This window comes from Papaver somniferum, unplaced genomic scaffold (assembly GCF_003573695.1).
Source record: "Papaver somniferum cultivar HN1 unplaced genomic scaffold, ASM357369v1 unplaced-scaffold_41, whole genome shotgun sequence".
In the NCBI taxonomy this organism is placed as follows: Eukaryota; Viridiplantae; Streptophyta; class Magnoliopsida; order Ranunculales; family Papaveraceae; genus Papaver; species Papaver somniferum.
The window spans coordinates 1,799,431-1,871,519 of NW_020646638.1; the positions used below are offsets into that span (position 1 = coordinate 1,799,431).

The window sequence follows — 72,089 nt, forward strand, 5'->3', positions numbered from 1 at the left end:
ACCTCATGATTCCTTCATTTTATTATTATTATTTCCTTCATCTTATGAAGTTTCCTCAGTTTCAACAAAATCCTTGATTTCTTCATATTTTCTCAAAATGTTGCTCAAACGCACATCAGAAGATATCAAAATTCTCAGGACTGAGACGCAGACACTTTGGCGACGTGAGCATGTTACCTTGACCGACCAAGGTTGACTCTTTGGCTTGCAAGGAGCCGGTCCCACGCATTTTCACAATTTGACCTAATTTGCACAATTGCACGCATTAGGTCCAGAACTCTTCCAAACGACTTGGAATTTCATAAAATGATCGTCAGTCGATCCCGTGACCAACCAGGGCCTGTTTCATGACCCCTTGGTCGGTTCTTCATCTCTTCATAATTTATCAGGTTTTATCACCTAAGGTTCAGATGAACATTATTTGAATAAATGATTAAACCAGCATTTAATCATCTTTTCACCAACTGGTCTTCAAGAGACTTTGGTATTAGCTCACTCGAGCATCTGGGCTCTACATGGTCGATCCATCATCTCATGTAGCTGGTCCCTCCTTCATTTCGTGGTTGATTTTCAATAAATCATCAATTGATTAGCAATTGATCAAAATTAGGGTTTCGAATCCAAAGCTCTGCAAAACATAATTCTGAGCAGATTCAAACACTAATAATTTTACGTTGATCCCGTGATCAATATTTTAATACTCGGCTCAGTTGCCAGTATTTTAAATTAATATTTTATTTGGTCCTGTTACCAATAATTCATCAAACGAGCAACATTCTCTCAAATGAGCAATATTTGCTCAGACTAAGGAATATTGGTTCAACTATCAATATTCAACAATTCATCAAGTGAACAATATTTGTTCACCTCAACTATCAATATTTATTCGATAATTATACCTCTGCCTCAACAGACACGTTCAATTCATGAGTCTCATAACATTTGTTCAACTCAGCAATACAAAGACTCATCGTCTCATCAAGTCATCAACTAACTAACTAAAATCACGAGACATCAATCGTGTTACATGGGGGGATATTAACTAGGGTTTTGGTCTGGCGATCTACGACACGTGTATTCATACACAGGATGAGAATGTGTGCAAGGCGTGCAATCAGTTGGAGGAGTTAGCAAAGTAGTGGATGGAAAATCAACCAAGTCTCCGCACGATGAGCAATTGGTTTTAACACGATTTCCACTTCCCCACTCTTTAACTCCAGCAACTGTCACACTTCATGGGATCAAGGTGTTTACAATTCTATCAATATAAATAAGTCTCTGAATCATGATTGAAATAACAGACAATTCTCGATAGACAGTCTTTCGTCTACACGAACTCATCGTCTTAGCAATTACTCTCAGCTGAGTAAACTCAATCATTCAGAAACTATTTTCACGCAAAATACACAACACACCAATAATCCTTGATCACTATTGATCTCACACATTTCTAAGCTTCCCTCCTACAGATCGACCCATCCTCTGTTGTGACCTAATTGACTCTCGAACGACCATTGTCTTGGTTTAGGCCGGAGTCCTACAGATTGATCTATCGAACTTAAAGAACTCCCTTCTTACAGTGCATCTGTGTGAGGTTAAGCATTTCGCTCGGTTCAAGGAGTCTCCTCCGCACGGTCGTCTCCTCAATTCCGTGAAAACCAGCAAATCGTTTTCCCCCATCTACACGTGGACATAAGAAGGATCGTTCCTATAGAGGATTTATATAATAACCCAAACTTGGTTATCAAGATTGTAATACCTAATCACTGTAGTTTTTATTTGTGAAAATGTAAAATTTCGGAAACATCATAGAGTTTTTTCCGAACCAGTATAACCAGAAGTTTTAAAAATATTTTTCCCAACTTTTCTCATGGACTTTCCAAGGATCTAAAGTATTTTTCTAAAAATAGAATTCCAAGTATAGAAAATCACTTTAGATATTCAAGAGTATAATATTATACAATCTTCATGTTCTTGTGCTCTTTTTAAAGAACTTCCCTTTTTATTTGAATTGAGCACATCTAGGGAAACTCCACAGACCAACATCAGTTGTTGGAGTGAGCTAGTGATAGCTCAGATTTTATGGAACATGATCCATCATGATATTTTTGAATATATATCATTTTAGGATTCTTCCAAGAATAAACTTCTTTCACTGTGTCACAGCTGGAGTGATCTGATTTAACAGAAGGATCAGATCGATGATCAACCTTATAGTCGTGAGTTGAAGTTTTTTGAGTTCCGAAACCAGAACTCTTATATCGACCCAAGAATTCCTTGGAATATGACATCATCATTTGATAAGATTGTTTCCTGGATTCTATTTTAGACACTTGATCAACAACAAAGCAACATGATCTGAAATAATTTGTTTTTGTATTCAAGAGTTGATCTTTTTCTCTGTTTAAGAGATAATCAATCATTGGATGATGTTGAACGGATACTAGTCAGAGGATTATCCCTTAAAGCACATTTATCTTGATTCTTGTAGGTGGTTAGGCTATTAGAATCATGATGTAGTATATTAGTTAAGAGATTCTGGAGATTAGAACCGCATATCCTTGTTTTAACTAATATACTCCTTTTGGCTTGAACAACATCAAATTCTTTAGATTCGGCATTTTCATGAATCAATAATTCTCTGACGAGCTTCTCGGCAGATGGATAATACACATTATCCTTTAGATTATATTTTTCAGCAAGCTTTATAAAAAATTTAATCTCATTACAGTCTTCTTAATCTGACTTGTTTGTCACAAGTATTTGTTTCTGTATTAACTTATCATGGTTAATATTTCCTGAGATGTGTTCCACGGGAGAAGTAGCTGAGCTGTTTATCAGGTTTTGAAAACAAACATCCTTTCTGAAAAAATGGGGGTACAGCAACCACACCCAATATTTCGCTTAGCAATTTGTATGGACAAACTCCAATATACTTTCTAGGGAATCAACTAGACAGTCAGATTCAATCTAGATAAAAAGTATATCAAAGAGTTTATATCTCAATATCTCGATTTGATATATACTCAAGCAAATAGAAATATGCGAGTCTTTATCAAATACTAGAGAGATAACTTGGATGGTACCAAAAACCAATATCCAAGTGTCAATCAATTTAAATCAACAACCAAAAGGTCGGATATTCTAATTGATTGAACAACGTACAACCTGTGATATTTCAATTATATAACAAAATATAATGCGGAAAAGAAATAACACAGACACCAGAATTTTGTTAACAAGGAAACCGCAAATGCAGAAAACCCCCGGGACCTAGTCCAGATTGAACACACACTGTATTAAGCAGCTACAGACACTAGCCTACTCCAAACTAACTTCGGTCTGGACTGTAGTTGAACCCCAATCAATCTCACACTGATCCAAGGTACAATTATGCTCCTACGTCTCTGATCCCAGCAGGATGCTACGTACTTGATTCCCTTAGATGATCTCACCCACAACTAAGAGTTACTATGACCAAAGTCGAAGACTTTAATAAACAAATTTGTATCACACAGAAAAGTCTACGGTAATAGATAAATATGTCTCCCACGAATATACCTACGAGTTTTGTTCCGTCTTTTGATAAATCAAGGTGAACAAGAACCAATTGATAAACCGGACTTATATTCCCGAAGAACAACCTAGTATTATCAATCGCCTCACAATAATCCTAAACGACGCAGCGAAAAAAGATATTGTGGAATCACAAACGATGAGGTGTTTGTGATTACTTTTCTATCTTGCCTATCGGAGATATAAATCTCGAGCCAATTATTACAATTGTACTCGTAACGATAGAAGATGCAAGATCAGATCACACAACTACAAGAAAAGTAGTATCGGTCTGGCTTCACAATCCCAATGAAGTCTTTAAGTCGTTAACCTGGTTTTAGAAGAAGAAACCAAAGGTTAAAGGAGAATCAACTCTAGCAATGCAACTAGTATCACACGTAAGGTGTGGGGATTAGGTTTCCCAGTTGCTAGAGTTCTCTTTTATATAGTCTTTCAAATCAGGGTTTGCAATCAATGTTAGCTTGGTAACAAAGCATTAAATATTCACCGTTAGATGAAAACCTGATTAGATTCAAGCTAATATTTCTCAACCGTTGGATCGAAAACTCAGCTTGTTACACACAAATGAAATGTCCAATTTTGGGTTTACGTAGCCGTTCCCAAACATTAACATTTGTTGGTTCAACAATAGTTAACCAAATGGTTAGCTGATAGACACATTTTTGTGTTAAAATTGTACTCAATGTCTCTATTGTTAGTGCTCGATTTTTGTACTAATTTTGATGCTTTGTGTGTTTGTAGGTGTTTTTGGAGAAATACACTTGTGTGGAAAAAGTTGCTCAAAAAGTGCTATTTGGACTCCCGGAGAAAAGTACTAAAGGCACCCTCAATTTGGATAAGGGGCACCTCAGTTGGGCACCTGCTTTCGCACCCCCAGTTTGGTTAGGGGGACACCATCTTCTACCTTTCAAATCTGTTTTGGCGGGAAAATCTGATTTCAAAGAACCAGAATTAGGTTTGGCAGTTTGGACGAGAATGAAGGAGACTCAACGACTGGGAATTGTTGGGATGACTTGAATGGTGGTAACAGGCGCGGTATGGTCGATTTCGTCAGCTATATTTGGCTAGATTCTCGGTGAGAAGAAAACAGGGGAGTGCGTAGTTGAGAAGAGTTTTTCACGGGATTGTACGTGTTTTCTGTGCATGGCGTAAGATGGATGTGTGTTTAACTACTTCTGGGACGTGTTTCAGACTAATTGGAGTGTGTCAGATGTGCAAAGACGCGTGAAGATTCAAAACAGGGAAGAAATCTCCGTATCTTGCATGGGAATATTTTTTAATTAACTGCCGGGAATTATTTGGAGTTATGAGAACATATTCTCGGTCAGAATGGGTATATATAGGCTGCTAGCACCACAGAGAGAGGGTGTCGAGAGTCTGGGGGGGCTGAGGAGCGCCATAGAAGAAGAAATTCGAGTTTTCCCAAACTCGTTTTCTGTTGCTGCTGCTGCTGATGAACATGAAGAACACGAAGAACGGACCTGCACCAGCAGTCATTTTTCTACAATAATAACGACTCACACCTGTGGGTCGTACATCAGGCAGACTTATTTGCTACAGCGTTTGTCACTGAGGGTCGTAGTTCTCTTGTTTGTAACAAATATAATTGTTACAAACCCGGTTTTATTGTATTTCTCATATTCTCATCATTTGTAAACCATTTTTGAGCATCAATGAAATTCTTTGAGAGGTTTTCCAACATGATGAGCGGCTAATTCTCTCGTAACCAAGGCAATGGATGAAGCTATTCACACATGAACAATGGGTAACTATTTCATTTTTTCTAATATTTAATTATAATTCACTCAATCACTGCTTTTGCAAAGTTCTTAAAAGTTTACATAATTTTCTTCATTAGTTGTGATTCAATTAGATAGGTTATGCTTTGGTTAGATAATATATGCTTAAGGGATACAATTAATTTTTGAGAATATGTTTGATTATTTGTGGATTAAGAAATAAAGGATTAAAAGGATAATTAGAGTTATGAAATATTTGACATCATTCATGTGTAATAGTGGATTCTAATGTCTTGGTTACCTCTCGCCCACTTTGTTAATATTTTTGTATATAATTTTATTAAATCTTTAAATTTAATCTTCACAAGTCCGAGAGTTTGAACCTCATTACTACAACATCATTCAAAAATCATTATCATTTTGGCGCCGCCGACACAGATTTGTGCTTAGGTAGAATTTTTAGGTTTTTTTTTTATTTCATTTGTTCTTTTTACGTTTCTTTGGGTGTGTCTTTGTATTACAAGTTTGAAGTTGGATACTAAAGACTTGGAATCAAAGCTTAAAGCCAAAAGAGAAGGAAAAAGACAAACCAAAAAAAAAAAACGAAAGAAAAATAAAAATAAAAAAAAGAGAATTTATCTTATTTTTTTAGAGACCTTCCATTTTTTGTAATTTTTTTTTATTTCTTTTCTTTTGCACTTTATTTGGACTTTGGACTTGGACAATTATTTTTTTTAAACCCTAAGGAAGGGTACATTAAATATAAAACTGTTTGCAGGGAAGGACGACGATTACAATATCGTCTCGGCCCCTCGGGTTCGCACACGACATAGGAGTCGTGGCCCGAGTCGACTTCAGAGGTTCTTCGCCCGTCTGGTATGGGAGGTAAGCTTTAGAAACACCCACGAATCCCCTGTCAGCGGGTTTATTGTATGCCTTAAGGTGAATATATGCTGAGGATTTGAATACGGTTGTTTTAATTTCCTAGTAAAGGGCAAGGCCTGGCCAAATTAAGATAAGGACTCGGATTTCATCACCGTTTCCTTCTTGCCCGCCTTAGGAAAACGAAACCAAACGCGAACCTAAGCTTAAATTTTGACTAGAACAGAGACCTATAGGGTAACGAGCTTAATAGGAAGTCGTTCGAAAATATTGGTTACTATTTTGAGCATACTTTGAAGTTCATGATGGTTTCTGCGAGTTGAATGCGTGACTGCGCCGCCTTATAATACCGGTGAGACCTTGGGTATCCAAGATCCTCGCAACTTCCCTCGTCTCAATTCAACTTACTTAAACTCGGATTGATTCCAAAGAGGTTTGCTCAGATTGTAACGAATTCCTTTCGAAGAGCTTAGAAGCTGATCTAAACAATCTAAGTAGAGCCATCATGCTTGTTGTTTGCTAGATTTTATAGGTTTGATTTGGTCGAGTTAGACTTGTTTGTGATTGTGTAGAATTCCCTTGCGGTAGGATGTCGAACTGGTATTAATAGCCAATACAATGAGTATCCGACTGAGCAGCTTGGACATTATCCTTTTTAGACCATAATAGTGTGAATAGTGATTGGGAACGCGAAACTTTTGAAGGTTATGGTCCATACCATTGTGAGCCCAATTACTATCCATATACCCAAAGGTCATACGAGCAAAACGATCCTTCTATTTCTATAATAGTCTCTCAGAGTTTCAATGAGTCAACACAGAAGTTATTTATGAAAGAGACTTATAATATTCTTCTCCCAGAAGAGTCCGTAGAGAGCGTAAACTAAGATATCTCGAAGAGACCCTCAAGCAATTTACTGAGAATACAAATAGGATTGTGGAAAAAACTTGCTCAGGATAGTCTAATTTCCAGTGTAGTTTTCCCAATACCACCCTCGAAAATAAGGATAGTTTTATTCACATAATCAAGATGACGAGGTTAGAATTGGTAACACTACTTGTTTTGATAAGGTTCGATCATTTTCATGTTATTATAGTGATGATTATGATGAGGATAGTATTGATGAAGAACATGAAATATGTACGCTAGTGATCAGGAATTGGTTATCCAATTGAACTTACAATGATAATATTATTTCTAGTTCAAATCCAAATAATTTTAATTATTCACCTATTCAAAAGGACGAGGATTTGACTAGAGATACCCCGTTTTAGACGATGTAGTATTTCCTGTTTACAAAGCCGATAATGATTTAGAGGAAAGAGTTTACCCTGAGAATACTGTTTTAGAATCTAGCGATTTAGAAACACTAGTCTTAGAAGATGATAACTCGTAGAGATGAGTGAGGATGAACCTGACTTAGAAGAATCAATTGACCATTTCAGGAATCTGATGACCTAGAAATTAGGGAAGTTGTGACTAGTCTTTCTAGAGACACAGAAAACTCTAAGTTTGGGGGTGATTATCATTCTCCGTGTGCTTTAACTCTTAGAAAGTTCCCTCCTGTAGGACTTGACATTTGTGCCTCAACCATCTTACAAGATTATCTTCATACATTTTCCCGAACCTAATGATGTCCAGAGAAGCTCAGTTGTTAGAAACCCATCCTCTGGTTGATGTGGTTAACCCAGGCTATGATACCAAGATTGACTTTGTTTTCCCACCAAAAACTTTTCTTCCAATTGTGGGAACTTGATTTTCAATTGTGCGATATTAGTTTGAGACTAAACCTAATTACTTTAGGAATTAGGGTCACACATTTTCTTAAGAATGACCATATTATGGTCAATTTGTAGTCAAACTATTGACTTAGAGGATCCCAATTATTCAGGTTTTATTATGTGCTTCTAAATTTTTATTTGAGTTTTTACAGACTCTAGGACCTAATAATTCGGATCTCACTTTTGAGGAGTTGCAGCCTAAAGAAATATATTTAGACCCTTTTATAGAACCTGAACCTGAACCACAATTAGATGTAGTTGTCTTAATCAGGAAACTAGGTAAGGGCATGCTAGTCTTGTTCATTTTCTTGGTTTACTGCAGTTTCCTTTGGTCAGCTCTATTTGGTTTTGAAGACCCGCAGTTATTCCGGCTACTGTTATACGGTTCGAGTTGACTAATCCTTTCCTAAGTCTGGCTGAAGACTTTAAACTTAGCACTTCTTGGGAGGTAACCCATGCTCATGCAACATGGTAATATCTTTCCTTAACTCTTTTTCTTCAAGTGGTAACAGTTTCTCCTTGTTCATGCTTTTAATTTTATCTTTAGAACATCGAGGACAATGTTAGATTTAAGTTTGGGGGTGGGGAAGAACTTTTTAGTTGCACTTTTGAAACTTCTAGCGTCACATGGTATCCGGTTAGCTAAGTTTACATATTGTTTCTCACCGAAAAGATAGAAATTGGAATGCTAGGGATAACAACCTTTGAGACATTAGAGAAAAAGACATTGAGATCCTTGAAATTCAGGAGAGAACTTGTTCCTTTTAGAGGGTAACCGTGATGGACCTAACCATACATGATGGAAAGGCAAGTAGGTCAGGAAATGCCAGAAAGACAAAGCAACCTCACAATGTAGTCTTAGTTACTGGATTGCGACTCTCTCTCAGTAGAAACTTATCATCATCAACAAGCGGAGCGACATCAAAATCTATGAAGAAAGTTGAAGACGTTTTAGGTTTAGAAGCAACAATAGAAAAGAATGATTCAAAAATCAAAGTTGAAGTTATAAGAGCAAATGATATAAGTTGTTAGAATCCATGATACCAAGACATCACAAGTTGCGAAGATCCAAGTTTTGAAAGTCCTTCTCTCATGGCCATGTAAATTGTTGTCTTGTAATTTTTGTTTCAAAAAAAAAAAAAAAAGAAAAAAAAAAAAATGAAAATCATTACGTCTTTGTTACGTTTTTTAATAAGGCCAAAGGGAAGTAGAAATTTTAAGTCAAGCAAGAAATCGAAGAGAAGAGTTAATTGTCAAGGTTCTATGAGGTTCGATAGTTTATCATCAACAGTTGAAGCCGAAGAAGACGTTGTTTCTACTGAGCACTATGAGAGAGTCGAAGAAAGATACATTTGGTTGCTTTGTTAGTCCGCTTTCAATCTGGCACAAGATCTTTCTAGCACTGGTTTAACTCATCACACGTAATTAGTCCAGCTGTGTAGCAGATGTCCCTCTCATCTTTATCTCTCTCCTAATCTTATCCAGCTGTAAAGCAGCGGACGCATCTTACAATGTTTATCTAGCTGTGTAGCGGATATCTCTTTATCTAGCAGTGTTGCGGATGTGTCTCCCTTTTCTTCAGTCAGCTTTAGAGCTGACACCTTTAATTTCTCTGGCATTCTAGTTACTTGGAGATAGGTTGAGAATATGTATGTCCTCATAGCTCTTTGGATACTTGTGACCAATTAGAAGTAATGGTTTTGTGGGCACACCTCTGGTAAACCCTCCCGAGATTAACTCGGTTTTATTTTTTTATTAGTTTTGCTCGAGGACTAGCAAACAATAAGTTTGGGGGTATTTGATAGACACATTTTTGTCTAAATTGTACTCAATGTCTCTATTGTTAGTGCTCGATTTTTGTACTAATTTTGATGCTTTGTGTGTTTGTAGGTGTTTTTGGAGAAATACACTTGTGTGGAAAAAGTTGCTCAAAAAGTGCTATTTGGACTCCCGGAGAAAAGTACTAAAGGCACCCTCAATTTGGATAAGGGGCACCTCAGTTGGGCACCTGCTATTCGCACCCCCAGTTTGGTTAGGGGGACACCATCTTCTACCTTTCAAATCTGTTTTTGGCGGGAAAATCTGATTTCAAAGAACCAGAATTAGGTTTGGCAGTTTGGACGAGAATGAAGGAGACTCAACGACTGGGAATTGTTGGGATGACTTGAATGGTGGTAACAGGCGTGGTATGGTCGATTTCGTCAGCTATATTTGGCTAGATTCTCTGTGAGAAGAAAACAAGGGAGTGCGTAGTTGAGAAGAGTTTTTCACGGGATTGTACGTGTTTTCTGTGCATGGCGTAAGATGGATGTGTGTTTAACTACTTCTGGGACGTGTTTCAGACTAATTGGAGTGTGTCAGATGTGCAAAGACGCGTGAAGATTCAAAACAGGGAAGAAATCTCCGTATCTTGCATGGGAATATTTTTTATTAACTGCCGGGAATTATTTGGAGTTATGAGAACATATTCTCGGTCAGAATGGGTATATATAGGCTGCTTGCACCACAGAGAGAGGGTGTCGAGAGTCTGGGGGGCTGAGGAGAGCCAGAGAAGAAGAAATTCGAGTTTTCCCAAACTCGGTTTCTGCTGCTGCTGATGATGATGAACATGAAGAACACGAAGAACGGACCTGCACCAACAGTCATTTTTCTACAGTAATAACGACTCACACCTGTGGGTCGTACATCAGGCAGACTTATTTACTACAACGTTTGTCACTGAGGGTCGTAGTTCTCTGGTTTGTAACAAATATAATTGTTACAACCCCGGTTTTATTGTATTTCTCATATTCTCATCATTTGTAAACCATTTTTGAGAATCAATGAAATTCTTTGAGAGGTTTTCCAACATGATGAGCGGCTAATTCTCTCGTAACCAAGGCAATGGATGAAGCTATTCACACATGAACAATGGGTAACTATTTCATTTTCTCTAATATTTAATTATAATTCACTCAATCACTACTTTTGCAAAGTTCTTAAAATTTTACATAATTTTCTTCATTAGTTGTGATTCAATTAGATAGGCTATGCTTTGGTTAGATAATATATGCTTAAGGGATACAATTAATTTTTGAGAATATGTTTGATTATTTGTGGATTAAGAAATAAAGGATTAAAAGGATAATTAGAGTTATGAAATATTTGACATCATTCATGTGTAATAGTGGATTCTAGTGTCTTGGTTACCTCTCGCCCACTTTGTTAATATTTTTGTATATAATTTTATTAAATTTTTAAATTTAGTCTTCACAAGTCCGAGAGTTTGAACCTCATTACTACAACATCATTCAAAAATCATTATCATTAGCCATATGATTACTTTCATATCCACCATATTCTTCTTCACCATAACTAGTTCAAATGACTCAAATGAACTAGTTAGAGAGTTGTTCAATTGCTTAGATCTTATGTAACTACACAAGACACAATCGAAGCAAAAACGGTTTGATTCACTCGAATCGGTTCATGAACTTTATAGCCACGGTTTGCAAAAGCATTCCTTAGTTTATATAAACATGAGTTCAAGAACAACCGATTTTAGATATAACCTGCTCAAGTTCGCGGACTGGGTTCGCGGACTTAAGCTCACGGAAGGAGTTCACAAACTCCAGCAGAAATTCTCGGGTCGAGAACTTCCGCCAGTTCGCGGAATGAGTTTGCGGACTTGGCTCACGCCACATTCCGATTCTCTTGATCAACAAAGTTCGCAAACTTTGGTTCAAGGAATAAGGACTTATACATATATGTGTTTCCACAACAATGCTTATATCCTACCAATGGTTATGTAATATAAACTCTCATTTCAATCATTGAAACATTCTCAGAGGACGTTATATAGCCGTTATTCACAGACCATTTTTCATCAGAGCAATTTCCAAAGTGATTGAAACATAACATGACATTCGTCACTAGGTAAAGATGAATTTGGATAAAGCGAAAGCTTACCAACACATATTTCGAGAAATAGATATGCGAGTTACACTCGGCTCGAAATAGCAAATGTGTATAATGAAAGTCTATATATCAACATGAGTTTTGTCTCAAGAATAAGAGATAGAGTAGATAGACTTTTGAGTGACAGATAAGTTCAAGTCTCCATATACCTTTTAGTCGATGAAGATCCACCAGTTCCTTGAGTAGTCCTTTGTCTTGTATGATGATTACCATGGAGTCTTGAGCTCAACTACACTTTCTATCCTAGTTCGAGACCTTTAGCTATATAGGCTAGAAATCAAGACTTATAGTTTTGATCACTAACATTGACAAACATGCTTGAGATAGCAACGCATGCAAGTTCGACCGAGCAATACTCTAACACTTTATGAAGTATATCACCTTTTTTCTCTACGTTAACTGAATCATCCATTGGATTCAATTTCTTATAGGTTGGATCGCACCAAACATAGATTGTTAGATATTTTCGTGTTTGCCTGCTCTGATACCAATTTAAAAGGCGAGGGTACCCAAATATACCTCAAGCTAAAACTTTTCCTACCTATAAGTCATTTATCCGAAAGTGATTGTCTATGGACTGAGTCGAGACAATGCAACTAATCGGTCTATGGATGCGAGATCGAGACAATATAATAACGAAGTATGTTTACTTGATAAAAAGGTTCGGACTTAACCAAACATAATAGGATTGCTTATCAAGTAAATAGGAATTAACGTTTGTGTAATTTACTTTAATTATAATAAGACAATTATAATGCGGAAATATAAAGTAAATGGCACAACAAGATTTTGTTAACGAGGAAACTGCAAATGCAGAAAAACCCCGGGACCTTGTCCAGAATTGAATACTCTCAGGATTAAGCCGCTACACAAAATTACACCAACTTCGTACAGTTGAGACCAAGAAACTAAACCTATAGTTCACCTAGTTCCGTATGTATTCCCACGCCTCTAACTTTTGAATAAGTCACGTACTTGGAACAATTCCTTTGGTTCGTATTCCAAACAGTAAAGGAACAACAAATCTGTTTGGTATCAACTCTGTTCAACCAAGTGATGTGAGTCGGACAAAGTCTTTTCTGTTTATCTTAACATAAACTCCTTCGTCGGGTTCTTAGATCTATCTTATGTTCAATCACCAAAGGTAATTGTTAATATTTTGCAATCAATACTTTTAATCACAAAGAATTGTATTGATGCCGATCTAAACAACTAATCAATCCAATCTACCACAAGGATAAATTGATTATAGTTGGATCCTCTTACACTGAAACAAGTATTGTGCACACCAAAGATTATGAACCCCAAATCAAAAATCTTCAATATCTTCTTGGTCTTCAAATCTTCTTAGATATTCAATAAACACCTGCACACAACAACTTGAATCTCTTGTGATCAATCACGCACAGAATGGAGTCTGTTAACAGTGGATTATCACAAGATCGTCTTTAGAACTAATAACATCCTAAAGATCCCTGTCGAAACTTCGATCTAGTTTGAGTGAATCTTATATCAGAAGAGAAGATTCTCAAACATAAACAAACTAGGTGCAATCAAAGTTCAACCACCGTTAATCAATCAAATCAATCGAAAACACAAGACAAACCGCAATTATCTAGTTTCCCACCAACAGTACTCGTAGAGCTTCTCAATCCCAAAGAATACTTTAAACAAAGCGGCCTTAAGAGATTTCGTCTAATTAGGTTACTCTCCTCTCCGAATAGGCGGCTACACCAGTAACAACACAACCGAGGAAGTTTGTTGTCACGAAGAATTAGTTTGCTAGAAATGCAAACTCCAAGTATTTATAGACAAGGAAGTTTGGACACCAAGGAATTTTCAAAACCGAAAATATTCTCAAAGATATTCAATATATTCCAAATTCGGTTTCCATAATTCCTGGAAATGCTCTGTCCAAAATAATGACCAAAAATCTCTTTGGAAAATCTCAACTAGTAAATGCACATTACTAATTCTCATTTTCCTAAAATAAAATTAGCAACCTTAATTAAAAGATTCTTAACTTATTTATATTTCGATCCTGGAATTTTCTTCCTGTAGCTATTACGGAATAACTTTGAACAATAAAAGATAAACATTACTGCACGTGTTCAAAGTATGCCGACCTCCTTAATTTGTAAGTCCTCTTTCATACTTACAACCTTGAAACCGATTTTCCACACTTCCAAACAAGTTTAGAATTGGTTCATCTTACTTTCAAGAACTATGCGATTGATTAAGAAACACTCAATCACAAAATCATGGGTTTAACGGTTCTACCAAAACAAGTTTCACCTCCATGTGAGTACTGTGCATAGTCACACTAGTTTTCCAAAAATCGGTTGACTAGGTACTAGGATCGGTTCCCCACATATATATGGTATCTAACTCATATGTGTTGCACATGTCCATAGGATCGGTTCCCCTTTGCCTAAAAACGTGTTGCACATGTCCATAGGATTGGTTCCCTTTTCTGCTACAAACTTGATGCACCTCATACAAGGATTGATTCCCCTTTTGTGATGTGTTGCACCTCTTCATAGGATCGGTTCCCCTTTACCCAGATTTTGTTCAACGAATCACAAACTCGATCATACCATCTCAGGTGATTGCTTAAGATCGGTTTCACTAATAAAAGTCATACCAATACATAAGTCAGGACTTTGTGAATAGTTTTACCAAGAACACAAACAAGTCGTGAGCGGTTATACTAAATCATACATATTGGATTTCCACAAGATATGCAATGAATAACAATCCCAATAACGCCTGGCGATTTCCTTTTCGATTCATAAACAAGTTTATGAACTTACTTCCTTAAAACACATGTAAAACATTATTTCCTAGGATGAATTCCTCACCTCATACCGATACATAATCACAATAGCATTTAAACGATTATGTTGATATCTTATCTACAAAGTTTAATGGTTAAGCAATAAACTTCATATTGTATTCCTTAATACTATGTCTATCTAGAGTGTTCATGCTTCGCAGTTTCGTTTTCAATATGCACGAATTGAAAGATACGTTAGGGAATGAAATAGTTCAAGTCAAATATCACTAACCTCAAGTGGAAGGATGATATTGTCGTTGTAGCTTCTTACTTCTTCACTTCTTCAAGTCTTCGCAATACTTGTAATGTATCATATCCTAATACTTTCAAGCTAACCTATATCTAGTACATAATCAAGCGACTCTTAAAATGAGTTTTGATTCACTAAAATATGACAACCAAACTTGACATACCAACGCTTGGTGAGTTCAACCGAGCTATGCTCTAACAAATCTAAAGAAAAATCAAATAGGTTTATCTGTTAGAGTTAGATTGGTATCAAAAGTCTTCACTTAGGATGAAGCAACTCTTAGGATGTAAAGAACGTCATCTAAGGGAATCAATTACGTAGAGCCTTGCGAGGTTCGAGAGATTTACGAAGCACGTATGCATCTGAATTGATTGGAAGGTGACCTTGGTCTCAACTACATTCCAATCAGAAATACGATAGTAGGTGATGAGTGCCAAATATTGTATATATTTTCACCTTTTTATTGGCATTTAACTCATCATTTGTGCACTAACGCTCCATTTTATCCCATATTCTGTGTTTTCGTTGTTTTCAAGAATAAATATTTTTCTTAATTAATTTTGCATTTTTAGGTACTAAATAAAGCCTGGTTAACTCACGGAGCGAAAAGAGCAAAGAAACGGAAAAGACTCCCGCAGAAAGGCAGCGAAGAATGATGTTTGCAAGAGCCGGATCAACTAGAAGTGGGCTTGAAGATGAAGAATTGTTCTTAAAGAAGATATGGGCTTGGCATACCCAAGTCCCAAAACCCTTACCCAAATCCATTTCCAATATCCATACCCATTTCCATGAGAGCCTTCAGATTGGATCCATCACATCATCCAACGTTCGCCTCATCACCGAGCATCAAATCCTGAAGCTCCTGTCAAACATCATAGTACCTAACTCCAATCTAAGCCGTCAGAATTGTTGTATCACGCATCCAATGGTCGCTGCAAGCTTGTTCCATCTTAGCCGTTCGATTCAATCGAGATATGATCATCCAACGTATCATCTTCGCTGGACATCGAATTTGCTACAACCGCTCAACACTACAACACCTAACACATATACCCGCAAAACAAACGCACCCTTCCCCAATTCTATCGACCCCATCTTCTCCCTCACTGTCTGCAGAGAAAACTCTGCTATCACCTGCAACTCCTTCACCACCATATCCTGCCACCACCAGACACCGATGTTCACTGCCACCATCTCCCATCCCTCGAGTTCCACCACCACAACCACCCGACAAAAACCCATCTCCCTAGTTTCCCTCTCTTTCATTCCTAGCATCATTCCTGGACTCAAAGGACCTAGTACTCTTCTCATCATTTACTCAATCTCCCTGTTTACATTTGCTGTTGTTTCCATTTGATCTCATTATTTCCCCCTTGCTACTGCTCACTCCTCACCGATCAGTGGTGTTCATAACACCACAAAATCATCTTTTCTCACTGTTTCATCATCAATGCCCCTTAGGAAGACCAGTTAACAAGCAAGCTTAGAAAAAATTAGCAAATATCCCTCCAAGTCCCTGTGGAACTGACCCGTGCTTGCCCTGTGTTGCTTTAGACACTGTGCACTTGCAGTTAGATAAATATAGTGTTGTTTCCAGCCCTATCAAGTTTTTGGCGCCGCTGCTGGGGACTCGGTAGCGGCATATTTGCTATTTTTTGGGCTTATCATAGCTGTTCACTGAGCTACTGTCTTACCTTCTATTTTCCCTGTGGTGCAGCTGCTGTTGCTGAAGCTGTTGCCCCTGCTGTTGTTGTTGTTGCCTTGCTGGAGCTACTGGGCTGCTGTTGCTGAAGCTGTTCCTGTTGCTCTGCTGCTGAACTGAACTGCTGCTAGTGTTGCTGGAGCTGTGTTGTGTTTTTGCTGTTGTTGTTGCTGTGCTGTGGTGCTGCTGCTGCTGGTGTTGCTGCTGGAGCCTGTTACTTTTGCTGAGTTGCTGTGGTGTTGTCGTCTGCTGCTGCTGTGGCTAGACCAAAACACAGCTGGGCTACACAAGCTAAGGAAAAGAACAAGGCCCAACTGGGCTGTGCAACTAGAATAACAGAGCAGCTGGGCTGTGCTAAAAAGAGTAAGCCTAAACCCAATAAATGTGTGGGCTTGCTTTAAAAACTGAAATTCTGGGCCTTGTAAATTGATTATGAAACTCTTGAACCCAAGTGCACTTTGTTTCTGAACTCTGGGCTTGAACCCAACTCAGAATTTGTAAAAAGTTTTTAAGCCCAAGTGGGCCTCGTATTTTGGCTAACTGAGAGCCCAAAAATCAAATACCCAGCTGGGCCTCGTGCATTTCTGGGCTTGGTTCACCGAACTCGTTAGTTAGGCCGTGTACTCAAATCTCTAGGTCGTTCGCTGGGCTTGTCCCACAGAAAATTTGAACCAGTTAGCTGGGCCTCATCCCATTAAAACCAAAAGGAGTTTTCAAAACCCATAAAAACCAAATGTTTCCCATCAAAAACCAAATGTTTTTCATTCCCATCAAAACCAAAATTTTCCCTTAAAAAACCAAAATTTTGAAAACCCATTAAAACCAAATAGTGGGCTTTGTGTCTTTTCAATATGGACCAACCTCGTGCTCTCCATGAATACATGTATCCCACAATAAAAATTCCGTTATCATGTATTGTCTTACCTCAAACCAATAACCCTTTTAAAATAAATGCAAGCATGATACAAATACTTCCTATATTTCGAGGGTTCGATTCTGAGAACCCCTATACTCATGTAAGAGAGTTTGAACAAATTTGTCGGAATATGCAACCTGATCATATGTCCGAAGACTCTCTGAAATTGTGTTTGTTTACATTTTCTCTAAAGGAAAGGGCCAAAACATGGTTTTACGGTTTGATACCACAATCAATCAACACTTGGGACCAACTCACAGATCTATTTTTCAGAAAATTCTTTCCACATCATAGGACCATCGCTATTCGTCAAAGTATCAATTGTTTTGTCCAATTGGATGAGGAAACTGTTTTTCACTATTTTGAACGTTTTAATGATTTGTTCAGCGAATGTCCGCACCATGGATTTGAGAAGTGGAGACTTGTCGTCATCCTCTATGAGGGACTAGACTTTAAATCTCGAACCATGGTTGAGTCTATGTGTAATGGTAAATTTCTTGATAAATCTGTGGATGATGCATGGAAATTTTTAGCTGAGATTGCAGAGAAAACCCATCAATGGGAATCTGTTAGGGAAACAGGGACAACGCCACATGGTATGAGTCACCCCCATGAGTTAGAGTCTTATTCTTGTGATAGCTCCGACCTTAGGATTGAAAATTATCCTAGATTGCAAAATCCCTATCATGATGATGATGATGAATCAAATTTTGAAAATGGTATTTTCAGTCCAACTCGTACAAACGATGTTGAATATGAGCCTCATCTAGAGGAAAATTAGTTGACCGAGAACACCAGAGCTGTTAATAGGGACGAGTATGCATATTACTCGGATGATGATATGATGTTAGAAGAGCTAGTTCTTCTTGAAGAGTCAATTTCGGAGTCTTGTGACTCCGAAATTCCAGACCATAGTGAAGAAACTTCCATGAATGATGTTTCTCCTAATATTCATATTCATTGCAATTCAGATAATTTGGACACTGATATGAGGCTTATACAATTGTGCTGTGAAGATGAGCATGACATAGGAAAAGTTGAATCTTTTGTAGACATTAATGCTATCATACATTAAAACGAATTTGATGTGTCTGATTCCCTGCCTAAGTCCCAATATGTTGTTTCTTCCGATGTTGATTTGAATACTACGGACAATCATGATACCGAGCTAGGTCTTGATGTTTTGTTCGATGAGCATGATTTACCTGTTTCTGATTTAGGGAAAGTATGTACTAGTACTATTGATCATGAAAATAAATTAGAAGTGCCTGCTTTCTTGCCTAAATCACAGATTGAGATTTTTCCACCCAACCTAGATTTGGTTTGTCACAAAATTTTTAAACCAACTAATCTGAGAGTCCCTAATCTAGGACTGGAACTGTGTGCTTCCCAAGTCCTCTTGGACTATTTTTCTGCTAAATATAACATCTTTAAAGAACCACAGTTGGAATTAATTTCTCTGACCATCCCAAACAAAGTCCATTTTGAGTTAGACCTTGTGAATCCTGCACCCCTAAAATGGAAAGATTTTGTGCTTAAAAGTAAACCTGCTGAAAATTATAGGTTTGGGGGTGATTCATCTGGTTTTTCACTCTCTCTCGCATTTCAGTCCAACTATAGTTGTTTGAAACTGTCTATGTTTCAACACTTTGTCTTTTGGGTTGATCCTCAACTCTTTAGACTGTATGTATATAGTGAATTGTTTGTATATAATCTGGTAGGTAATGTTTAGTGGAATCATATGTTTCTTGTATATATTGTGCTAACCCAATGTGAATTCAGTTGAGTTACTGTTGGGTTTTTCCTTGAATAATGGAGTTCAAAACTTGCTTTCGCCAATATCCGGTAATCTCTTTCCTTTTCTCTACTTAGCATCGTTCTCATGGTATGTGTTATAATCATGTTTATCTTTTGAAACATTGAGGACAATGTTTAGTTTAGGTTTGGGGGTGAAATATACTTTGATAACATGCTATAATTGAAAACAGAACTCTTTCTTTTTGAAAAAAAAAATGAAAAAATCAAAATTAAAAATTAAAAAATTGAAAAAAAAACATAAAAATGGAGTTCATTTACCTTGAAATGTTGACTCTTGTGCATGTATGTAAACATAAGGATTCTTAGTCTAGATATTTAGGCACCCTGATTCTAGCACAATTCACATAGTGATAAGAAACTTGCACGCGCACGATCTACCAACACATGTATAGCCTCATCCTTGAGGTGTTCTATCGGAAGTCACGATTGCCGATCACTTTAGAATACTGAACGAAACTTGACTAGCTTGTTCTTTGGTTGGTTGGGATAGAAGGTGGAGGTTACATTAAGAAAGACAACCATCGAATTTAACTGGGTGCATCAAAAAGGGCTACCTCTTGCAAAGTGTCATGTAATTTTTTTCATTTTGCTTATGTATCAAAAGAGTTACCATGTTGTAAATATTTTTCTCAAAAAAAAAAAAAAAAACGGTGTATATATTCAGAAAAAAAAATCAAAATAAATAAAAATAAATAAAAATAAAAATAAAATAAAAATCAAGTATTTATCAATTCCATCCTCTCTTGTTCCAAAAATAAAAGAGAGTAGTCAATGTAAATAAGAGTCATGTAAAGAGTCATCTTTTGTGTTTTTGTGTTATAAGCAAGGAAGGGTGTATGCCATTGATGTACAACGCGAGTAATTGTGAAATACCTCAAACTCATTCACAATTCTCGTAAAGTCCGGACAGCTAGCTAGATTTCAACCTCGGTTCTTAGCTTGAGAAACTATCTCTTGGTGATTAGTAGTCATAACATCCGATCTTTCTTTACACATGTGTAGATACACTTTACACTCTTATCACATGTCTTTATTTGTTATCAGTGCTAGGATTGTGCCTTTGATAGCTAGATTGACATCTCATTTTGCTGTGAGCTTCTACTGTCTTGCACATGTCACATTTCATGGAATCTGAGCTTATATTTTGTCCTAGAACTTTGTAGGTACGTTCTAAGCAAACCTTCACGAGACTTCACTCGTCCACTAGGGACACTTAGTGGTTCAAAAGGCTTATTGCATTCGCTAAATGCAATCGAGAGACCAGCGACAGTGGTATAGGTAGGATTTCCTTAGTTTTGTTTTACTTGAGGACAAGTAAAATTCAGGTTTGGGGGTATTTGATGAGTGCCAAATATTGTATATATTTGCACCTTTTTATTGGCATTTAACTCATCATTTGTGCACTAACACTCCATTTTATCCCATATTCTGTGTTTTCGTTGTTTTCAAGAATAAATATTTTTCTTAATTAATTTTGCATTTTTAGGAACTAAATAAAGCCTGGTTAACTCACGGAGCGAAAAGAGCAAAGAAACGGCAAAGACTCCCGTAGAAAGACAGCGAAGAATGATGTTTGGAAGAGCCGGATCAACTAGAAGTGGGCTTGAAGAGGAAGAATTGTTCTTAAAGAAGATATGGGCTTGGCATACCCAAGTCCCAAAACCCTTACCCAAATCCATTTCCAATATCCATACCCATTTCCATGAGAGCCGTCAGATTAGATCCATCACATCATCCAACGTTCGCCTCATCACCGAGCATCAAATCTTGAAGCTCCTGTCAAACATCATAGTACCCAACTCCAATCTAAGCCGTCAGAATTTTTGTATCACGCATCCAATGGTCGCTGCAAGCTTGTTCCATCTTAGCCTTTCGATTCAATCCAGATGTGATCATCCAACGTATCATCTTCGCTGGACATCGAATTTGCTACAACCGCTCAACACTACAACACCTAACACCTATACCCGCAAAACAAACGCACCCTTCCCCAATTCTATCGACTCCATCTTCTCCCTCACCGTATGCAAAGAAAACTCTGCCATCACCTGCAACTCCTTCACCACCATATCCTGCCACCACCAGACCCCGATGTTCACTGCCACCATCTCCCATCCCTCGAGTTCCACCACCACAACCACCCGACAAAAACCCATCTCCCTAGTTTCCCTCTCTCATTCCTAGCATCATTCCTAGCATCATTCCTGGATGCTATGAATTAGGCAGTGAGAAGCTAGGGTTAACTAGGAGCGCAGAGAAGACCAAGAAGGAATGGTTTCGTAGCAGAAGAGGAAAGGAAGGACGAGCAAGAGAGCAGAGGAGACAAATTCAGAGAATCAGTGAGTGAATTCTCGATTTTCAAAATTAGGGTTCTTTCAAAATTAGGGTTTAGAAATTAGGGATTTCAAGTAAAACTATAAATAGAAGATGATGTAGACTGTTATGAGTGTGCTTGGGTTAGCCGAGTTACCACCAATTAGTGGTTCTATGTAGTTTAATTTCTGTTTGAACTTCAATTTCAATGCCATTTTAATTCTTTGTTTGATTTTCAATTTCTGTTTTAATGTTCTAATTCCTCTTGCTAGGGTTGAGATGAAGTCCTAATTTGCTATTTGTTGTTCATGTTTTTGACAATAACCTTGTTATGCTTAATTGTTTAGGATGAAATTTAGTCTTAGGACTTCAACACTTAACTTTCACAGTGTATGTAATGCATCCATTGTAGTTAGAATTATTCTGTGTTGTAGAACTGCAACTCATGTTTAACAACATATATGAACCTTTTGATTAGTTGTGCCTTGAAAAGACAGTTAATACTTAGGAAAATTACCTTAGTTGTGATTGAATCATCCATCTCAAATTGACCTTAGATATGCAGAGGATTGACATCCCTCTTATTATCAGTTATGAGGACAAGGTTAGTGTTAGGAGCAGAACAAGTAGTGTAAGTTAGTGGTGGAATCAAAGGCCCTAGTACTCTTCTCATCATTTACTCAATCTCCCTGTTTACATTTGTTGTTGTTTCCATTTGATCTCATTATTTCCCCCTTTCTACTGCTCACTCCTCACCGATCAGTGGTGTTCATAACACCACAAAATCATCTTTTCTCACTGTTTCATCATCACTGCCCCTTAGGAAGACCATTTAACAAGCAAGCTTAGAAAAAATTAGCAAATATCCCTCCAAGTCCCTGTGGAACTGACCTGTGCTTGCCCTGTGTTGCTTTAGACACTATGCACTTGCAGTTAGATAAATATAGTGTTGTTTCCAGCCCTATCAGTAGGCTAGTGTTTGTAGCGGCTCAATACAGTCCCGCATTCAAATCTGGACGAGGTCTTGGGGTTTTTCTGCAGGTGCAGTTTTCCTCGTTAACAAAACTTCTGGTGTTTTATGTGTTTTCCTTTTCCGCGATATCTTTATAAGTAGTACGTAATCAATTCTAGTATAAAAGTCCATTTTATTGCGATCGATTACGAGACTCATTCTTGCAGAATTCGTATCTTGAAAAATAAATAACAAATTTCATACTTGGCAAAATTTAGATTTATTATTTGCATACCATTAGTTTGATCTTGGATATTGATTTTGAGATCGCTCAATTACTCTTCTAAACAATCAGGTTCATGGACTTTATTGTCTAGACTTTCTGATTGTGAAGAGATAGAGATATAAACTTTATATACATATTGTTAAGGATCATTAAGTTAGTATACTTGCAATTGTATTAGTTTTTTTCCATACATGTTGCTGAACGAAAAAGTTGGTGGTTTACTTGGTACCGTTCCTTTTCAATTGGTATCATAGCAGGCAAACGTCTTACGACCTAACAAGTGTGTGTTTATAAGCGTTCTTCTGAATCCAGAGGTAAAGAACTTGTTATATCCTCAGTCCCTGAAGATATGTTCCCCAAGCCTCCAAAAGATTCAAAAGCAGAATCTGAAGAGGTCTTACCAGGAGTTGCAATGACTCATCTAAGATCAATGAACATCAAGTTTCTGTAATAAAAGACCTTCAAGAGAAGTATGCTCAGTATGCTAATGAACTCAATTAATCTCCTAACAAAGAACGTAATCTTTGTGAAGTTGTTGAATCTTTCTCTCACAATATCAATAAACTTATTCAAGAATTAAACATAAGTAGAGAAAACGTTAGTATTCTTGAGGACACTGTCAGAAAAATATTGTGCACGATAAAAATGTGTGGTTGAAACTCATTCGTCTGAAATGGATAACTTTTGATTGTTGAAAGAAAAGACTAAGTATGATATCCTCTTAACTTAGGAGCAGTGTAAATCCTTGAGAAAGGAAAATACTGCGTTAAATTGCAAACTTTCCCTAATATTTAATATTTTCTCTGATACTTCCTTAAAGACCTTATCTAGTGTTGAAAAGGTCACGCATATACCTATTGTTAAATGATGTCTAAATACACATCAAAAGATAACATCTAAGATAACTTCCAATGGAGGTCATGTATGAAGTACTCCTTCTAGTACTCTGCAGTCTTGTTCTCATTTTGGTAAAAAGGGTCATCTTGCAATGAAATATTATCATAGGAGGAAGAAAATTATTAATCTCCAAAACATGCTTTCCTTTGCAATCAAAGAGGTAAATAGATTGTCAACATATCCAATTATTGATCCTGATTGCACAATCAGCCAAAACACTTATGATATGAATATTCAGGATTACTCTCATCGAATTCATACGTCAAGCAAATGTTTTGCTACAATGTCCTGGCATAAGAAGAACATCTCCAATATCAGATTTCTTACTGGTAATAAGATTTAACCTGGAAAATCCATGTTCTAGGCTCGAAATCCTGACGACTCTCACCCACTAATATAGATTTCAAGATGTCCACGACTGTCATACTTGAGAAAATCATTTTCTAAAAAGTGTACTTGTGAACTTGAAAGGGCCGGGAGAGTGTTGTCACCCTCCTCGTAAGAAGATGTGACAATCAATACTTCTTCTAATAGGTGCATTGAAGGAAATGAAGCAAAATAAGCAAAAGGTAAGAATCATCGCCGTCATAAGAAAAAAAACTCGGAGTATCTATTTTGGATACATATGGTGAGCCACAAACTCACCCTGTCACTACTTAGTGTATTGACAGGTGCATCCTCAAAATCTAAATTGAGAGATGTGAGGAGTGCATAAATGTCATAACTACGTATGCTTATGAAAACGAGGTTCCTCAAGTTTTAATTCGGGTTATATCTTAACACATGATGAAAGGATTTTTATCCCATACTCATATATTCCTAAAATACTATAGAACGAAATATGTTTGTCGATCCTTGATCCAATCCTATGGATCTCGTCTTCTCATTGTATTTGTGAACACCATTAATTGAGTTAAGGTCATTTGACTTGGTGGAACCACATTATATGAGTTCAAAATGTAATGACTTGATGTGGTATCAAATCATATTATTCTCCTAATAGGTTTATCCCTGCCTATCTGACTCCTATGCATGAGACGAGAACACAACTTATGAGAACTCTATTTGCAAAATGATATGCAAACTATGTTCTTAGATATTCATCTAATCATAACCTTTGAAAAGGAGAGGGTAACTAGTACACCACCAATTTTTTCGTTCAGGAACCTATATGGACAATCGGTGTACAATCTATACCTTCAGTTACAAAACTGTATTTAAGATTGTTTTAACAAGGTAAACCTAGTATATACCTGAACTATTCACGAACCAAATACTAATAAGAACAAATCTTGTAATCTATGTTTCAAGATATGAATTCAACTAGAACGAGTCTTGTAGGTTCTTTATATCTGATTTAATATTATCTATGCTTAGATACGTACAACCTGTGATATTTCAATATTAGATTAAGTTCGAAAGGCATATTTTCCAATAACTAACATTATACACGGTTCCGGTACCCGGATCATAGTGTATATTCTTTTATGTGATTTCAAGACATATTTCTCATATGCTTACATGGACTCCTTACAATAGTTCCATACAAACAAAGAAAGTGTTTGCTTGAATCTCAAGTTATATTAGATCGAATTCTAAGCTACCCTCAGTCTTGAAAATCTATAAATAGAGAGACTAAAACAAGCAGTAAAAATTCAATCGTTGACGCTTCCGTGTCATAGTTATTTGCTAGATTCGTTCTCTATAAACCTAGGTTTTCTATGAGAAACGTAATTAGGTTTACGACTTAAATACTTCACTTAGGAATTCATGAAGCCAGGTCTGATTATCTTTACCTTGATAGTTCGTGTATCCTGATCTTGTTCATTATGTTATCGAGGTTTTAGTAATCTGTTTCAGGAATGAGATAGATAGAAATCATAAAGTTCTTTTCGTCTCAGACTTTGTGATTCCTCAAGATAGATATATGAATTTTTTTTCCTAAGTGATTAGTTTTAAGGATGTTCTTGAGAGGTGATTAATAATCCAGTCTTCTCATATAACTAAGTGAAAGTGTTCCGGATTTGTGATGTTTGTTAGCTTTGTCTGTTACAAATAGATTTCCAAGCCTTGATCTATTCAATCTAAATGGAAATCAATTAGGCTTATCTGTTAGAGGAAGATTGGTATCAAATGTCTTCACTCAGGCTGAATAAACTCTTAGGTTGTAAAGGACGTCAGCTAAGAAAAACAATTGCGTAGAGCCTTGCGAGGTTCAAGAGACGTAAGGATCACGACTGCAGCTGAATTGCTTGGAGTGTGGATTCGGTCTCAACTACATTACAGTCAGAAGTCTGATAGTAGGCTAGTTTATGTTGCGGCTTAATACAATTCGGCGTTCAAATATGGACGAGGTCCCGAAGTTTTTCTTCAGGTACAGTTTTCCTCGTTAACAAAACTTCTGGTGTCTTATGTGTTTTCATTTCCCGCATTATATTGTTTTATCTTTATATGGGAATAACATAAGTAGTACGTAATCAATTCTAGTAGATAAGTCCATATTAATTGTGATCGATTACGAAACTCGTTCTTGTAGAATTCATATCTTGAAAGATAGATAACAAGTTTCATACTTGGCAGAATTCAGAGTCAATTATTTGGAGACTTTCTGACTTTGAGATCGCACGTCCAAACTCTTCTAAACAATCAGGTTCATGGAATCCACTTCTAGACTTGCAATTGTCTTAGGTTTTGTCCATACAAATTTTCGAACGAAAAGTTGGTGGTATACTTGGTACCCTCTCCTTTTCAGCAGCCGTTGGAAGTAGAGTTGTTGGATTTTTACCCATTACAGAATCATGCCCTATAGTTGGTACCCTCTCCTGTACTTGTATCAGGATCATTAAGTTCGTATACTTTCAATTCTATTAGGCTTTGTCCATATAAATTTTCGCACGAAAATTTGGTGGTATACTTTGTACTCTCTCCTTTTCAGCAGTTGTTGGGTTATTATTACCCATTAGCGAATCATGCCCAGCTGCCCGCGGTTGGCCATCCAACATTCGCAATTTGTCCTCCAACACAAGCGTTTCTTCACCAACCGCCCATGACCCAATCCACGTCGGGAATTCCTGATCCTATGGCACACTTCTTCTTATACCACTCACTCATTTTACCATAGTGGAAAAGTACAATCGCCCATTCACATAGTTTTGCAAAGTTTTGGATTTGTTGATTACCATAGGAATTTCCCTAATAATTCAGATAGTTTTGTACATGTTCTTTGTTTTTTCCTTCAGTTTTTATTTCTCTCCTGCTAGGATCTCAAGCCTCATCCGGTCATAGGAGCTCAAGCCTCATCTGGTCATTTCTGTTTCTTTTTGCTTTATTAAAAAACTAGCCTTTAATCCGTGTCGTAACGGTACGGGCCATATGTTGGTTCATTTTTAATATATTGTATAATTTGTGTCCCGAATACTTATCAACTCCTTATGATTTAATATGGGTTTGTCATAAAAATAGTTGAGATTTTCCTCTCTTTTTTTCTTGTTTTTTCCTTTAATATTTTACCGCCGGAGATTTGCTCAAACGAAAGAAATATAATCTTAACTTCCACACACTTTTTTATTTAGGTTTATTGCTTATAATGAGATAATGCTCTACATGAACATAGAAGTTTAAATATTTTTTGGAAATATGTCGTCAGCAGCGCTCATCTCAGTGAAATCAACAAATTAATATCGTCCATAAAAGTCTCCCCATGCTCCTATTTCGCTCCAGCTGACTCATCTATCATGGTCATGTTGTCGATCTTCCAAATAGGCAAAGAATAGTATTTTTTGCATCGAACGGATGATACAAACTCTCCAATGTGACATGATTTTCCTGTAATTTTTCAACATCCATTAGATGACAATGTTTAAAATGTGTACCCATCACCTTTTCGAAGGGATTGTATATATGCAAACCTCTGCCATTAAATCTTCAACAAAGTACTGTGCCCAGCAGTTCGTCTTAACGAAGGCTTTGGTAACTTCAAAAGTCTTGGACATTTTGTCACTTCTATATGTTCCTACCTTCACTTGGAATACAATCTGGCGACACATTACCTCATAAAGAACCTTGAACACATATTGTACTCCCTGATCCTATTTCAAATTAATAGGTTGTCAATAGATCCTTTACCAAAAGTTGACATCTTCTACGTTGAATATTTATAAAAAAAAATTATGGCATTGTGGATCGTTGCTTTCTAAGATTGTAGTTTTCAAAATTGGCCTCTTCAAGTCCCACGGATTTCTAAGTTTATATATCCTATTTGTTTTTAACATTTTAGTTAGCCATATTATGTTTGTTACTAACTTTAAACTTGATGTCATCTTCTACTGTGAACTTTATGTGATTTCAGAATCGAAATAATTATACCTCTTTCATTCGTATCAAGTAATCCGTTGTATATCCCAACAATTCTTCTACAACAATTCCTTTCTTTTGTCGTTTCCGGACCATCAGTAGCCATTATTGTCAAACGCAATCTGTCCAATTGTTGTTGATGTTATGTATTTGTAATGTTCATTTTTCTTAAATAAATAGATTGTGGAAAAACTATAAAAAAAAGAAGAACATAAGTTTTACATCGCGTCTAAGTTACTATATCCAAAATACTCCGGACACTGCTTCTGGCCTTAAGGGTGATTTCTATGCTTGCGGAAATCCTGGACATATGGAGGTTTACTGTAGAAACCGTAAGGACCTTAAAAACAAAAATAATGTTAATTTGGTTGAAAACAACAAAGATGAATTTTCTGGCACGGTGTATGAAGTAAATTTGGTAACAAATATGAGAGACTGGTGGGTAGACTCTGGTGCTACCAAACGTGTATGTGGAAACATAGATATGTTCACCTCTCATAATAAGGTAGGGGAAGCCGAGAAACTCTATATGGGAAACTCATCTGCAGCTTCGGGTAGGAAAAAGCAAAGTTGGGCTCAAGCTCACTTCTGGCAAGACTCTCACTTTAAATGAAGCTCTTCATGTTCCGGACATCTGCAAAAATCTTGTTTCTTGTGGTGTTTTAGATGATAAGGGTTTTAAAATTGTAATAGAATATGAGAAATGTGTTGTAACTAAGGAAATTATATTTATTTTCTTAATTAATTTGACAGTACATGCAACACCAATCATTTGCGAAGTGAGCTATTTGCGCAAGTGTGGTCAATGTATCCCTTAACTGTAATAATAATAACAACACGTCGGTTTTTTTCAAGGCGTCCAGTTGTAGATGGTATGAATCTAATATATTTGAATTGTACCTCAATCTTAGATATCACCTTCTTCTCACATAACATAGCAATTGAGGAAGGACAAATCTTGACCACTCTTTACATAGGCAGAGTTAGCCAAACTATGTTTTGCAATTGTCTTACGTGGAAATTATTATTAATCCATATTTTAATCGGCTCATATCGAAGCCGATCTAATTAGTCCTATAGTAAGTTAATCTTAAATTTTTGACCTTATTTCTTGACCAAATTATTTAACTATTCTCAGTCATGTTCTGCTTTGTGTGATCTACCCATGTGTATCTATTGTACCTTCTAACCCAGTGAATGAAACCTATACATATTGATCCGTAATATGATATTTTTGATTTGTAATCAAGAGGTCACATGATTTGAGAATGTAAAATATAAAAAATATTCTATAAACATCGGAGGCAAAATTTAGATTTATGATTTAGAGTTTCTTATGATGATTTTGATGAACAAACATAATTTTCAAACAAATATTTTAGATTGTAAATACATTTTCCCGATCAATAAGGTTTTATATCGGGAATTGAGTGAAAGTACGTTGTTGTCTTTGTATGTAGTTGTCGCGAAACAACTCGATATTATGGTCTTTCAGGAAAAAGAACGTAATAGTACTTGAGAGAGAGATAATGTTCTCTTACGCGGTACACCAATTGCCATTATATAATACGGATACTGTTTCGGTGATCCAACAGTCATGATCATATTGTCTTATACGTTCTGATATCATCCTCGAAATATTTGGTTTTTGACCTTATCAATCGTGCTAAAAACAACCAATTACATCTTTCACAATACAATGTTGTATGTTTTGTGAAGATTTTTTTTTTACTCGGTCAATAAAACTCACTAAAAAGCAAAAACTATTATTATCCAATACTATTACCAACACCCACCACCCTAAAAACCATCCGCCGCCACTATTTCTTCCACCAATAGTAATGTTACCGCCTCCACCATTCACAAACACCCGCCACCGTTAGAACTAATATAGTTTTTACTAAAATTATTTATTAATAAAATTATGTATTTATGTTAGATTATTAAAGGGACATTTATAATAGAAATTTAATTAATCATTATGAACAATCAATGCGACACTAATTAATAAAATATTTAAAAATGGTTAAGTTGAACAAACCCCAGCGGTAAATTTATCTTTGCCAAGGACAAATCCTGACCACTCTTTACATAGACAAATCGATAATAAATAATTTCATATGTTCTGATCTTGATTCGTGTCGTTCGTTTAGTTATTACATAACATGGCAATTGATTGCACCAATTTTTTAAAATGGACATGTGTTTTATCAAGTTTATTTTAGCATTAGAATGATCAACCACGTGTTATACTTTATAATATAACGTTACATATTGGCGTTACGAAATTAGCATAATATGTTTTTGTTCACCAATACCCGTCACCACCATAAAACCATATGAATCCATTTTTTTATCCACCACCACCTAATGGCAGAGCCAAGGGTTGACTAACCTGGATCTAACCCCTTAAATTTTTAATAATTGCATAATTTTTTTAGTTTATTTTATAAATAGTACTTTGTCCATATATATTTATGGTTTAGTCCACCAAAGTTTACATGTTTCTTTTAAAAAAAAAAGGTAGCCATCCTCAATGTCAATTTTTGACTCCATCACTGCCGCCCACCCCATGTAGGTTGTTGGACAAAATGTATGAGGTTTGGATTGAACAAAATGTCGACAATTGATTAGTTTCATTATTTTTTTTCCGTGTATATATTCTTTTTTGTATTGAAACCAATTTTATTTTAACATTAAATAATCATGATTTATATGATATAATACCAAAGATAACAGGGGTACCATTTGGGTGATCCAACTAAGATCATGAAAATATAGTCTTGTATGATATCATCCCTGAAATATATGGTACCTTCATTTATCGAAAGTGTTAAAAACAACCAACCACATCTTCTACACTACGATGTTATCGATGTTGTAACGACAACATAAAATTAATATTGTCCATCACTACTCACCAGCACCCACCGTCACTACTTCTTCCGCCACAAATTAGGGCGGAGCCAGGATTTTGAGGAAAGAGGGAGAAAAAATTCTTGGAAAGTTGGATACATGTGAAAAATGGACTTTGTATCCCATTTCACGATAAAAGAACAAAAATAAATATAATTGTGCTTCGCTCCGCCCTTAACCACCACTAATCTTTCGGCCTCCACCTCTTCTACTACTCATTGTCGCCAAAAATGACTATTAATATTATTTATCAAAATTATTTATTAAGAAAAATAAATATTATAATTAATTAAGAAAATATTTATAATTAAAAAATGATTAGTCATTTATTATGAGAAATTAGTGAAACACTAATTAATGAACACTTTATAATGAATAGATTATTTATTATGTGCAATTAGTGAAACACTAATTAGTAAAGCAATAATGATATTTAAGTTGAACAAACCACCACCGTTGATTTATCTTTTCTATGAATTCCAACCAAGGTGGAACACTGGTATTTGCTGAAACTAGTTAGGAATGAATAGAAACTGAGTCTACATACGAGGAGTGAGTAGATTCAAAGTAAATTAAGAGATTCTATGTTGCCTAGTTTTATGATTCCTAGTGTCAGTTTAAGAGCATGATACTGTGATATGCAATTAGGATTCATTTTTTATTCATAATATTGGAATTAATGTCATGCGTGCGAGTTGTAGGGGTGGTCTGGAGAACCACAATCCTTGATTTATCTTTTTCTGGACAAATCCTGACCACCACTAACACAGGCAAACTTAGCCTAGCTTTGTTTTGTACTAAAAAAAAAAAAGAAAACACAATACGAGGTTTGCACTAAAAGAAATGGAAATGGAAATCCTTCGACCCTAAGTTTGCACATTTCTTACTGCTTTTCGTTTTAGATCCTTCTCACATTATGGTTTTTATCGGTTTGGCATTGCTCCGTTGTAGATGTTTGGTAGGTCCTTTTCTTTTTGAGTTGGGTTTTCCTTTACTACAATTCTTTTCTTTGACCTAATGTTATTGTAACTTGTAAGATGTTTGTTGATGGATTTTATTTTTTATGTATCTACTCGTATCTTTTTGTAGAATCAAGATTGGGCGATCCAAATTCCAAACTTCCTAACAATTTCGTGTGGTCAAATGCTTGCGTACATCCGTTCAAGGAAGAAATGGTCTTGATTCTTATGAACGCAATTTTGAATTGTCCAGCACGGTTGAACTTTATACAGGAACTCTTCTTAAACTTGCATTCATTTGACAACACTCCATTTATATATTTTTACTTAAAGTTAGGTCTACCTCTATCCCGCATATAATATCATCATTATCCAAACCGCGTGTTAGAAGCTCAGCTTACTATAATCCTTGTATGTCAATGTCGGATGCCCACATGCACATGTTTTCTTAATAGTGGAGCACAGAGGCTAGATGGTACGTTACTAGATGTGAAAAAAAGTTTCGAGAATCTTATTGTAATCCAAGCTTTCAAAAACGATCGCATAACTTTCTGATGAAGTTTACGACAGTCTTTAGCTTAGCATTATTGGTTTGCCATTGCAAATAGGGCATATCTCCAGATATTCTCAAAGCGTGACCCACTTTGATTCTCGACAAGCAGGTCCATTTTCAATTAAATAAACAGTTACTATTACCATTTATCAGATCATAAAAAAACAACACCAAAGAAATAAAAACAACATTTACTACGTCCAAACCCCACAAAAACCAGACTGCTTTCCATCTTCATGTGATTTCTTTCATTTTCTTCACAGACAGTACCATTCTCTGAAATCAAACCATTGAAATGTCAGGTGGAGGTTTAACAATTCTTGATGGAACTCAATTAAGAAGCATCAATCCAGTTTTACCAAATACAACAGACGCCATTATTTCAGGAGCTGAGCTTGTTAAGATCGCTGATGATCAAATTTCTTCATCATTTTATAATTTTTCATTACCTGAATACATCAAATCAAATGCGGTTAAACGTATCAATCTTGATTCTGTTGCTCAACTTGATAAACAACAAGCTGAGTCTAAACTTTGTGAATACATTCTTGCTATTGCTGATGAATTGAAAGGTATGGTTTTATTGATTTTGATTTCATTTTTTCTTTTAAGATTGATTTTTTTCTTTGTTTTTCATTTTGGAAGTTACTGATTTAGGGTTTTTTTTTTTTGGGATTTAGATGATCCAGTGATTGTATCGGTTTTGGATGGGAAGTCTCTTTGTATATTCTTGGAAGATGAAGATGATTTTGCAATGTTAGCAGAGAATTTGTTTACAGATTTAGATGTTGAGGATACAGGAAAGATTACTAAGAGTGAGACAAGAAATGCTTTACTTCATATGGGTGTTGAAATGGGGGTTCCTCCTTTCTCAGGTTTGCGTTTCCTTAAACTTTGAGTTTATACTCCTTTGTTGTCTTTTTTGCAGAATAATTTCATTTTTAATTACACTAGCTTTTAGGTGTAGTTTTGTCTTGAACTGTTTAGCTTGGATTCATAATACAAATGAGAAGAATCTGGTATTCGATGAAACTGGTTAGGAATGAATAGAAACTGAGTCTGCATATGAGGAATGAGTAGTGTCAAAGTAAATGAAGGAATTCTATGGTGCCTAGATTTATGATTCCGAGTGTCAGTTTAAGAGCATGATACCATGATATGCACAAATTTTATCAAAATTCTCACTGATTTGCATTCAGTGTTCACTTCAGTTTGTGCTAGTTTGCCATTACACGCACCAGAGCATGATACTGTGATATGCAATTCGGATTTATTTAACCTCTTAAATAATAACCAATTGGGGCGACTCAAACGTCACTGACCACCCCTTAGTCCAAAAGACAAGAGTTGAGGAGAAGAACTCTTTTTGTGATTTCCCTACTTTATTTTGATATAATGGCTATTGTCATCCAGTTCGACTGATTATTTGATTCATGGAGGGTTAGCCTGTAACCCTTGCCAAGGATAAAAGGCATGAGGTCCATTTTGTAAGAAATAAGCAGCATATACATGAGGATTCTGATGCATGACCTACTTTTTTGTCTTAAACTCACTGATTTGCATTCACTGTTCACTTCGACAAGTTAGTTTTGCATGTTTTTACCTTGTGTTGTTTCCTGGACAAGTTAGATAGAACATAGCCATTTTTGTTTGAAGAAGAACTGTTTTGGATTTAATTAGTGGGTATGCTGTTGGATTTGCATTATGGAGTAAAGCCATTGTAGATCCTTTAATCTAATTTGCCTGATGTCTCTCTAAATATGTAAAATCCTTTAGATTGTGTCGCTGGTGGTATGTGATCCGTTTGGAGCTTTTGTGTTCTATTCCCCCTGTATTTTTATATCAACCCATTTTTTTCCCAGTAAAAGCGAAACATTAGTTTCAGGAATAGATTAGTAACTATTTTCCTGTAGTGCTAACTCTGGGTATGCTTCTTTTCTTTTCTTTCAGAGGGGTGCACAATTTTGCGCTTATGATAGAATCTATAAATACTTGTTGCAAGCTGGCCTTAGGATCCACTAATCAGATCTTCCAGGATCAGTATCATAATGTGTATTATATTGGATTACTTAGCACTATAACATTGTTGAAACCACATGAGTTTGAACTTTTAATGTGTTTGCAATGCAATCGAAATGATGTTGAGTATGACGGTCAATATGCTTTGCTAATGTGGAATTCCAATTATCATGTTAATTTTGCAATATCTTTATCATCCTAAGTGATTTTTGAACAGAATTCACTCATATAAATGACATCTTAAAGAAACACGGGGCTGAGGGGGATGAAGAGTTAGGTCAGGCACAATTTGCAGAGCTACTTCAGCTTGTTCTACAAGACCTAGCTGATGCATTGGCTGAAAAACCTATCGTGATTATCCAAAATGTCAAGATTATCAATGGTTCTAAGCTACGAAAGGTCAATACTATTACACCTCTCCCTACCTATCTGTTTTCTCTTTGTTGAAGTTTTACAGAATTGCTGGTATTACTCATTGGTAAACTCCAATAGAGTAGCATCAGTGTTTCTTTTTTTATCATTGCCCTCTTTTATACATACTGATGATGTGTTGAATAGCCATGCAGTTTTTTGTTGATGAGAAGCAGTTGAACAATTTGATAGAGAAAATATCCCAAGATATAGATGTTGGCAAAGATAAAAAAAGGTGTATGGAGAAAACAAGGAAATTCCTCGAGGAAAACGGGTCGCAAATTGGTCTTCCATCAACAGAAGCCAATGAATCTGTGGTTCATCTTTTTGATCAGGTATTTTCTGATGTTGACAAGAATGGCAAGAGTGACAATGAATTAGGGAATGATGACTTTGGAGCACTTGTGATAGAAATTCTTGAGAATTTCGCCCAGCAACTTGATACAAATCCTGTCTTTCATGGTCTAGATTGCTGATGCCGATTGGTATGTAGTTGATGTCATTTGATGGACCACTATTTTCTACACTTTATCGTATATGTTATATTTATGATTTCTCTGTCTACGCGGCCCTTTTAGGTGTACTATATGGGCGCCCCTACTATATATTGAAATATCAGAACAAACAGTTTAATGCTTATACTATATAATGGCGCTTAAGGTGGTATAAACCTTGACAAACTGCTTCTGCATGTGTTGATTATACCTGAATCTTAGGCTCTCTTTCTTTCCAAGTTATTCTGCATGACATTTGCTCCATTTTGAGTTCAGAACAATGAAATAGAAAGAGAACAAGATAAATGGAGGTGGGGTGTGACGGTGACTGAGAGATTAAGATGTTAGACTTTAAGTTCGACACAAAGTGTTGTAACCTTAAAAATATTAGGATTTGATTGAGCTCTGAACGCACTTAAATTTATGCCTGCTGCAGCATACTTATTTCTTGAAGCAAAATGTTCTCTTAGAATTTGTCTTTGATATTAGAACAGTTTGTCTTAACCTGATAATTCCTGAAGGTATCACTCTATGAAGGTTTTTCTGAAAGTGTACATACTAATCAGGTAGAGCAGTAGGTATTGGCACCACTGGGAACAGAAACTCTTTCTGAGAGATGGATTGGACGACACTTCAGAGATGCGTCCTTAAACACTAGAGGAGTTCAACTTCACACCCGCACCCACACCCAAGCACCATAAGTTATTAAGCAGGAAGCTATAGAATTTCTCGTCTACTGCCTTGCCTCCCCCCCTAGCCTTATTCTTTCTTTTCAAAACCAAAGAACTTTTCCCACAGATTAGTAGTGGGTAGACCAGAAAAGTGCACCATTAATGCCAAAAATGACCCACCACTTAAGAGATGTTTTGTACTCGTTTAAGTTGTTTGGTGGTTTTGTATTGAAACAGAAATGGATGGACCCCTTCGTTACCTCAATTAGGAAACAGAATGGACAGCATTAGAATCTCTATTTCTCTGCCAAAAAGTTTTGTTGGAACTTCGTTCCTTTGGTGATAATTGAGTTTTTGCTTGGAGAGTGGTGGTGGGAGACAGATTTTGTTTCCACCAAAACTCATAAAATACTGATTCAAATTTTTAAATGTGTTTGGGGTTTCATTTCTTTCTAGTATTTATTATTTTGGGTCAAACTGAAACCAATACCATTTTCCTTGAGCTTCATTATTGACTACTCAACTTGAAAGAGGTATGATGAACTCAACTGATGACAAAGAAAGAAAAGATTCTTGTAGGACCTCACTCAAGGCCCGGTCAATATTGAATCAGCAGAGACATTTTCTTTGCCTCGACAACAACCACCTCCTTCTCCTTGTGCAGAAACTTGGATTTAATTCATATACTTGCTTAGTACATAATTAAACATCATTAAAAAAGTTGATTAATTGGGAGGGAATATAATTTACTTGAAGGCTCTTCTTCATGGAATTGACACCACCACATTACATACATATACACATTTCAAAAGTAGTTTGTGGGGCATAATGAAACTGTGGCACCAGTACGTATGTACATTAATGTCGCCGCTAAGCTTAAACCGATCGTCTGATTATCTATATATGAGTTTTCTACTTCTGTTTACAAGGTTGAACATCCTGAAGTGTTCTTTTGCTTTGATTTGCATAAGAACTTGTAGCATGGTTGTTTAAATGCTGGATCATTTGCTTGTGCCGGAGGTTCTTGTCCGAAGATCATTTCGCAGCTCATATCCTCAAAATCTGCAGTGTTGCGATATCAAATTGATTAATCACACTATTAAATCACGCTATTCACAAGTAAGGGAAAGAAAACACTTTTTATTTTGTGCACCCCACTCTCTGGAAAAGGGGGCGCATATGGTAGTGAGTAACTAAACATCCTCAATTTAATTGGTGCACTTTAATATTAACGTGTCCAAAGATTCAGAGACATGGAAATGAGCCAATGATGTGATACGTTGTCCTCATGGTGGTGAACGCAATGAGTAAAAACTTGTGACCTGACCATTCTTTTGCTTGCTAGCTAGCTATTAAGGCAACTTGGCTTCTCATTCACTTGCCCAATAGGTGCTATAGTTAGTCGACAATGATTTATAGGACCCAATGAATGAATTTATCTCGGTCTCTCCCCAAATGTTCTAAATGGCTGCATGAGAGCAGTGCAACGTGATATCATCATCTAATTCGACTTTCATCATTTTAAAGCACAACCAGCGGTCACAAAATCAGACCATGATTACGAATTTGATGACGCTATAAACATTACTCCACCCTGTTTTTAAGCTCCACCCTGTAATTTGCATAACATCATCATACTCCCAAGGAAATCTCTAGCTACTTGCATTTGAAGCTGTTCACTAGTGCCTTAACCAAAATGATTATTTTCCGATGATGGCCCTATGACCTATGACCTCATTTTTAAAACTGTACTCTTTTTTGTTTGATTAGATGCTTAAAACGACCTAAATTAGTTCACCTACTGATTACGTGCTTACGACGGTTGCCCCTCATGTTTCCATGTTTTGGTTTTCCTCGTCGACATTCTTAAACTAATAACAAATTCGTATAGTTCATTAGAAAGAATTGGGATCAGAATAAATAGCTTACTTGGAACCATGTTAACTGGCATTCCTAAAGAGTCCTTAATGAACTTCTGCGATGGCATCTTACATAAGTTTACGCACATCCCTACACATTTGCTCTCTTCCAAAAACCTGCATTTCTTGATGTGAACTACATTCTTCTCTTTTCTTCCTTCCACTTCAGACTCCTTAATCTTCATTTCGAAATGAAATAGAAAATCACCTCATTAGTATCAATATTCCTGTATCATTAAATTATGTATTCAAAAATAATAAAAAGATGATTCCTGGGTGATATTGCAAAATATACCTCACTGCGTCCAACAAGCCAAACACAAAATAAGGTGGTGAACTTTGCGAAAAATTCTCTTTTAAACTGCGATTGTGGTATAGAGTTTCGCACGAAAGAATGGATGGGTTTAGGGAAGGCTTTATTGAGAGCTTGAAGAACCAATCCTTGCTGATGCTCTATATTGCCATTGGAACTTCGATGAAGTGCTGCTGCTGCCTCTACCAAACCTTCATAACCAGTCTTCTCATTCTTCATCCCTATATATAATGGAAATAACACATGAATTAATATCCTGAGAGATGATCATCAAGTTAGAGTTAATAATACTGTATGAAAGACAGAGATGCAAAAGTGATAAGAACCTGTAATAAGTTGGATACATCGAGATAGGTAGTGAATGGCGATACGATCAAACCAGCTATCAGTGTAAACAGTACTACTCGATGATGTGCTGCTAATAATGGTGTCTGGTATTATACTGATGCTACTTGCACTAGTAGCAGCACTTGGTCTTTTCAGTACTGATTTTATTTTCATCGAAGAGCATTGGCGCCTAGACGTCTTTTGGTTGGTTATGGAACGCAAACTAGTAAAGGAATGAAGATTAGTAGCGCTGCCTCTTTGAGACTGTAATATCATTTGTGCCTCCATGTATACGTACTGAACTGTTTTTCTGCGGAAGAAAGAGAGGGAGAGGAAGTGAGGTGGAACAATTTAGTTGAAGTTGTATATATGGAGTGGTGTGTGTGTGTATATATATTGTTGATGAAGAAGAAGTTTTAGGGAAGGGAATAATCAAAAAGGCATCTCAAGAATCTTCAAAATCATAATTATAATTAAGTGGATCGATCAAATAAAAAATATATATAATTAAGTGGGAAAAGGTACCAAATTAGCACTAAATTTTTTGTTTGTTTGTAGTTAAGGAATCGTTAATATCACTTCAGACTTAAGATGCCATTCTGGCATTCTCTCTTAATTTGGCCGGCACTTTGTCCGCATACGTCTACGCATCTCACAACTACATATGCAGGTATAATTTGCTGCTTCTCATCCAGACTCTTCACTAAAAGATAAAAGAATGTGATCCATTATATCAAACACCTAACACTTGGGGGCATTTGCTGAGCGAGTATCGAGTCCTCCCAAATCCCAACATTTTAGACCTTGGAGCTTTGGAGACACAAGACGCAGACCGGATGGGACGCAGACACAAAAAAAAAAAAAAAAAAAAAAAAAAAAAAAAAAACAAAAAAAAGGCACTATGGTACCAGTCAAAAACGAAAGCACTTTCAGTTTGCCATGCCACAAATGGTTGCATAATTTGAATTTGTTTAGAATATAAAACTATTTAAGGGTGTATCAGGTACTGTGCCATTGCCAAATTTGCTTAATACCTACAGGATCTTGTTAAACTTGTTCTCGCATAACATAAGCAACGCTCTAATCTTTGGTAATGATCTCTGTTAAACCATGAAATCACTTCGCTGCTGGTTCCATCGATATACTTAGTTTTCCATGTGGCGCATTAGCATTTAGGCAGTAGTAGTATTACCGGACAAGAGCATATACACGAGGTCACATGAGCAAGGTCCGTCGGTGCTTATTTAATTTAGAGAAATATGATAGGTAAATTAATAGTAGAGTGATATGATTGTTTAATTGGTCCTAAAGCTAGCTGGGTTTTCATCACCGTTGATTTCTTACGAAGTGGAACAAACAGGAGTTTGCTTTTGCTTTGCTATGCCTGCAAATCACAGCATCATCATAAGAAATCGATCATAAAAGAAGAAAAACATCATCATTAATACTATTTATTTTGATAATTGCATTTCAAATTACCAAAAACAATTCTCAGTTAATTATTAACATTGCAAATATACTTAGTGGTTTAGTGCTTACATAGGATCTTATAGCATGGTTGTTTGGTTGCTGGATCATCTTCTGTTGCGGGAGGATCCTGTCCGTAGAACATTTCGCAACTCATATCATCAAAATCTGTCAAGTCAAATGATATTGACAGAATTACTTAATGGGCGTACAGATTAAATGATGTTTCAGAAAATGAATGAGATAGATCAACCAACTGTGCTTACTGGGTTTCATATAAATCGAAGTTCCAAATGAATACTTAATGAACTTCTGCGATGGCATCTTACACAGGTTTACGCACATCCCTACACATTTGCTCTCCTCCAAGAGCCTAGCTCACCCCAAGAATATGAAAATAACCGAAAAACATAAATCATCTCTTCATATAAATATATACAATAATGGCCGATCAAAAAAAAAAAAAGTAATATACGATCTATGTGCAATATGTGTGTCCGTGAGTCTGTGGCAAGCATATAAAATGCTTACCTGCATTTGGGGATGTGAACTACATTCTTCTCCATCTTTCCTTCTATCTCAGACTCCTTCACCTAAAGGTAGTTATGAATGTATCAATGATAGTAGTACTTGCAAAAAATTGGAAAGAGTACTCAAGAGCTCTAGCTAATAGCTAATATCTTCGAACATACCTGGCAAGGACCAACGAGCCAAGCGAAAAATAAGGTTGTGAAAGTAGCAAAAAATTCTCTCTTAAACTTTGATTCTGGTATCAGTACCTTAATCTGTGTCCTCCATGTAAACAATGAAACAGATAAAGAAAATTAATAGCAAGAGTAAATTAATTTTGTAAGTAACGGCCACTTTTATAGGAAAACAGTCACTTATGAGTAACGACAACTTTTATAGGACATTGATACATTCAGAGCTAACATGAGATTTTAAATGTGAATTGCAAGAAGTTGACTATACCAAGGAGAGGATGCGTTTAGGGAAAGCTTTATTGAGAGATTGGATAACCAGTTCTTGTTGCATCTTCGTGTCTTTGGAAATTTGAATCACCGCAGCTGACGCCTCTACAAAACTTTCGTAACCACTCTTATCATTTTTTATTCCTGTTCACATGTAATACCAGTATGTATATGAATGCTTCAAAAAAGAAAAAAAAAAGTATGTATATGAATTCATCAGAAAAGAGAACGATGCTCATATGTATATAGATACAGATGGACATCTAGACTATGAAAAGTATGTACCTGTAATAGCTTGGATGCTTTGAGAAATATGTTTAATGGCAAGTCGATCAAACCAATTGTCTTTGTAAACAGTAGTTGTAGGAATTGCGTGATCTATTATATTTGTAGTACTGGTAGTAGCAGTAGGCTTGGTCGTAAGTACTGTCCGAACAATTACCGAACGAGGAGAGTAACATTTTGATTTATGCGTAAATTTGGTAGCAACCCTATTATTCGACGACACTAGACTGCATCCTTTATGGTGTTGTGATGACAGCATAGTTGCTTCCAAATATAAGAGCTAAATATTTTTGTGCGTATGGCTGGAGAAATAATGACTTTATATGATCAGAGCTCTGGAGTGTGAGAGAAGATTACTTGGACGTTCTATCTGTAAATCCCGATGATGGCAATTTGGAAGCTAAGTAGCAAAGGTGCACACAGAGATAACAAAGAGGAAAATTTGTTCAGAAAGAGGTTTGTGAAATAAATGCAGCAGTCAGTGAGCCAGAAGTAGAGCGTAACTGGAACGTGTATAGGATATCCCCCTGATATGGTTGATTATGTATCAAACAGTGCTTTTCCTTTCCTTTGTAACCTACTTGAGTTTTTTTTCTCCTCTCCTTAACAAGTTAGTATCAACGTTGGTAGCTGCTTGATTCATACTCTACTATTTGTAAGAAGTCAATCCAGCTAGCTAGTTACCTCTCTTGTTTAGATGTTTGTTTGTAATTGTAACGTTAAAAACCAAGTTCAATTCCAAAGATTCCATCATACATTGTGTACCTCCTCTTTTTGTTACAACTAATTCGCCAAATGGCCGGCACTTCAGAATATCATGACATACTTTGTTACTTTCAGTTACGTACCATCGCATTACTGTGATTTTCTTATTTTTGATTTTTGTTCTTTTTTATTTGTTCAAACAAACTGGTAGGAATATTTCGGATTACTGGATCCATCGATCCTTTTCTTATCTTTTTCGTGGTAGGAATATTTTGGAAAACTAGGGATAGCATCAGACTAGCCTCCCGTTCAACAAGTTATTCACCTCATGGTTTTAATTTTAAATATAAATAATTTATAAAAAATAAATTGATCTCAAGACTTGATGATTTTTTTTACAGTTCTACCTATTTTTTTACAGTTCTACCTAAACCAGTAGACATACATACTCACGCAGGACCCAGGCCAAGAAGGGTGAGCTGCTTCACCTGGCCAGAGATCTTGCACGTTTTGGCCAAAGAAAATACAGAGCACAAGGTATTTGCCAAAGAAAATACAGAGCACAAGGTAAAAACTGTAGCACTAGTGCCACATGTGAAAGCAAATCCACTCAATATATAGTAGTTACCGCTTCTCTATTTTTTGTAACACATCAAGTCCATGAACCATTTCTAGTTCAACATTTTTTCCAGCTTACCGGATACCGAGAGTAGAATATGGGAAAAGACACTATTTTTATACTGCAACAAATCCTGATAACGAAGGCCTAATCTATAAAACGTTAAACTAAGCAACCAAATGACTTGTACTAAGCAACCAAAGAGTCCACAGCTATATCAACAACAGCCAATGGGGAACTCCCATCATACTTTGTACTGATAATCCCTCTTAAAGTGCCACAGTGATTAAGCAAATGAAAATTACACCCATCCACCAGCTTTAGACGTAGTAACACATAAAGATGGACTAAATCTTACTCAACCAACTTTTTTAAGATCAAACACAACTACACAAATAGGAAAGAGTGAAAGCAGAAACAGACTCCACTATGCTAAAGGTTCCATAGACTAATTTAAACACTCCCAAAAAGGTGTGCAGAAGCCGAAAGAAGAAGGAAAGAATTTGAGAGAAACCCCGCGATGGCAACAACAACTTCTTCTTACTCCTTAGAGGACTTGTTAATGAGAGATTTGTGGATATGTGGGATAACACCACCACCAGCAATTGTTCCCTTTATCAGTGTATCCAGCTCCTCATCTCCTCTAATAGCTAATTGAAGATGTCTTGGGGTTATACGTTTGACCTTCAAATCTTTACTAGCATTTCCAGCAAGCTCCAGTACTTCTGCAGTCAAGTATTCAAGGATAGCTGCAGTGTAAATTGCAGCTGTTGCACCCACACGCCCATTAGCAGCAATCCTAGTTTTAAGGTGTCGATGAATACGTCCAACGGGGAACTGGAATTCATTGTAAGAAGGATTAGGTAAATGTAAAATATCAGCGATAGAATAATAAAAACAAGCACTGAGGCTGGAGAGAGGTAGAGAGCAATGCTGAACATAGTAAAACAAACAGAGAATGCTTGACACCAATTCTAAAGTTGTATTTTGAACAAGAGAAAAGAGAAACATCCAGATGCAGCAGTAACCCAAACACTCAACTGGAATCCGAACACTTCACATAAAAGAAACAGAATTTTAACCAGAATACCAGATGATAATAATAGCCGAGGAAACAATATCTGAAACTTCGAAGCTTAACTTTAAGGCACTCGGAACCATAAAGTTTTAAATATGGTAATGAATCAAAGGTAGAATGGAGCTGAAAAAGAATAGACTTCCTACTGTTTGAATGAAACACAACACTCAAGGCAATGAAAGTTAAATACTTGTCAGAGACAAACAACATGAAGCGTGTTCTATATACATTCAGCACTGCAGATGCAAAGAGATCAAAAAGGGGGCACTAAAAAAACCTAGATCAAATTTAAACAAAAAAACTCTACTTAATATATCAAGGATTCCAAAGATGTGAAAAGAACATAAATAAGCACATTATAAAGCAACAGATGTGACTCGTTTTACAGCTCCGAAGCTAGTTTTACCAAGCAACAATTAAAATGAATTTGACAAGATGTAATATTAAGTATCTTTTGTGCTCTTTCCATAGACCCAACAATGTTTCCAGATCCTATCAACTAACTTAAGTGGATCACTTAATTTCTTTTAAAAAGAATGATTGAAAGCATAGATAAAACAAGACCCACAAGTAACGTTTCTCTGTTGACTTGTAAACATTTTCAAAAGATACAAAAACAAAACAAAAGCTATATATTGACATTTCCATTTCACATACAACAAACAGACATCACTACAGGATTAGCCACGAATCCCAAATGTCTATAAGCTGCAACATACACGATTTGCACAAAAGACTAAATATCAAGCAACTGGAAGCCTTGAACAATTACGCCTAACAATTCTAAGCTTCAGATTGTAGTGCACGACTAGAAGTACAAATTGACATCAACTGTTTTGTCGGCTTGAATATCAACCAAACGAAGTAACTTATATTTTATATACATGGTTAGCAGAACTGACCCATACAAATTACCAGATCAAGTCTCAAAGTTGTTGAACTATCAAACCATACCCATACATAGACGTATTATACAGTTCATCAAAGGGTCAAATTATTAAATAATTATACAGGCAATGTTATAACTTCATCACAAAAGGTTTACCAAGAAAATGCTTCTTCACACCCCATAAAAGAAAAACTAACACTGTAGGAACTCTATATTAATAGACAAGATACGCCGTAAATACTGAGGTGGTAAATAATTGCTTAAACAGCCTAAAGCCATGGATAAACTGAAGAAGATTAATTAGATATAATACGATAACTAACAATATTAGTATAGATATTATACAGAAACCTACAAAGATATCATATTATTCACGACCATAAGTGGGAAATTTGAAAACAAAAGCAGGGTTGGATAGTTTGTTGGAAGGATAAATTAAGATGACCAAAATTTTGTAGATATCACACCAATGACAACAACAAGAAAAGGAGAAGAATATTTAACAGCAACGACAGATTTTTAACCAGACCCATGCCAAATTTCATCTAACATTCCTCTCTAAATCATCTTAAATTCGTTGAACCACTACGTGTAGGAAAGAAACAAGTCCAGCTATGCATGTCAGAGCTGTTCTAACATCGAAATTATTCTAAAGTTCAACATGCCAAAGGACAAATTGACATCCATTTTCACATCCAATTTAGATAATATCCTGCACTAACATTATTGATGTTTTACCTTATAGATGTATAATATTTAACTGAAATGTAGATAATGTACAAACTTGAAGCTCAACACCAACATAATGAGCGGATTATAGGTTTCAAAGCCGAAAAATATCGTGAGAATTCTGCATTCCAGAACTTATGAAAGAACATAGACCAGAAGGTAGCAGAAACAGATGCAACAATCATGGAGGCCTTGATAGAGTGACTAGCCGAAGTAGTGAGGAGGCTCAGGAGGGTAATGGTTATTGGTGATAGTACCTAACTATTGCTACTAGACCTGTGTCAATCAGGTGGTGCTTTGACAGCTCTTCTACTGTTGGTGGCAAGATATGTTGGCAGTATATATAATATGACAGTTGCTTGCTTTTAGAGCTAGTCAGTACCTTGAAAGAAGTGCAAGTCAAATTTCATTATCCGAAGTGAGCTTAAACTAGCAGGTAAGTAATATACAAGGAGTTCTCCTAATCTGCATCACCATCGTACTGTCCAATAACAGGGTCCTTGAGCCTTAAAGAGGTTGACTTCCAAAAGAAAGACCTAAAAAGTTTAAATCTATGTTTAACCAAGTCGGAAATTAAAAGGTTATGCTTCTCAGGAGACATTTCGAAAACAATTAGATGTGCTACGCAAAAATGAAAAATTAAACTACAAGAGAAATAAATAAGGCAAACAAATAAAAGTTGTTTTATGGAGTAAATCTCTTGGTCTTTCCTAGTCTAAAGGGTCATAAATTAGAGATAATGGAGGCTAAGGCCAGAACTTCCATCACCAAGAGTTAACAAAGACGATGCTCCTTTGTAACTATAGCTTAATAAACAAAATACGCTGTAGTTTCATACTGGAGTGGTAAAATGGAGTGGTAAAAATTTGCTTAAAAAGCCATGGACAGTGGATAAGCTAACAGCGACCTCATAAAGAAACTTCATTAAATACAAAAATGAGAACTAGTAAATCCAGGTACACTAATACTACAATGCAACACAAATGCAAAGGTGCTCAATTGGAAAAAAGCGGGGTATAGATAACTAGTTATCGAGATATGAACTTTGGAACCTGAACCCTTGCATGTACATGATCAAAATCTCTCAACTATAACCCAACAACAACAATGCAATAATGCAATTCAAACAGTTCTTAAGAAATTATGTGTTTTTCAACCCTACAAATATCAAATATCATTCAAAATTCCTCTAAATCATCTTCAATTTGTTAAACAACTACGTATAAGTAAGACAATATTCAACAAATTAGCTTTATATTCTTAAACTCCAACTTGTCAAAAGACATTCACATCTCCAATTTCACAGACTATTCAAATAATTTCCTTCACTGATGTAGACTTATTGCTAGTTTATCTGGTAATGTGTATGACATACTAATTTAAAGCCCAGTACCAAGAGATCAAGCTGATTATAGTTTCAAACTCAGCGAAGTTGTCAAGCATTGCATATTATAAAGACTCCAAAGAGTCCAGAAACTCTTGACAACAAAACATAGAACTAATTGTGTTCCATAAGGACCAAAAAAGAAGAGAAAAAAAAAAGGTTTTACCTGCAGTCCAGCTCGAGATGACCTAGATACTGGTCTCTTCTTGTCTTTGTTAGCCGCAGTAGTCTTTCCCGCCAAAAGCCCTTTTCCTCCTTTTCCCGCCATATTTCACACCTAATAACAACAACGACAACACACCACCACTTCAGAATTTTACAATCCACAAATCAAAACCCACAAGCACAGAAACATGAAAAATCATAACCCAGTTAAGGTTTCCATCAACAAACGCAAACAATCCACAAAGATTAAAAATTTTAACAATTAACCTACTACGGAAATCTCAGAAAAATCACGAGACAAAAACCCAAGCAAAATCGAAAGGAAAAAAAAAACGGAAAAAACACAGTCGTAAAAGAAAAACGAAGGGATGAAAACCTAAAATCGGTGATTCTAGCTGTCGAGAGAGAGGAACGAGGAGACAGAAAGAGAAGGAGAGATCTTGTTTTTACCTGTTTCGTTCGGGTCTTTTTTGGTTCTGATCTAAGCTGAGGTTGAGATTCGAGAAGGAAAGGAGAGAAAAAAACGGAGAGGAGATATTTTCCTTTTTCTTTTGTTCTATCTTAACGGGAGTGGGGTTGCGTGCTATAAATATTAACGGGGGAGAGTAAAGAAAAAGGAAAAGACTTTATTGGGGAGATTTTGGATTTATAGGTGGTTCATATTATCTTATTATTATTTTCGTGTGGGAACCTGGCTATTTCCACTTGTGGGAATTGCTACCGAACCGATTCTCGATCCGAGTTACTAAATTTGGTATCCAAATGTATTCGATTCCGGATTTGGGTCCGTAGCAATGTAGTTAATATCGGATATCGGTTCATCTCGGCCGGGACCGATACACTAGTACGATTTTATACCGGGAATATTATCGTTGAAATATCGGTTCTATATTTAGAGATTATAATTTTATATTAAACATTTCTCCACACATTTTCGGATAAGATATAATAGATAACATCAATTTTATCAAAAAAACAAAAGAGTAACTTTAGTAGACTTGCTTCGAGAGCTACATGCACCTCTACTACCACCTGGAAGACTTTCTTTGCGAAAATTACCCTTAAACTTTATAGAAAACGACCAATACCGTCTCATATCAGGAAATGTAGGAAAATTTCGTATCGACCGATACGGCCGATATTTGACCGAAACGGCCGATATTCGACCGATACGGCCGATATTATCGGGCGAATATCGTATCCCCGATATCCTTCTTATCGTATCGTTCTGGGCCGATATCCGAAATATCCCCGATATATCGGCTGATACGGCCGATATTGACTACACTGGTCCGTAGTACAATTTTATTTCGGGAAATTTTCGGTAAAAATATTGGAGTATTACCAAAATTTCATTTTCGAATTTTATATCTATAATATGTATATTAGTGTCTCGCCCGTGCTTTGCACGGGCTTAAGCATATCACACAAAGGGTTGCCGTTTTTATTCTATCATCATTAAATATGCAACCTATTTAAAAAAGAATATGGTAAATTTAGCAGGAGGAACACGGTAATAAGTTCGAGAGAAGAGACTAAAGAAAATAATTTGATAATTGATAATAATCTATATCACCTGAATTATTCAAAATGATGATATCCGGATCACTGAGATTTGAAAAATGAACTACAAATCACCATCAATGTAACCACTTTAGTTTCAGCCCTTTAATCCAAGGGACAGATTGTGCCACATTTTTCAACAGAAAAGAAGGCACCGTTTGAAACATCAACCATGTTCATGTAATCATCAGAAGACGTTTGTTTCTTTATTCTCTTGAGGACTGTGGTGTCCAATCTCCGCCTCTTGATCCTTATTCATCGTCATCACGCTTGTCACCTTCGCTTTCACCATCACTATTTTCAATCAAAACGGGAAAAAAAATGTTACAACTGCAAGTAGCAATCTGTAATCTGAAAATGAAAGATTAGCATTTTCAAGGGTTGGCGGGTTGGCACTTACTATGTCTCTCACTATTGTTCACCACGTTAACCATTTGGTTCAGAGAAATTAATCATCGCCTACAAAGTTACACCACGGTGAAATAAATTAAAAATCTAGAACTGCATTACCAAAAATCCAAAAATCAGAATATATAAGTATGTAGACAAATGCTTCAATGTTTTCATTTAAGGAAAAATACAATGAACATAGAAAGCAGACCATGTATATACTCAGATTAGAGGAGAACCCTGCAAGCTGCAAGTAAAGGCAATGTTCCACACAATTCAAGTTTCTTGTATATTTCCATTTTCATGATGGTAATGTTCCACACAATTCAAGTTTCTTGTATATTTCCATTTTCATGATGGTAATGTTCCACACAATTCAAGATTCTTGTATATTTCCATTTTCATGATAAAATATTATTAAATGGTTAAAGACCTCGCAATAATATCGAATCTAAGTTGTTAATTAATAACAATGAAGTCGAATTAAGTTCATATTGTCATCTAAGGACCATATTTCATTATGTGCATATATCTACTTAATTAATTGCTATGTGGTGTATACTCCCATGTCGTGCTACTTTTTTCTAAGATGGCAAGAATAGCTACGCCCAATATGTTGTCGTCGACTCATATATCCTTGAGCTTCGGCAACTCTTAAATGGGCCTTTTATCAAATTGTGCATCTGCTTGTTAGTACTAAAATCTTGAAAATTAAATGCTTAACCTTGCATTTTAATCACACCTATTGTATTTGATTATGTTGAAGGTCATGCTCAGTCTCGTCACACTCACACCTGTGACACCATAAAATATACTTTAGACGGTGATTCATAATTGTGAAAGTCGCATTTAATCATCATTGCAGAAACTATGTTTTACAAAATCAAATCAAAATCTGTTACCATCAAAGTACAACAAACCTTGCTTCTATGATTTCCTAGCACGACGAACAAATGCTTGCTCGTAGAAATGTTCTTTTGTTAGCCCACAAATTTTCAATTCCCCTGCCATAAATCAAACCATGCAATATACACATATACTGTAATATTAAAAAAAAAAAAAAAAAAAAAAAAAAAAAAAAAAACATTACCATGATTGTATTATGACGGACAACACCAGTTACCTCGTGCAAAAGTTTCTTAAGAGCCACATCCACATGATCTAAACCCTACCAACTAAAGAACAATTTCATTGCATCCAAGACAATTGATGATTGCATATCAAGTAATATGTAAAGGCAGTACCATCAATACACCAGTCAAATGAGGCAGGCTACCATCACCTTCCTGCAGTCCTAAAAGTACACAAAAATTAACAATCAGCATCTCGCTCGGACATCAAAAGTATCTTTCTCCACGATATTAGGCATCAACATACACAGTTCTGCAAAGAGAGAGACAAAAATGAATAAATGAGAGTACTAAGATCTAACGAATATACCAATCAACCCCTTCCTGACATCCACGATAGCATCTTTCTTCATGGTATTAGGCATGAAGATAGATATTTAGTTCTGGAAAGAGAGAAAAGAAGATGAAGTTTAGTAGAAGTTGAGTTTTAAGTATCTAATCCTATGACTTATCAGAAGGAATCCAGGTTTCCGAACAGGTTCACTTATAGGATTAGGGTGTTTAACTGTTTATATTTGCTGCAAAAAAGGTTATTCAACCTTCAGGAAAAATTTAAGTCTTTAAAGCTGAGGGTACCAATTTTTGGTAAAATGGTACTTTGTACCTGCTCATCAGTCACGATATGATAGGTTAGGATATTTAACCATGAAATCATATAAACGGGAAACAAAAAAGAGATACTAAGTTATTAACACGAAATCATACAACCCTAAGAATACTTATCAGTGTTGATTCTATTCCACGAATTTTATGGGATGTGTTTCAGAAAAACCCAGAACAATGAATTAATTGGCTTACCACTTTTTCATCCTCACGGACTTCACGCCCATTGATCTGCTCCTCTTTTTTCATAGCATGTTCCTGAAAAGAAAACAAAGAAGAAGCTAAGGTAAATATAAAAACAGGTTAATAATCTTTGGATGTTGTTGCAAAAGCGAAAGAAGAAGAATAGGGAGAAGGGAGAAGAAAAGAAGACGTTTCTTTGTGTTGTTAAAACGAAGGGGATTAGGGTTTTACTTTTATGATATATGCCTCCACTCTCGTTTATGGGATTGAAAAGGAGAATATAATTAGGGCGAATAGAATCGCGAAAAGGATAGAAGAGAATAAAATTAAGATCTGGAAACCGGAGAAACATGTATCTAAATTTAGGTATTGTTCACCTACCCCATTTCGTGTGCCGCAAAAAACACCGAAAAGATCTCAAAACCCAAGATTATCATTGGTCTATATTCTCTCAAGTGGGGCCAAAAGCTCTAGAATTCGAGCTTTGTTCAGCTTTTAACCACAGCTCTCTAATTTGGACTCAAATTATATATACAATATCAAACATTTTCCATACATATTTCCTTCGTAATTGTATATAAATATCCTAGCGAGACTGGGGTATACCCAGATTAAATGGGGGTATACCTAATGAGATAAAACCTGGGTCATTTTGAAGTAAAACAGGACACCCCATAACCATGTATTTCCTAAATGGCTAATATATCTTTGTTTAATTAACACTAAAAAATCTGATTAGGTTAACTAATTGAGTTTAGATTGATTAATTGAGTAGATTAAAACTTATGAATTTAAGTTATGAAATTTGTTTTTGATTGAACTCTTGTGGGAGATTTTTGATGAAAAAATTCGTTTTGAGAAAAAAATTTGCAACGGAAATGAAAACATACTACCCAAACACTTCTAAAAAGGGGATTGCAAAGCTGATGTATGAAATCATACTCAAAATTAAAGAAGAATTCGACACTTTCAGTTCTGAAAGTATAAAAAGTCGGCAGGGTCGATGAATGAAGAAGATACCGGCGTGCTTGGCCGCCAAGGTTGACGAATGAAGACGATGCCGACTAACTTTGGCCGGCATGATTGTTTCTAAATAACAATGCCGACTGTATTATTTTTGACACACATGAGACTGTTTTAAATGCTTCATTAGTCGGCATCTTATTGATTTCTTACCCTGCCAGCTATCCTATCATCGAAATTTAATTAATTTCTCACCTTGTCGGCCAACGTATAGTCAACACTTAATTAATTTTTTACCTTGCCGGCCAAAATATAGTCGGCATTGTTGTAATCTTACAACCTTGCCGAACTTTGCTTATACCCAACAGAAAACAAATTCTAGAAATATGTAATTCACTTTAGTCATGCAATTTTTGTTACTACATTGATTGAAACATTAAATCTAACTCCTTGTCGTAGGATATAACGGATGCACTTAGCACGTGCATCAAGTCTTTGAACCCCTAGGCGATCCTAGTGGACGAGTTATAGTCTCGTGAGGATTTACATCGAGATCTACCCACAAAACTTACACAAAAACTTCTAAATCCATCAATCTTCGTTGGAGGAATCCGAGTCCGGTTCACCCACCATCATCTCAGGGCATACTACGGAATTTTGGACACCGTGAAGTGATATCTTGCATCAAATGCGAATGTTTCCCCCTTTTCCTCCAAGTAGCGCGCTTTCACGACTTGGTGCTACAAAAACACGACACAAACTTACTTTGTTAGTGGTATTTAATAGGAAGATCAAACAATATGGATTACGTAAAATAAACCAGAAAAATACTTACAAATTGTTCAATGGACAAGTTAAAGTGGGTAAACTTCAAAATCCGAGTTTGAATAGCTAAATAAGCAAGTATCCATTTTCGATGACTAGGTGTCTATCATGGATTTGTTGAACACTTCTTCGATTCGTATTCCCAAACTCTTGCCTATATTTGTTGTATGCCTTTGCCCAAAAAGTTTCAGCATCCCTTACGGAGGACTGATTTTTTATTCAAGTTTCGGTGTACCATGCTTTGGTGATTACCAAATCTTCATTTGAATCAAATGATGTCATTTCTTGTATGTAAATAGGTGATATGAGATATTGGGAGAGTTAGAAAGAGTAGATGATGATATGATCTTTGGAGAGTATATGCAAATAGGTGTGTGTTGTTTTGTAGAGAGAACTAGTGTATTTATAGGATGGTGCCAAAATGTGGCCTTTAGGGTAGTCAATCAATGCAGTTGTACTTGCAAAAAAATTAATTTTGAACTCGCCGGCTTGGTTTTTGTTTCCCCAATATGCCGATGAACACACTGTCGGCAAGGTCGCAATTTTCTTACCATGCCGGCTAAAACAATTTTCAAACACGGGAAAGGTCATATTATGTTGTATATGGTCGGCAATGTATTTGTTTAATAAAATGTCGACTAAGTGTTCGTCGGCAGAGTCGTAATTTTCTTACCATGACGACTTTATGATTTTTGTAACACAAGAGAAGACCATATTATATTGCATTTAGTCGGCAAAGTATATGTTCATCAGATTGCCGACTAACCTTTAGTCGGCAGGGTCTTAATTTTCTTACCCTGCCGACTTTATGAATGTTGTAACACATGAGAAAGTCATATTATTCTGCATATAGTCGGCAAAGTATTTGTTCACTAGATTGCCGACTAACCTTTAGTCGGCAAGGTCTTAATTTTCTTACCTTGTCGACCCTGGTAACTGCACCATTTCTGCTATTAGGGTCGGCATTCTTCCAATTCACAATCTTGTCGACATCTTCAATGTAAACATTGCTAGCATAGTCAATGTTCTTAGTTTGCTCTTCAATCGACAAAGGCTCTCCTCTTTCTCTCTTACAACACATCATCTTCACAAGGGTCTTCAAATGCTCCTTCTATTTTCCATTAAACAACAAACAATTAATAGACTGATTCGATAACGTAATCTTAAAACAATAAGAGCAAGTCTAAATACTTACAAAGTTCTTAAGACTTGTTGTTGGGTCTTTCGGTGGCATCTTCCTCTTCCGAGCCGGTTGTTCAACAGTCTCTTCCCTAATCACAGTAGGACGAGAAAAGCCCAAGTACCGCGACATGTAATTTTCATAATCTTCATGACCTTCGATCACCTCGTCCAAAAGAGTCGTATCGATTTCACGGTCACATCTTCTGTTCCAATGAGAAGTCTCTGGTAATGGAGTGTAATGGACGTCAATACTTTTTTAGGATGTGCTGCACCCCTCCCTTACCAATTTAAAGAATGGATCATCACCGGGATGGGGTTCTTCCTGACGTAACCCACTTGTCTCATTTCCCGATGTGGATCATACATTGAAAATCCATGGGGGTAAAACAAGGGACTGTATTAGAATGCAACATCATCTCTCCTTACGATTATACCTTCATTATAGCATCTCGATACATATCAAATATTACCTCATCCGCAGTCAATTTGTCCAAGGCGATTCATATGTTGATAAGCTGTTGCGGCATATCCTTCTCCTGAGCATCACTAAAACTATATCTATGTCCTCTTGGATTATTAGTCTCAAGATTAGTATTTACTTTGATGTGGGGGTTGGATTTCACCAAAGTACGAAAGTGATCATATACCCAGACCTATGCAAACACGAAGGTTAGTAAGAATATCATCTTACAAGCATTTTGCAAATATAAATGATTTAGACAATAGAGTTACCTGGAAGAGACATATATTTTCCGTTCACTTACTTAGTGAGTGTCCTTGAAGCCTTTGTCAACTCTGTATTCAAGAAGGCAACCACCGCAGTATCCCAAGAATACTTATGCATCTGATCAAAGGGATGCAATAGTTGAAGATACTTGCCGTCAACTAAGCTTCCGGAACTGTCGGGGAAGATACAGTTGCCCAAAATGTATAGCAAATAAGCTGACACAGTAGCATTTGTTAGAGCACTGCTCGGTTGAACTCGCAAGCATTTCTATCTCAAGCTTGTTTGTCAAGTTTAGTGATCAAAACTATAAGTCTTGATTTCTAGTCTACTTATAGATATGTCTCGGACTAGGATAGAATGTGTAGTTGAGCTTTAAACTTCACGGTGTTCATCAATTGAAGACGAAGGACTATTAAGGGGAGCTTGTGGAACTTCATCAACAAAAGGATTGTGGAGACTGAAACTCATATATCACTCAGAAGTCTATTTCTACTCTATCTCCTATTTGAGACAAAAGTCGTATAGCTATATAGACTTCATTGTATACACATTTAATATTTCGAGCTGAGTTTAACTCGCTTACATATTTCTCGAAATATGTGTTGGTAAGCTTTCGTTTTAACCAAGTTCATCTTATATTCTTGACGAAAGTCAAAAGATGATCATGTGAAAATCGCATGGTAACATCTTACATGATTTTGTGAGACAATCATTTGATGTAGACTCGGAATGCTTCGTATTGATCATTCGATCACTTGAAAATTGCTTTGAAGCTAATAGTTTGTGTGAGACAACTATTGCCATCTTCTAAGAATGTTTCAATGATTGAAATGAGAGTTTAGCACAGTTAACCATGATTGGATTATAAGCATATTATGCGTACTTGCATATGTGTTAATCCAAGACCGGGAACCTAGTATGCATACCCGTATACGTACTGGTTGGTCATGTGAACTCCGGGAGCTAGAGTATGTGTACTTGTATGCGTACTGGCGAAGTCAGTTGAAGTTCAGGAACTTTAGTATGCGTACTCGTACACGTACTGGTTTCAACTGAAGTTTGGAAGTGTACGACAGTATGCGTACCCGTTTGCATACTGGCGAACACAGTCCAAGTCCGGCTACTTAGGTATGCGTACCCGTTTGCATACTTGAGTGGGTTATGTTCTAGGATCAGTTATGTTATGAACTAATACATTCGTATATATAATAAAGAATGCAATCTTTTGCAAACCGTGGTTATAATGTTCATGAATTGATTCGAGTGAATCAAACCGATTTTATGAGAATATAAGCAATTGAACAACTCTATAACTAGTTTTATTTGAGTCATTTGAACTAGTTGTGATTAAGATGAATAAGGTTGATATGAAAGTGTTCATATGGCTAACTTCGGTTAGCTATTGTTGAGACAACTTGGTGTACACGTTTAGGTACGGTTACCCATATCTAAATGAAGGTACATTTCATTTGTGTGTAACAAGCTAAGTTCGATCTAACAGTCGAAAGATATTAGCTTGAATCTAATCAGGAGTTCATCTAACGGTGAATATTGATTGCTTTGTTTCAAAGCTATCAAACCCTGATTTGAAAACTATATAAGGGAGAACTCTAGCAACTGGGAAACCTAATGTAGCGCCCCCAAATCTAGCAGCTGACTAATCCAAGATATTAACTAAATAAAGAGGCACTAAGAATCCAAATCATTTACTTAACATTCAATTAAGATAACTGCTACAAAACTTAACCCGAAAACTATCCACACTCTGAAATTTATATACAAGAACTTCTCTCAAATGTTACATATTCAATAATGATTTGATTTACAAATAGAATACAAACACAAAATAACATAGCAGAAGCTAACTAATTAAAATAAATAATTCTTCGAAGCTTTCATCGTCACATGCACATCTTGATCTGTCTCTGAAACTGAAAGTGGGAATGGGTAAGCACATCATCCCTAAAAGGGGTGCCCCGTAGGAATAACAACTAGCTTTCAAGTAAACATTAATATGATTCGAAGACAATGCAGGTTTTAACGAAAGTCGTTAATACACGGAAAGACAGTAAAACACAAAGTAAAAACTTCTTCAAAGACATCCATAAATAACAGTAAACATCCATGTATGAGATGTGTGTTGCCGCACATAAGGGAAGAGTAATATTGATGCCAATTCCACTCCAAATAGGTAATACTGCGGTGTATCGCCCTAGCCATATAATACTGAATATATAAAGAAAGAATAATATTGCGGTGTATCGCCCTAGCCGTGTAATATTGCGATGTATCGCTCTAGCCATAGAATACTGATATTGTGTCGGCACACATCTCATACCACACAGAGCACACAAAGATATGCATGAATTTCACAACACCAAGATTTATTTGCAAAACAATAATGAATTCAAGAGAGTTCGTTATCGATTCTCACCTCTTTTGATGACAAGCCTCTCCTACCTCGAGATCTTCAATCCACAGGTTCGTCCTTTAAATCGATCGTTGTTAATAAAGATTAACTGTTAATCATACAAACACTCTAAAAGATTAGCCAAAAGTCTCACAACATAATCTCATACAAGTTTCTATATATAGGCTAAGACAAATATCTAATGGTTCTAGTTTACTAATGGTTCTATAACCTAGTAAGATGTAATTATGACATAAACTAATATATATTTATCTAAATGGGGTGAAATTGGGTATCATCGGAAATCCCTCGAAAAACCCTACAACACTGAAGAAGGAACCAAAAGCTAATTCGGATCATAAAGGGTCCAAAACATAAAAATAAGGTTTCTGGCCCTAAGCCCAAACCTATTGGGCCTGACCCGGTCCGACCCACTGAACCGGCCTGTTAAACTATCTGGGTCGACCCACTTTATAACCCGGATCGGTGAAACTCATTGATTTTATCCGCCTCACTAACTCACCGAGTTCACTCAGTCTATATCACAAACAGTTGAGAGGCATTTCTAAGCATATTCAAATTCCAAACAACTTGTACACAACACAAGTACTCACCTTCCGGGTTCATAATTTAATCATCTACGACCCAAATGAGACACCTGGTAGCTCTTTAGAAAGAAGGGAGTCTCCTGTACAACTTTGGAGTTATGACTAGAAACCAATTACGATCCGAACATACCTAGAAAAGTCCACTAACATGCTCACTCATCGCTGTGTCCAAATTTTCAGTTGCAATGGGTGATCTTTCAAAATTCGTATTTAATTCCATGTTGATCCATATTGAGCAAACTCAGACTCTATAAAAAGGTGTGAGACTAATCTATAATTTCATGCTATAAACCACATCTAAGTATCAACTTAAATCAATTAATCATGCGAGAACACAGGACAGAGACATACAAACTTCACATAAAAATAATTAACATGAAATTACTATTTGTTTGACTCTAGTCTACTCTATCATTTGAGAAAACACCCAATCATTATACACATGCTAAGATCAATTAGATCTATTACCTTGCTTAGTTTCTCTAGTTGTTATAATCTCCATCTTTGATAAATTAATTTCATCAACACCGTTGATTTGAGCTTTAACATCCTTCCTAATCAATATCATAACTTTTCAAATATCCACCATGCCTCTCACTGATTCCCAACAGCCAAAGAACCTCTTCTCATTCTATAACTATTTCTCCCTGTACCACTCTTAACCATAAACTTACAAATTATTCATCATCATTAATTCCTCTCTAATGATCTCTCTTTGATTCTACAAACACTCTCCCTACCATCCATCCATCTCTATAGTTCTAAACTATATACTCTCTCTGTACTTTTCTGTTTTTCTCTCGCAACCAACACCTCCTACTTCTCCCTACAACTGTTTCTTATGTTTAAAAGAAGATAAACTTCCAACGGGTTTTAAGTTACGGTTAATTAATTAACTTAATTACTTATTAACCTAACATAAACATAATTAATTATTAACTAATCCTTGATTAGGTTTATTATTCAATGCCTATGGAACTACTAAGGGTTGGCCAATATTTAATTAAAGGTACAGTCAACTAGAGGTCCGGTCAAAAGTTTAAGGGTCGTCGGTCAACGGAAAGGTCAACGAAATATTGACTAAATTCTACTCCAACTTCCAAGCTTTGTATCCTCTTCCTCCGGAGTCCTAATGGCGCGTTCAAGTAGTCTATTTTGCGTAACTTTTCGAAATCTATCCAATGGTACTAGTTTAGTATTTAAATCATTGTTAGATTAATTTATATTAATTAATGTTCGTGTTAAACTAATCGAGTCATTAATGGCTGAATTGTCACTTGATCGTCTCTTGACCGGTCTAATAGCGTTGACGAGCTTGAGGGTCCTTACATTCTTCCCACCTTGTTTCATTTTCGTCCTCGAAAATCGAACCACCCTTATAGTCTTCAAAACTCCCCACCTTAAGAATAATCATATCTCTTGTCTAAGCGCAAAACAACATTAAACAAAGCACAAACCTATATGCTTCCTACAACTAAAATTTGTGGCTCTAGGTTCAATAGGCTAGTTTCTATTCCAAAAAGATAATGGTTCTAATTACTAGTGGAGAGACTCTATGACAAAGTTTCTTAGTAAAATTTGGGATCTATCGGTCCACTAAGAAGCACGTCTCCCTTATATGCCTAGTGATACAAGAATGCAGTTGCCCTGTCTAGGTTCATGACGCCTGACAATGCCTACTACGTAACAAGTATCACCCAAACATATCAGAATTACCAACCTCACTATTCTCCAGTGCTGGATTAACTAAGTATTAATTTATTAAGATTAATTAATCTTTAAACTTTTATCGTAACTGGTGTAATTATGATAGATTTACTTCGTAAAATATATAAACAGTTCACATCATTTTAAGAAATTTAGTTATCTGAATTATTTATTTTATTTTTATTTATCATTATTATTATTTATTTATTTTAATGAAATCGAATTTTAATTCCAAATGAAACTATATTTATTATAACTGAATAAATTTTAAATTCAAGTACTATTTAAGAATAATTGAATGTTATAACTATTATCCAAATGTTACTATATAATGTTGTATTTATTTGTTTATTGCATTATGTGACTTGATATGAGTAAATAATTGCTAACAATTCTTCATAGTTGTTTGATTTTAATATTTTATTATTATTAGTTCATGTCCATTTGTTTCATTTTAAAGATTTATTGAATCATTTGTTAAACTAAAGATAACTTCGCTACAAGATTACTAACAAGTCAAGTCTTTTTATCTTATATATTATATCCTCGTTTTCTTAAATCTAACACCTAATAAGTATTATATTAATTATCTAGTTTAGACGCAAAGCATATCTCTAAATTCGTAATTAGTTTAATTTACAAACTTAATTGTTAGTGTAATTTTTTTTATATAGTTGTTTAATCATTTATTTCTTTATTGCTATATATCTTCAATGATATTTTAGTTAGGTTCAATATGATACTAATTGATAAATGCTAATATTACATTATTAGAATTATTATTACTTTTATTATCATACAATTATTATTATAATATTTTATTATTATCATTGATAGTTGAACTATTATTCTAACTACTCTAACAAATATTATTAAGTCCCAAAAATATTATTAACATTTACGTAATTATAAATTGTTGATTCTATGTATAAGTCAAGGTATTCAGTAAGTTTTTATGCGACTTTCAAAATCTATCATAATATTGATCTCACTATTTTTATAGTAGTAGATTGTCTACTTGTTCATACTTTTTAGATTAATTATTCTCAAAATCCTTATTAGCTAAAGTTATTGGTATACCCTACAATTTTTACTTCATTACATATACAAACAACCAAACAAACAAATCAATCAATCAAATAATCTTTTAACTATTGATAGCTTTTAGTGATTAAGATTTATTTCACAACCCAAACCCACTTCAAAGCTAGTATATTTCACTAACTGGCACTGGCTATTTCTATCTTTTCCCATGTAAGATCTAATAGTGAGCTATGATACCAACACTGTAGCACCCCCAAGGCTAGCAGCTGACTAATCCAAGAGATTAACTAAATAAAGAGGCACTAAGAATCTAAATCATTTACTTATACATTCAATTAAGAAATCTGCTACAAAACTTAACCCGAAAACTATCCTCATCTGAAATATATATACAAGAACTTCTCTCAAATGTTACATATTCAATAATGAGTTGATTTACAAATAGAATACAAACACAAAATAACATAGCGGAAGCTAACTAATTAAAATAGCTAATTCTTCGAAGCTTTCATCGTCACATGCACATCTTGATCTGTCTCTGAAACTGAAAGTGGGAATGGGTGAGCACATCATACCTAAAAGGGGTGCCCCATAGGAATAACAACTAGCTTTCAAGTAAACACTAATATTGAAAAAGCGAGGGTCTAACAACACCACCCAATATTTCTCTTAGCAATCTGTATGGACAAACTCCAATATACTTTTTATGAGAATCAACTAGACAGTTAGATTCAATCAATAAAAAGATATATCAAAGAGTTTATATCTCAATCTCTCGATTTGAGCTTTACTCAAGCAAATGGAAATCTGCGAGTCTTTATCAAAGAGAGATAACTTGGACGTTACCAAAGACCAATGTCCAAGGATCAATCAATATCAATAAACAACCAAAGGTTGGATTTCCAATCGATGATCTTTAACGCACAACCTGTATCATTTCAATTATATAAAAATGTAGTTCACACTACAAATACATATGGTTTTCGGATCATTGTGTAAGGGGGAGTGGTTTCCATGATCGAGATGGAGTATTGACTAAGGGGGAGTGATACATATCACCACAGTATTGTTGTTAAAGTCGTGATGCAATTGAACTTTGATGTTACATAATGATACTATGACACTGTATAATAATGATCGAGAATCTCGATTTCTCTCATTGTTATAGTTATGCATCTTCAACAACGGTGGTGCTAAACTTACAACCTTTGGGATCATTGGAGTACTTGGAAGGACGAAGATTTCAAGGAACGTTGAAGATTAGACTATGAAATAGAAGCCACTAAAGTTTATCTTTTTGGTATTCCATATGTATTAATCGTTTTGTCACTAAAATTGACAAAGGGGGAGATTGTTAGAGCATAGCTCGGTCGACCTCGCATGCGTTGCTATATCAAGCATGTTTGTCAATGTTAGTGATCAAAACTATGAGTCTTGATTTCTAGTTTATTATAGCTATGTCTCGGACTAGGATAGAAAAGTGTAGTTGAGCTCAACGACTTCATGGCGATTCATCATACAACGACGAAGATCTATTCAAAGAACCGTGGAACTTCATCAACAAAAAGGTATGTGGAGACTTGAACTTATCTATCACTCAAAAGTCTATCTATTCTATCTCCTACTTCTTATGAGACAAAAAGTCGTATCCTATATAGACTGGATCATACACATTTGACATCTCGAGCTGAGTATTCACTACTTATCTTTTTCTCGAAATCGTGTGTTGGTAAAGCGTTTCGCTCTGATCAAGTTTATCTTCACCTAGTGACGAAAGTCATGAACAATTACTTTGAGAATTTCTCTGACGTGAAACGGTCTGTGAATAACGGCTATATAACATCCTCTAAGAATGTCTCAATGATTGGAATGAGAGTTTAGATTACATAACCATGTATTCCTTAATCCGAAGTTTTCGAACTTTGTTGATTGAGAGAAACCGGAGGAATTGGCTTTTCCAAGTCCGCGAACCCAGTCCGCGAACTGACGGAAGTTCTCTTACCGAGAATTTCTGCTGGGATTTTCCAAAAACTCGTTTGCGTGATTAGTACGCGAACCTAGTCCGTGAACTGGCATAAGTCTCTTTGCTGAGAGTTTCTGCTGAGTTTGGAAAACTCCGTCGGTTGTCTTAAGTCCGCGAACTTGTTTGTGAGCTTAAGTGGTTATTATCTAAAGATGTGCTATGAACATGAAAGTTAAATTACTAAGGAATGCTTTATGCAAACCGTGGCTATAAAGTTCATGAGCCGATTCATCGAATCGAATCATCTTTGTTTCAATTATGTCTTGTGTAGTTACATAAGATCTCATAGCAATTGAACAACTCTCTAACTAGTTCATTTGAGTCAATTGAACTAGTTATGGTGAAGAAGAAATAGGTTAATATGAAATGCTCATATGGCTAACCTTTGGGGTTTCTATGTTGAACCAACATACACGTACACGTTTGGGCACGGTTTTCACAAACCCAGTAAACGTCTACCCAAGTGTGTGTGACAAGCTAAGTTTTCGATATAACGGTTGAGAAATATTATCTTGAATCTAAATCAGGTTTTCATCTAACTGTGAATATGGATTGCTTTGTAACTAAGGCAAAACCCTGATTTGAAGGCTATATAAAGGAGACATCTTGCATTGTGCAAAATTAATACCCACACGTGATACTAGTGCGCTCGCTAGAGTCGATTCTCCTTTAACCTTTGGTTTTCTTCTCTAAAACCAGGTTAACGACTTAAAGACTTCATTAGGATTGTGAAGCCAAACTGATACTACTTTTATCGTAGTTGTGTGATCTGATCTTGCATCTTCTATCGCACGAGTACAATATTTGATTGGCTTGAGATCGTGAGAGTTCTCTGATAGGCAAGATAAAGAAGTCACAAACATCTTCGTCTCACTGTTTGTGATTCCTCGACAAACCGCTTGTGTAGTCAAGAAGGATTGTTGAGAGGTGATTGATTAATCTAGGTTGTTCTTTGGGAATATAAGACCAGATTATCAATTGGTTCCTGTTCACCTTGATTTTATATCTTAAGACGGAACAAAAACTTAGGGTTTTTCTGTGGGAGACAGACAGATTTGTTTATTATCAAGTCTGCGATTTTGGGTTGCATCAACTCTTAGTTGTGGGTGAGATCAGCTAAGGGAATCAAGTGCGCAGTGTCCTGCTGGGATCAGAGGCGTAGGAGTACAAATGTACCTTGAATTAGTGGGAGACTTATTGGGGTTCAACTATAGTCCAGTCCGAAGTTAGCTTGGAGTAGGCTAGTGTCTGTAGCGGCTTAATACAGTGTGTATTCAATCTGGACTAGGTCCCGGGGTTTTTCTGCATTTGCGGTTTCCTCGTAAACAAAACTTCTGGTGTTTGTGTTACTCCCCATTTTTGTCAATAAAATTGGCAAAGGTAAAAGAACAGGATCATAATGAAATTTCCACAAGAGACATTTCATAGACTAACAGAAAAAATACATACCAACTTAATTTAGATGCAATCATAAAGCCGAAGCTAAATGCATTCATCGAGGAGTTTTAAGATACAAGATAACCCCTATAAAATTCCACAGCCGCACACCCCGGAAGATATTACCATTAAGCACAAGTTCAAAAGAACCCTCCCCTATTTGATGTCATTCCCGAAAGAACAACAAGAGCGACCTTAATTTCGAAAGAAAAGAAGGATTTTTTTTAATTGGACACCAAAAACCATGGAAATGATTTTCTATATCCAAAACTCAATCAAATTAATCACAAGTAAACTCATGATTAATTTAAAAGTGATCAATTTAATTGATTGTGCTCAACATAAGAAAACTCACGGAGCTACGACTAAGATAACCACACGGAGATGACTACCTTAATCGTTCAAATACTCAACATAAGGAAAACCTTACGGAATAAACGACTACATCAACCAATAGAACATGATTAGTATAGCCGTTCATATACTCAACACAAGAACTTGTGGAATATATGAAAAAATCAACTAGATTATTTACAAGAGAACCTATAATTAATCTAATTGGAATACACAACCAAACTAATCACCGAAGCAATCAATTTAATTGTCAAAAGATTTTGCTCGACAAAAGAAGACTTTCGGAGCAAATAACTAAATAACCAATCAAGATGATTAATTTAGTTCAAGAATGCTCAACATATAACATCTCATGGAACAACCAACAAGGCCAATTTTAATCGACATAGTTGTAAGGTACTCAACATAAGATACACAATGGAGCCTTCACGGTAAAACATAACAAAATGGATCAATGAAGATCAATACCGTGGATAAGATACAAGGATCTATTCTATTTTTCCATCACCATTTTCATAACGACATAATAGACTTTATCCTTGTCAAACAAAAGATTTCATCCTATTTTCCATCAAATAAATGACTGCATAGGCATAACTTTTGTAATTGTCAAAAGTACATTCGTCCTTTCATCAATACGAATACCAATTCATGAACGACTTTACTTTTGACAACATATGGGACCTTCAAGTTCACGGACGCAAACAATACATATCCCATAAAAATATTGCAATATCACAAAATCATAAAGATTAATACTGCAATAATATCATCCTCCAAATATTTTTAGAATTTAAAAACCAATAAACCTAAAAAATAACATAAGAAGATGAAAACAAAAATAGATATGTGTAGTCACAATCTTCGTTATTCAAAGCAATATTTATTCTTCCAACTAATCCAAAAAGAAGACATACTAGGCAACAATTCCTTTGAGAAATTCTTTATCATTCCCGAACTCCTTGTTATCGACAACCATCGGGACATAAGATTCACGGAGATAAGTGTCAATACCCACGAACTGTCTTGGCTGAAGAGGTCGAATTAGGGTCCTATGAATTTCCAAATATTTAGACACGAACGTCTTTATTTCATAAATATCCCTTCTTATTTCCTTTAACTCATCAAGAACATCGGGAAACTTTTTTCTGTTAGAAGGAACAGCCCTGGGTTTTCTTGTATTCCTTCTTTTTCTTTTCAGGGACTTAGAAACAGAAGATTTCTCTTTTTCCTTGATTGAAGACTTAACAATCATGTTGACATCCTTTCCATCTGATGACATAGTGCTTTGAGAACAGTTATGAACAACTGGATTTGTGCGATGAAATCACTTAACTCAACAAGCAGTCTTATAAAAGATGTCAAAAGGAAAAAGGAATGTAGGGTTCGAAACCTATTGACAGGTTCGTATACGCCCAACTCTAAAACCCTATAAAGAGTAGAATTGTCGATAGTAACCCTTTCTTTTATTTTATAGACAAAAAATAACAAATCTAAGAAAAGAAGGAAAAACTTTTCTGGAGCCTGGATCAGCACTCAATCTTGTCTCTTTTCGAACAGGCACATGAGACAAGATTTTCCCAACAACACAATCAAGTTGTGTTGCGATGAACAACGATTTGTCCATCTTTTTCCTCATGGGAGTAATCATCTGATCTCTGTCTATCAAAACGATTTGACCATATTTTTTTCTTCAAATGGTCTTATTCTATCCTTGGAAACCAACTTCTTAGACGAAGATAAGATCTTACATACCTTGGCGGTCTTCTGAGCAAGTTTCAGCTTCCTTGCTAATCGATCTGCTCTTCGTTGAAGTTTTCTGGCGTGCTTTATTTGGTGCTTGTATTTGTAACACCTTGATAGTTCGTGTTCCTTCATCGAACAAAAAGAGCACGTCAATCTTGGACAATATTCAGGCATCTGAGATGTGCAAGCAGCTAGACATACTGTTGATCCTGAAACATCACTGATAGGGTTTCCAGTTATTGGATTAAGTGAATCTTCCAGCTTGATTGGGTTTCCCTCTTCTCCGAACCCGTTGAGGTTGATATATGTATTGCTACAAGTATCAAAATCGATGTTTTCACAAAGAAGCCCCACGCTTGATTTCCTATCTTCATCGGAATCATAGGTTTCAGACATTTCATCAAGTGTTACAGCTATACCTTTGTTCCCAGTGTATTTTCTATGATTTGGGCATTCGTTAGAAAAATGGCCAAAACCCTTACACTTAAAGCACTGAGGCATGTCCTCGTCAGCATCCCTGTTTTTAGGAGGTACGCGACCGTGAGGTTTGTCTGATGACTTAGGTTTGTCTCTTGAAAACTGTTTACTTCTCTTCAACAGAAGATCCCTAAACTGTCTTGTGATCAAGGAGACTGATTTGTTAAGATCTTCATCCGAAAAATCATCCGCAGACTGATCATCCTCAGAGACATGAACACTCTTACCTTTGACAAGTAATTTAGTGTTCTTTTGTGCTTTAAAGGCAACATCCTTACCGACTTTGGATGTATTCTCATGGTCAAAGATATTAAGCTTTCCAACCAAGGTGTTTCTGGAAAGATTATCGAGGTTATTCCCCTCAACGATGACATCCTTCTTAGACTCGTATCTAGATGGCAGCGATCTGCGAATTTTCATCACAATGTCTTTTTCAGGAATAGTGCAAAAGATGCATTAACAATTTCAGACACTTTGTGATTAAACTCATCAAATGTTTCTTCATCTGCCATACGAAGGTTCTCCCAATCAGAATTAAAGTTTTGAAGCCTAGCATCCTTTTCACTGGAGTTGCCTTCAAATACGGTTTCTAAGATATCCCAAGCATCTTTAGATCTAGTGCAGTTTGTCACATGATGCTGAAGATTTGGGGTAATGGCATGTAAGATAGCATTCAGACCGTCGGAATTTTGCTTTGCAGCAGTTATCTTAACAGCGGTGTATTCACCAATAGGTTTGGGAACGTTTACATCACCAACTGCCATAATGGGAGCATCATAGCCATTAACCACATATACCCATGATTGAAAATCACGCGATTGAAGAAAAACTCGCATATCAATTTTCCACCATAAGTAATTGGAGCCATCGAAGACTGGTGGTACGTTAATAGAGATAACACCTCTGTCCATAGAGTCAGATCGCTACAAACACGGACTTGTTAGGTCTTAAGCGTGTTTTCCTGCTCTGATACCAATTGAAAAAGCTGGGGGTCTAACAACACCACCCAATATTTCACTTAGCAATCTGTATGGACAAACTCCAATATACTTTTTATGAGAATCAACTAGACAGTTAGACTCAATCAATAAAAAGATATATCAAAGATTTTATATCTCAATCTCTCGATTTGATCTTTACTCAAGCAAATGGAAATCTGCGAGTCTTTGTCAAAGAGAGATAACTTGGACGGTACCAAAGACCAATGTCCAAGGATCAATCAATATCAATCAACAACCAAAGGTTGGATTTCCAATCGATGATCTTTAACGCACAACTTGTATTATTTCAATTATAAAAAAAATATAATGCGGAAAATAAATAACACAGACACCAGAAGTTTTGTTAACGAGGAAACCGCAAATGCAGAAAAACCCCAGGACCTAGTCCAGATTGAATACACACTGTATTAAGCCGCTACAGACACTAGCCTACTCCAAGCTAACTTCAGACTGGACTATAGTTGAAACCCAATCAGTCTCCCACTAATTCAAGGTACAGTTGTACTCCTACGCCTCTGATCCCATCAGGACACTATGCACTTGATTCCCTTAGCTGATCTCACCCACAACTAAGAGTTGCTGCAACCCAAAATCGCAGACTTGATAATAAACAAATCTGTCTCACACAGAAAAGTCTATCAAAGGATAAATCTGTCCCCCACAGAAAAACCTTAGGTTTTTGTTCCGTCTTAAGATATAAAATCAAGGTGAACAGGAACCAATTGATAATCCGGTCTTATATTCCCGAAAAACAACCTAGATTAATCAATCACCTCTCAACAATCCTTCTTGACTACACAAGCGGTTTGTCGAGGAATCACAAACAGTGAGACGAAGATGTTTGTGACTTCTTTATCTTGCCTATCGGAGAACTATCACGATCTCAAGCCAATCAAAGATTGTACTCGTACGATAGAAGATGCAAGATCAGATCACACAACTGTGATAAAAGTAGTATCGGTCTGGCTTCACAATCCCAATGAAGTCTTTAAGTCGTTAACCTGGTTTTAGAGAAGAAAACCAAAGGTTAAAGGAGAATCGACTCTAGCGAGCGCACTAGTATCACACAGACGTGTGGGTATTAGTTTTGCACAATGCTAGATGTCTCATTTATATAGCCTTCAAATCAGGGTTTTTCCTTAGTTACAAAGCAATCCATATTCACAGTTAGATGAAAACCTGATTTAGATTCAAGTTAATATTTCTCAACTGTTAGATCGAAAACTTAGCTTGTCACACACGCTTGGGTAGACATTTACTGGGTTTGTGAAAATCGTGCACAAACGTGTACGTGTATGTTAGTTCAACATAGTAACCCAAAAGGTTAGCCATATGAGCATTTCATATTAACCTAGTTCTTCTTCACCATAACTAGTTCAATTAACTCAAATGAACTAGTTGGAGAGTTGTTCAATTGCTATGAGATCTTATGTAACTATACAAGACACAATTTAAACAAAGATGATTCGATTCGATGAATCGGCTCATGAACTTTATAGCCACGGTTTGCATAAAGCATTCCTTAGTAATTTTGAGTTTCATGTTTATAGCACATCTTTAGATCATAACCACTTAAGATCACAAACAATTTCGCGGACTTAAGACAACCGGCAGAGTTTTCCAAACTCAGCAGAAAATCTCGGCAAAGAGACTTCCGCCAGTTCGCGGACTAAACACGCAAACGAGTTTTTGGAAAATCCCAGCAGAAATTCTCGGTAAGAGAACTTACGTCAGTTCGCGGACTTGGCAAAGCCAATTCCTCCGGTTTCTCTTAATCAACAAAGTTCGAAAACTTCGGATTAAGGAATACATGGTTATGTAATCTAAACTCTCATTCCAATCATTGAGACATTCTCAGAGGACTTTATATAGCCGTTCTTCACAGACCGTTTCACGTCAGAGCAATTCTCAAAGTAATTAAAACTTTTCATGACTTTCGCCATTAGGTGAAGATAAACTTGATCAAAGCGAAACGCTTTACCAACACACGATTTCAAGAAAAAGATAAGTAGTGAATACTCAGCTCGAAATGTCAAATGTGTATGATCCAGTCTATATAGCATACGACTTTTTGTCTCATAAGAAGTAGGAGATAGAATAGATAGACTTCTGAGTGATAGATAAGTTCAAGTCTCCACATACTTTTTTGTTGATGAAGTTCCACGGTTCCTTGAGTAGATCTTCGTCGTTGTATGATGAATCGCCATGAAGTCCTTGAGCTCAACTACACTTTTCTATCCTAGTCCGACACTTAGATATAATAGACTAGAAATCAAGACTCATAGTTTTGATTTCTAACATTGACTAACATGCTTGATATAGCAACGCATGCGAGGTCGACCGAGCTATGCTCTAACAAATATGATTCGAGGACAATGTAGGTTTTATCGAAAATCGTTAATACACGGAAAGACAGTAAAACAAAAAGTAAAAACTTCTTCAAAGACATCCATAAATAACAGTAAACATCCATGTGTGAGATGTGTGTTGCCGCACATAAGGGAAGAGTAATATTGATGCCAATTCCACACCAAATACGTAATACTGCGGTGTATCGCCCTGGCCATAGAATACTGAATATGTAAAGGAAGAATAATATTGCGGTGTATCACCCTAGCCATGTAATATTGCGGTGTATCGCCCTAGCCATAGAATACTTATAGTGTCTCGGCACACATCTCATACACACAAAGCACACAAAGATATGCATGAATTTCACAACACCAAGATTTATTTGTAAAACAATAATGAATACAAGAGAGATCGTTATCGATTCCCACCTCTTTTGATGACAAGCCTCGCCTACCTCGAGATCTTCAATCCACAGGTTCGTCCTTTGAATCGATCGTTGTTAATAAAGATTAACTGTTAATCACACAAACACTCTAAAAGATTAGCCAAAAGGCTCACAACATAATCTCATACAAGTTTCTATTTATAGGCTAAGAAAAATATCTAATGGTTCTAGTTTTACTAATGGTTCTATAACCTAGTAAGATGCAATTATGACATAAACTAATATCTATTTATCCAAATGGGGTAAAATTGGGTATCATCGGAAAGCCCTCGAAAAACCCTACATCACTGAAGAAGGAACCAAAAGCTAATTCGGACAATAAAGGGTTCAAAACATCAAAATAATGTTTTTGGCCCTAAGCCCAAGCCTATTGGGCCTAACCCGGTCCGACCCACTGAACCGGCCTGTTAAACTATTTGGGTCGACCCGATTCATAACCCAGATCGGTGAAACTCATTGATTTGGTCCGCCTCACTAACTCACCGAGTTCATTCAGTCTATATCACAAACAGTTGATAGGTATTTCTAAGCATATTCAAATTCCAAACAACTTGTACACATCACAAGTACTCAACTTTCGGGGTTCATAATATAATCATCCACGATCCAAATGAGACACCTGATAGCTCTTTAGAAAGAAGGGAGTCTCCTCTACAACTTTGTAGTTATGACTAGAAACCAAATACGAACCGAACATGCCTAGAAAAGTCCACTAACATGCTCATTCACCGCTGTGTCCAGATTTTCAGTTGCAATGGGTGATCTTTCAAAATTCGTATTTAATTCCATGTTGATCCATATTGAGCAAACTCAGGCTCTATAAAAAGGTGTGAGACTAATCTATAATTTCATATCATAAACCACATCTAAGTATCAACTTAAATCAATCTTAATCATGCGAGAACACAGGACAAAGAAATACAAACTTCACATAAAAATAATTAACATGAAATTACTATTTGTTTGACTCCACTATATTCTATCATTTGAGAAAACACCCAATCATTATACACATGCTATGATTAATTAGATCTATTACCTTGCTTAGTTTCTCTAGTTGTTATAATCTCCATCTTTGATAAATTAATTCCATCAACACCATTGATTTGAGATTTAACACCCTTCCTAATCAACATCATAACTTTTCAAATATCCACCATGCCTCTCACTGATTCCCAACAGCCAAAGAACCTCTTCTCATTCTATAACTATTTTTCCCTGTACCACTCTTAACCATAAACTTACAAATTATTCATCATCATTAATTCCTCTCTAATGATCTCTCTTTGATTCTACAAACACTCTCCCTACCGTCCATCCATCTCTATAGTTCTAAACTATATACTCTCTCTTTACTTTTCTGTTTTCCTGTCGCAACCAACACCTCCTACTTCTCCTTACAGCTCCTTCTTATGTTTAAAAGAAGATAAACTTCCAACCGGTTTTAAGTTACGGTTAATTAATTAACCTAATTACTTATTAACCTAACATAAACATAATTAATTATTAACTAATCCTTGGTTAAGTTTATTATTCAATGCCTATGGAACTACTAAGGGTTGGCCAATATTTAATTAAAGGTACAGTCAACTAGAGATCCGGTCAAAAGGTCAAGGGTCGTCGGTCAAAGGAAAGGTCAACGGAATGTTGACTAAATTCTACTTCAACTTCCAATCTTTGTATCCTCTTCCTCCGGAGTCCGAATGGCGTCTATTTTGCGTAACTTTTCGAAATCTATCCAATGGTACTAGTTTAGTATTTAGATCATTGTTAGATTAATTTATATT

At 36.0% G+C, this 72,089-nt stretch overlaps 3 protein-coding genes and 2 long non-coding RNA genes across 10 annotated transcripts; 1 reads left to right on the forward strand and 4 right to left on the reverse strand.

Moving 5' to 3' along the window:
• Positions 1–32,464: 32,464 nt before the first annotated feature.
• On the forward strand, positions 32,465–35,801 carry LOC113342461. The gene is made up of 4 exons (XM_026587008.1): positions 32,465–33,258; positions 33,367–33,561; positions 34,923–35,104; positions 35,272–35,801. Exons 1-4 carry the CDS (start codon positions 32,982–32,984, stop codon positions 35,590–35,592), a joined length of 975 nt encoding a protein of 324 aa, XP_026442793.1. The 5' UTR covers positions 32,465–32,981; the 3' UTR covers positions 35,593–35,801.
• A 1,088-nt stretch (positions 35,802–36,889) lies between these two features.
• On the reverse strand, positions 36,890–42,244 carry LOC113342414. Its single transcript, XM_026586973.1, has 11 exons — positions 41,564–42,244; positions 41,280–41,422; positions 41,000–41,092; positions 40,839–40,900; positions 40,574–40,680; positions 40,380–40,475; positions 40,185–40,224; positions 38,840–39,150; positions 38,496–38,734; positions 38,211–38,379; positions 36,890–37,343 (listed from the first exon to the last, which is right to left on the reverse strand). Exons 1-11 carry the CDS (start codon positions 41,820–41,822, stop codon positions 37,204–37,206), a joined length of 1,659 nt encoding a protein of 552 aa, XP_026442758.1. The 5' UTR covers positions 41,823–42,244; the 3' UTR covers positions 36,890–37,203.
• Positions 42,245–43,055: 811 nt separating this feature from the next.
• LOC113342463 (histone H2A variant 1-like) lies at positions 43,056–47,741 on the reverse strand. 2 transcript variants are annotated; one of them, XM_026587010.1, is made up of 3 exons: positions 47,583–47,741; positions 47,134–47,244; positions 43,056–43,724 (listed from the first exon to the last, which is right to left on the reverse strand). In XM_026587010.1, the coding sequence occupies exons 2-3, from the start codon at positions 47,233–47,235 to the stop codon at positions 43,428–43,430; spliced, it is 399 nt and encodes a 132-aa protein (XP_026442795.1). In that variant the 5' UTR covers positions 47,236–47,244; positions 47,583–47,741; the 3' UTR covers positions 43,056–43,427. The 2 variants fall into 2 exon arrangements, with proteins under 2 accessions (XP_026442795.1, XP_026442796.1); XM_026587011.1 differs by lacking the exon at positions 47,583–47,741 and adding an exon at positions 47,509–47,580.
• A 915-nt stretch (positions 47,742–48,656) lies between these two features.
• Positions 48,657–51,314, reverse strand: LOC113342396. 5 transcript variants are annotated; one of them, XR_003356645.1, is made up of 8 exons: positions 51,233–51,314; positions 51,014–51,076; positions 50,526–50,598; positions 50,209–50,371; positions 50,006–50,089; positions 49,828–49,879; positions 49,096–49,154; positions 48,657–48,989 (listed from the first exon to the last, which is right to left on the reverse strand). It is a non-coding gene; the product is annotated as an uncharacterized LOC113342396 (long non-coding RNA). The 5 variants fall into 5 exon arrangements; XR_003356641.1 differs by having other exon boundaries at positions 50,209–50,379; XR_003356644.1 differs by lacking the exon at positions 50,526–50,598 and having other exon boundaries at positions 50,209–50,468.
• A 5,068-nt stretch (positions 51,315–56,382) lies between these two features.
• Positions 56,383–58,536, reverse strand: LOC113342393. Its single transcript, XR_003356639.1, has 3 exons — positions 58,185–58,536; positions 57,133–57,217; positions 56,383–56,629 (listed from the first exon to the last, which is right to left on the reverse strand). It is a non-coding gene; the product is annotated as an uncharacterized LOC113342393 (long non-coding RNA).
• Between the last annotated feature and the right edge of the window lie 13,553 nt (positions 58,537–72,089).

Excerpts from the sequence above, each read along its gene's own strand:
- LOC113342461 (XM_026587008.1), top strand. The coding sequence starts at position 32,982 with ATGTCAGGTGGAGGTTTAACAATTCTTGATGGAACTCAATTAAGAAGC. Across the intron at positions 33,562-34,922 it reads GGGGGTTCCTCCTTTCTCAG|AATTCACTCATATAAATGAC; the intron begins GTTTGCGTTTCC and ends ATTTTTGAACAG. Across the intron at positions 35,105-35,271 it reads ATGGTTCTAAGCTACGAAAG|TTTTTTGTTGATGAGAAGCA; the intron begins GTCAATACTATT and ends ATAGCCATGCAG.
- LOC113342414 (XM_026586973.1), bottom strand. The coding sequence starts at position 41,822 with ATGCTGTCATCACAACACCATAAAGGATGCAGTCTAGTGTCGTCGAAT. Across the intron at positions 41,093-41,279 it reads CTAAACGCATCCTCTCCTTG|ATTAAGGTACTGATACCAGA; the intron begins GTATAGTCAACT and ends TGGAGGACACAG. Across the intron at positions 38,735-38,839 it reads ATGTATCCAACTTATTACAG|GGATGAAGAATGAGAAGACT; the intron begins GTTCTTATCACT and ends CATTATATATAG.
- LOC113342463 (XM_026587010.1), bottom strand. The coding sequence starts at position 47,235 with ATGGCGGGAAAAGGAGGAAAAGGGCTTTTGGCGGGAAAGACTACTGCG. Across the intron at positions 43,725-47,133 it reads CATCTCGAGCTGGACTGCAG|TTCCCCGTTGGACGTATTCA; the intron begins GTAAAACCTTTT and ends AATGAATTCCAG.